The 70,882-nt window shown below is 50.3% G+C and overlaps 1 protein-coding gene across 1 annotated transcript; it reads left to right on the forward strand.

The window, feature by feature from the left end:
* Positions 1–305: 305 nt before the first annotated feature.
* Positions 306–25,052, forward strand: LOC137165447 (LON peptidase N-terminal domain and RING finger protein 1-like). Its single transcript, XM_067566723.1, has 12 exons — positions 306–952; positions 8,311–8,429; positions 11,283–11,405; positions 12,494–12,637; positions 13,524–13,674; positions 14,913–15,027; positions 16,153–16,267; positions 16,990–17,111; positions 17,565–17,723; positions 18,431–18,593; positions 19,303–19,449; positions 21,831–25,052. Exons 1-12 carry the CDS (start codon positions 646–648, stop codon positions 22,026–22,028), a joined length of 1,863 nt encoding a protein of 620 aa, XP_067422824.1. The 5' UTR covers positions 306–645; the 3' UTR covers positions 22,029–25,052.
* The last annotated feature ends 45,830 nt before the right edge of the window (positions 25,053–70,882 follow it).

A 70,882-nucleotide genomic window follows, 5' to 3' on the forward strand; every position in this document is an offset into this window, starting at 1 on the left:
GAAGAGGAGGGAGCAGCCTTCCCCCCCTTCTCCCCCCCCCCCCAGGAGGGCAGCCGAAGGGATGCGCAGCGGGCAGCCCCAGAAGAGGAGGGAAAGCGGCTGCTGCTGCTGCTCTGTCCGTTGCATCCTGCTCTCGGAGCTGGCCTGACACCGACACACGCCGACCACTTTGCTGGAGGGGGGGGAGCGGGTTGCATTGCTGAGGATGCCCCCGGCCAGCCGCAGCCAGCCCCGGCGCGCGAGGATGGGCTGAGGGGCGCGCGCGCCGGCCGGCCCCGGGAGGAGGAGGAGGAGGAGGGGGGGGGATTTGCTCTCGTGCCCCCGGGCTGGGTCCCCGAGCCCTGGGAGGGGCTGGGCTGCCGGCGAGCCGGAGCCAGGAGGCGGCGTCGCAGGGAAGCACCTGCGCGGAGCCCTGGGCGGTGCGTGAGCGCGGGGCCAGGACGCAGCGGTGCACCGGGGGCCCCGGGGGCCAAACCCCCCTTTGCAAAGTGCCCCGGCCGGGGACACCCTCCCCGCCCGCTGCACGCCGCTGGCCGCGGGGCTCGCCTGCCCCCGGGGAGCATCGCCGCGCCTGGCCGATGCTGCGCGCCTGCCCTGGGCACGCTTAGTTCCCCCCACCCCCCGGCTGGCGGCTGGCGCAGAGCGATGGACGTTTTCCTCTGCCCCGCCTGTCACTGTCTGCTGTGGGAGCCGGCGACCCTCTCCTGCGGCCACTCCTTCTGCAAGCGCTGCCTGGGGCCAGCGCTGCCCGCCCGCTGCCGGCTGTGCCGGGAGACCTGCAGCCTGGCCGGCCTGCGAGCCCTGCACGGCAACGTGCTGCTGGGCAGCCTGCTGGAGAAGTGCGTGGACCGGGGGAGCAGGCTGGCCCGTCTGCACCGCCACCTGCAAGAGCTGCTCAGGAGCGGAGACTACAGGGAGGCGCTGCGGACAGCCCGGACGGGGCTCGAACTGGGTAAGCTGGGCTGGGGGTCGGGAGGGGGCTGGTCACTCTCTTGATCCAGGCACCAAAACAACCCCCCCCCCAAGTTCCTGGTTATGTAACTTCTCGCCTTATCGCAGCCTGCGTTGTGTAAACCGCCAGGCACGGTCCGCTTCGGAGGCTGCAGCCGTCCCTTCCTTGCTTTGCTGGTCATAAAGAGACGCTGGAGGAGCTGAGGCGGTGGGAGACCCACCGTCCAGACTTGCGAATGCAGCTGTGACTGCACGGGCTGTCGCTGCCTGGTGCAGGGTCAAGCCGGCATCATTTTTACCAGGCTTGCACATATGAAGTGTTTACTTCTCCTCCCCACCCCGCTAAAAAAAGGAAGACTTTTAAAGGGTGGTAACAGCCTTTTCATGCAGTTGCAAATATTTCTCTTGCAAGCCTTGCACAGCGTTTACATTATCCACCTGCACATCAATTGCTTCCCGCTGTGCATGTGAGCAGTCATTGCTCTTCCTTTGGGACCAACTTCTCTGGGACACTCTAGCAGGCTGGGGGTGTAGCTGCTAGGGGCAAATTCTGGTCATCGAAAGGGTTTTATGCGTGTAAGCGACAGCAGAATTCGACCCATTATTTGCAGGAGGGGCTGTGAGTTTATGAGAAGATGGGAGGGGACTAGCTGAGAACTGGAAGTTCAGTACACAGCGCTCACTCCAGCGATATTTCGGTCCCAGAGGAAGTGCTTTGCTCAGCTGGTCACAGGGCCAGTGTTGGAGCAATGTGCAAAAGGGTGATGAAGAGATGGAAAACGAGCAGCAGGGTATCCACCCACAGTCACACCTGTCTGAGCCACCTCCACCTCTCGGGAGAATACAATGCTGGCAAAGATTCTTAGCCAGGGTTTGACTAATCCCCTACTTTCCCACGACTCCAAGAGCCAAGGCTGGATCCTGCTGTCTTCTTTCAGGATTGATCTCCAGGGGAAATCTACCTGCAGGATCAGGCCCTAGATTTTCTGAGTATGGGAGGGAATGTGGGTTGTCCACGAGACAACCGCAATACTGAGCCATACTTGGTGCTTAGGTAGATCTTTGCATTTCCAGTGCACGGCACAAACATTAATTCATGAATCACCACAGTACCAGAGCCTGGGAATGGGGTGTATCTGTGTAACTAATCTGATGATGGCTAGGGAACCCTGGTGATGATTGTGTAACTGAGCAGATCATTTTATCCAATATATTAACAAAAGACATGCCTCACTTTTCATCATCGTGACTGCTTGATCAACAGTCTTGAAGCAAATGGATTCATGTGTGTTTATGAACATGTTCGTCACTGCTTTATTTACATCATGTTAATAGGGGATTTCTCGAAAAGAAACACCGAAAAAAAGTTCAGATTCCAAATCTTTGTTACACTATATATGTGCTCCAAAGGTCCCTGGTTCTATTATTCACCATCTCCACAACTTGTCTTTCTTTATTATTATCATTTGGATTACTGTAGCGCCTGCCTCCTGGTGCTAGGTGCTGTACAAACACATAGCAAATAGTCAATCCTTGCCCAGAAAAACTTCCCGTCTTGGTTATGGATACTGCCTGTCTATAAACAAAGTTTTACAAGGTATTTTCAAGGGAAAGGCAAAAGCACAATATGATGAGTAATGCAGTTAACCAAAGGCAGTGCTTGATCAATCCGTCAGTTGCCTTATATCAGTTCTGTCAATGAGCTAGTGAATGGTGTATCCGTGAGAACCGTGGCCCTCTCCTTAACTTAGAGTGACAATCAAGATACAAAAATATGATTAGACAATGACCACTGAAACGGAAACACGGAACAATAAGAACATCGAGCCAGATCTTGAACTTGGGGTGTAGTATCTTACTTACCACAACAAGCTCAAGTTTGCCAGCAGTGACGTGTGTCTCTGTGCACGTGGCAGATAAACCTGGCCATCCGTAGGCATCATTAAACTCGTAAATACTAATGGCCATGGCACTTTGTCTTTGCACTACGTCACCTGTCCCTTTCATGTGTGCGTAATGCAGTCACACCCTAGCACTTCCTCTCTGGCTAGCTCCTGGCTGAGGTGACAAATGAAAAATGAGTTGTGACTTCACCCTGGTATCCCTTTGTCCTCTTAACAAAACACACTGCTCCGGGCGGTTGGCAGCCTTGCCCAGGATTAGCAAGGGGCTGCTGCTACTGCTATTATTTGTATTGCGGTAACACTTGGGAGACCCAGTCAGAGATCACAGCCCCATTGTGTGAGGCCCTGTACACATAAGGAAAAGAAAGGCAACTGCTGCCTCAGAGAGCTCATTCTCCAGAATTATGACAATAGACAACAGGTGGGAAAAGAGCCCCACGCGGGAATGTGGGCAAGGTTACAGTAAAGCCATGTTATGTTTGCATGAATAAATGGTCTCGTTGGTCATCATCGTCACAGCCGTCTGCCAGCCTGGGCTGCGGCTCATTGGCAAAGCTGCGTCAGCGCGTCAGGCTGGAACGGCAGAGGATTCTGCAGGTTGGGCACAAGGTGCATTGGTAGAGTTGTGCGGCTGGGAAGCTTCCATAGCAAACCAAGCCAAAATCTGCCGCACACCCTGAACAGCCTCAGGCTTACACGGAGCGATACACCGCAGCATATGTTCCGAGCACTTAGGATTATTTTATTACGGAGAAGAGAGGGCTGCCAACATTTCAGCAACGCGCCGTCTTCCGGGCGGTTTTGCTAGAAGCTCTTCTCTGGAGTTAAATAACTATCAGTACTTGAAAAGCGCTTGTAGTTTGTTGCTCAGTTTTAGCCCAAGGCCTTTTTTCCCCTTTGGCTACAGGGCAGTCCTTGGCTGTGTTGTCTTAGGGCTATGTAACACTCACATCAAGCAGCAGATCTTTGCCCCCCTTAGTCATAAAATCATAGAAGTGTAGGGCTGGAAGGGACCTTGGGAAGTCACGAAGTCCAGCCCCCTGTGCTGAGGCAGGACAAATAAACCTCGACCATCCCTGACAGGTGTTTGGTAAAACCTTAAAAACCTGCAGTGATGCGGATTTCACAACCTCTCTCGGGTCCCTATTCCAGACCTGAACTGCTTTTATTAGGAAAACTCTCTAACTATACCTAACCCCAATCTACAGATTAACTTTACTTCTTCTGCCTTCCGTGGACGTGGAGAACAATTGATCAGCGTCCTCTTTATAACAGCCCTCAACACGTTTGAAGACTGTTACCAGTTCTCCCCCCCGTCTTCTTTTCTCAAGACTTTTCTGAGTCTGCACATGAATTGCAAGAGGTGGATGCCTGGCCCGCTGTGTTGAAGGACGGCACCACACCTGCCCTCGTTATGGCTTGGTTCTGGGTCGCTGTTGTCAAGCTCTCACTTCAGTGCACCACTACAGCCCATCTGAGTAAACCCCCTGCAAGGAGACGGCTTCCCCAGCACAGGCCCAGAGGCGATGTGGTCGGGCCGGCATTTCCGAACATTCCAAAGTTAGACTCTGGAGTTGCCGGAGAGTTGAGCCTTCCGGCGGGCACAAAGAGATAGGAGTCCCGGAAAGCCTCCAGTGTATTTAGTGCAGGGGTTAATTTTCTCTCTCTAACCTACCGGCTGTGGATTGCAGAGAAGGGTGGAGGACTTCACTGCCATGCTTTGGTTAAGCTTTTAGCCGTCAGCATCCATGTAACATTCTCATGAGGAGTGACTGAAAGAGAGAAAATACTCATAGACAGACTGTCTTGGTCAGGAAAATTATCAGCATATTGGGGATAGGTTAGGTGACCCCCTCAGCAAATTAATATACGGTATGACAGGTTGTCTCACGGAGCTTTCTAGCTATGTCATCAGCTGAAATCCAGCCTCAGTCAGTAGGATCTGAAAGCAATATCGTCTTATACTTATTCAGAACCTGAATGATATTAGAGTTTGGAGTGTGTCACCATGCCTCAGTGGGGTCACAGCTAAGATATCAGACTCCGGATAAACCATAGACTGGTGGTTATTCTTCCATAAGATATAGCAAGCCAGCAATAAAAGTAAACTTTTGTCTCACCGCACTGGTTAACAAGAAGTCAGAAAAGCAGTCTCCTTACATATCCCAGCCCTTGTTTCATCACCCAGACACCAGATTTTATGAAGAGTGGTTATTTAAAACCAATTTCATCAAACAAAAGGTCCTTCCAATCCCAAGAGATAAGTCATGCAGCCAGGCCACTGTATAACTTAGATCTTACCCAATAATCATGCTGCTGTCAGTCCTTTAGTATCTAATAGCTAAAGGTTTATTCTTAGGGAAAAAGAAATGAGAGACAATAAGGCAGATTTAAAAGGGTCAAAGAATCACACACATGCAATCATTGCAAAGTTATTGGGTCAGGTTTGTGGCAGTGGTGGAATAAATTGCCAATTTGCAAAATCTCTGGAAATGACCCAAACGGGTTGGGGGACATCAGACCTTGTTTAAAGCTTCCTTGTTTGAAATCTAATCCAAAGAAATGAAGCCGAAGATGAAGACAAGATGGACTTTGGAGATGGTGCAGTGACCTTATATATCTTCTCCCATGTGTGTGTGTGGATGCCTTCAGTGAAATCTCAGTTTGTGGAAAATTACAAGCCCAAAATGGGGTCACGGGTCACATGAGCAAGTCACGTGTCCTTGCATGCTTTGTTGACTCCTAGGAGCAGCCATTGTCCATGCTCTGGCTGAAAGGTTCACAGAAAGGCCCATCGGGTGGGGACAGGCTTCTCCCATGGTCTGTGGCGCGAGCTACGTGTCCTTAAGTGGACCATTAACTTGCCGAGTGCATTTACAATGGGATGTCTGACTTCACTGTACATTCTACCTGGCGGGTGTTACTCAGGAATGCGGGATGCCAGTACATAGTCAATATCCATAACTTCAGATACAAAATCTGTATTTCAGATATCAAATGGTATGTGAGTATAAAGAGCAAGTCGCAACTTTTCCATTGACACCTTACGTGACCTACTTTGCCTTAGTTTAGTGGCAATTGCATAACAGTGGTAGCAACAGTGTTATACATGGTTACATTTTAATCATACAGCATCCCGGGGTGTTAGTGAACAAGTATCCATGTGAAATCAGCAACACCCCGGCCGCACGAGGGCAGTGCTGGAAAAAAGGCAAACCTTAGCAGTGGTCCCCCCAGGTCAGCGGATGGGGCCCGCTGTAAAGCAGTGCTCCGCTGTGCTGCGTCTCTCCAGTAGGTAGCGGAGCTCTGTAGAACTGTCACTACAGCACCTTTCATTAGCGTTAAAGCTGGGAACGTCAAAGGCGCCCAGCCGCTATTAAAATGTCCCTGAGAATTGAATTCCTAACCTCTGTGGGCTGCTTTGGGGAATCTCACTCTCAATTTATACTTGAAAACATAGTGCCAGATTCTCCGCCGCTGTCAGTCGGCATAGCTGCATTGGAACTATGCTGATGTCCACCTGCCGGGACTTCTGGTCCATATTCCTCCTCCTCCCAGCCTCCTTGACATGGAAATCCCAAACACCTGGCCAGACAGACTGAGGCTGTTTAGCATCGCTGCTTGAGCCTAAGCTTCCTCTCAGCTGAAATGTTGTTTTGTAACGTCTCACAGCAGCATCCCTCGGTGACTCACACTAGCAGATGCCCCTGTGCCTCCTCTGGCAACAGCACACCACAGGGGCTATTTTTATTCTTTGTCCAGCCACTGAAGCACAGCTGAATCCCAAAAGACTGTGCTTCAGGTTGTCCGGAGAACAGCTGCCCCTCCCCAGCCTTCAAACCAGTAGGTCCTGTTCTTGAAAGGCAGATCTAATACGCATTGGCAGATTCCACTCCTCTGAGGTCTTGCATAAGAGATTGGGTTGATGGTGTCAGGATGAATTGGAGCAAAGGAAAATTTAAGGCTGGATATCTGGGGCGGAGGGAGAAGGGGAGGAGAATCCCAAGGTGTCTTAGATTGTCCAATAGTCTCTCAATGGATTCTGGCTAATAAAAATTGGCTGTGATTCAGCCTTGTTACACCAAGCATCTGAGATTAAAAAATGGGGGGAGCAGTTCAGCATTGGCAGGGAAAGAGACTAGATGAAACAGAAGCTCTGATTCCTTGTCTCTAACCATTCCTGGTTTGTACCTGATTGCTCTACTTGTTATTTTCTCCCTTTCCCATAGCCTGTGTCTATTCTCACCTATTTACATCATAAGCTTTTCAGGACAGAGACTGTCTCTTGCTCTGTGTTTGTACAGCACTGAGCACAATGGGGCCTCCATCTTGGCTGGTCCTTAGGCACTACCATAATAAACATGATTCATTATAATAAGGGTGGGTAGTTGAGATACCCCTAGTGGCTGGTTTTAAGTAGAACTGGTCAATGTTTTTCATGTGAGAAACGTTTTTCTTCAGGTTTTGTGTACTGTTTTCATTTTTCACTTATCAGTTTTCAGTTTTTTTTTTTTTCTTTTCTTATTTTGTGTGTGACGATTTTACCAGTTAGGATCGGACCAATTCACCGCATGCCAGGCTTCTACAAAAAATCGGAAATGCACAATAAATGAAAAGCATCTATTTTGAAATTGAAAAAAAATTTTTTTTTGAAAAATTTCAAAACCATTTTGTTAATACACTAATGTGGATAACATAATTCCGTGCAAATATTGGCAATCAAAAATGAAAACCGGGCCCATTTTGAAACCCAGCAGAATGAAATCTGTGAAAATTTCAGAGTTTTCATGAAAATTGTCTTTAGCTTTGTTGGCCAACTCTAGTTTAAGCCTAGTCTGCTTCTGCAGGCTCGTTATAAAATATTTTGGTTCGTTATAAAAATATTTAAATCTGTGGCTAGTGTCTGACTAGATCACCTAATTAGTTGAGTAATATCTCTTAGTCGTGTCTGATATTCCATTGTGCGTGTGCTAATCTGCATATTTATTGCCTTATAGACCCATCTGCACCTTGGCCTGAAATTAAGTCATTAACAAAGAATAATTAATGCCAGTGGTCTGAATTTAGTGGTGACAAAATCATGGTGTAAATTGATCAAAATTCAAGTGCGAGTGTATGTGACAAAACAGTGCAAATCTCACTGATTTGGCGTATAATGGGGGTGCAAAACAATTGTCAGTTGCAACTCTGTTTTATCCTCTTAGCTGGCTTTCCTCCTACACCCTCTCCTCCACTCTTTTGATGTGCAAGCTCTGCTCATTTTGCCTTCTCCATCCAATACCACGTCTGTGCAAGTTGCCACTGACACGGATTTTCTGATGTGTTACTCCTATCCCAGCTGAATTTGTCCAGGCGATTTCCATAGGACTTGCACCTGTTTGTGCTAGGTTTGCCGTGTAGAGGAGATATTGACCGTAGACCTTGTAGTAACAGCACCGAGGGCTTCTCCCTGCAGCTCCGGACGACGTTTCGCTGAGGCTGTGCCGGTCAGAGGTGTATGTGGCCCTGCAGCAGTATCCAGATGCTCTGGAGGATTTGGAGGTGGTGTGTCAGAGTGAGCCGGAAGAGGGCGAGGTGAGTCCGTGTGTGGCTGGCGGGTCTGCGCTGGTACAAGCGGCTGGACGGGGCGCCTGCTGCGGGCTACGAGGGCGCCTTGACATGGAACATGATGCGAAATGCTGAGCTTGAACTGGGGGACTGCAGGCCTCTGATTGCAGGGACGAGGTGATTTCATCCATGGGACTGTTAGCACTCTAAAGGGGGGGGGGTGTTAAAAATGCTGACCAGCTCTCCCTCCCTGCTTCTCCTAGAGGCCTTCATTTGGCCCCAGGATTCTCCCCCCTCTTGCTTTCCCACACCTCTCTACATTCCCCCCCTCTGGAGAGATTTAGAGCTGTCCAAAGGAGATGGGGGCATTTCTACAAGTATTTAAGAACAAAACTTGAATCCGTCAGCAAACATTAAACACTCCAGGACCGAGCAGGATCTACCCAGCAACTTATCTGCTAATGCATTAAGATTTGGCTCTGGAACGCAGAACCCACTCAGATTTCAGCTGTGGCAATTTGCCAGACTTGCACGGCGGCTCTCCCCTGTGTCCCAGGGGGATGTCTTGCAGACGGCAGCAAGAGATTTAGATCCCGAGAGGGGAGGGGGAAATTTGCCCACTGTACAGAGGAGCTAACCTTTGCATGCCAATACCTGGCCACTGCCCTGGGGCAGCTGGTTGTTGAGCCAGGATCATGGTTCCTTGGTAATGCTGAACTCACGCGCCCGCTCTGTGGGCACAGTCATCGGGTGTGGCTTGCTTGGAAACACACTAACCAAATTCGTCAATGAAGTGTGAAGTTGCAAAAGTAGAACGTGAACACGCCATTATGCTGATCGGGCCATCTGTCATCTCTCATTACGCCCAGTGCACCTAGATAACTCTATTGGGTTAAAAAAAAAAACCCAAGTAGTGCTCTCCACGCGCTATCTGGCATCCTGTCAAAGAACGTCTTTATTCAAGCAAACTCGTTGCTTGCACATTGCCAAGTTAATAAAGAGTTTCCAGCAGAGTGGAAGGAAAAGGTTGATTCCTGCTGGACTGGGGCATGGATCACAGGGTGGGTTAGTGGGGACACAGCTTGGGGCTGCAGGCAGAGGGGTCTTCATTATTATTATTTTTTATTTGTATTATCGGCTCCCCTAGGAACACCAGTCATGGACCAGGACCCCGCTGTGCTTGACACTGTACAAACATAGAGATGGTCCCTGCCCCAGAGAGCTCACAACTTAAGTATAAGTCAAGAGACACCAGATGGCTACAGAGAGACGGGGGGAGTACAAGGAAATGACAGGCAGTGGTCTCAGCATGCAAGGGGCCGAACTGTCGCCCAATTTTTTTGTAGGCATCCCAGAAAAGGAGAGTTTGAAGGAGGGATGTGAAGGAAAACAGTGACGTGGCTTTGGGGACGTGTATGGGGAGCTTCTCCCAAGCATGAGGGGCATCATGAGAGAAAGGACAGAGCAGCTTGTTTGAAAATGGAACAAGTGGGCGATGGAGGCTGGCATCATGGAATTGCGGGAGTCAACTTTTCAATCCTGAATGAGAGAGAATGGGTAGGGTGGGGCTAGACCATGAAGGGCCTTGAAAGTGAAGGCAAGCCACTTATGTTTGGTGCGATAGAGAAGGGGAGCCAGTGGAAGGATGCAAAGAGAGGGTGAGGTGGTTCATGTGATGGGGTAGGAAAATGCTCTTTGCAGCATTCTGAATAGATCTGAGCAGGGCAAGGTTGCATTTGGCAGGCCCCCCGAGAAGGATATTGCAGTAACCGAGAAGCAGGAGGATGACAGTTTCAGGGGTGTGGATGGGTTGCAAAGACTGTATCTTAGAGAGATGTCAGAGCAATCTGTTCCTGAGTGGAAGGAGTGGGAAATTGGGAGGACTTACTGCAGCTTTGTCAAGGACTTTCCAGTTTCTCAGCGTACAAGGCTGGGAACCCCAGCCCTCCTCTGGGTGTTTTGCCGGTTTAATTTGATTTGCTCTGGCTGTGTTGCATTTTGGAATAAAAGCCCCTTCTGCATCTTAAGCAGCCTTCACTGACATCTGTTTCCTTCTGTTGGCGCTTCTGCTGATAATGCACAGGAAGATTAAGCACGAGGAGCAGGGCAAATAGATCAAGATGTGGAGCCCTCTTGGGTTATGATCAAACCTGCCTGAAGGTGTAACGGTTAGTCAGCAGGGTTTGAAACTGGGTCCTTCAGCACCGCAGAACAAACGCCAGCACTTGAGCTTACGGAGTAAAGTGAGTAGCCAGCAGCAGTAGTAGGTTGCTATCCTATAGAAGACCGGCCATGTGATGCAATTCCCATTTTGTCAGTGCGTTAAAAACGCAGCCTCGGTAGGACTGGCCGCCCTCTTGTCTTTTCTATTTCTAACTTCTGTGATTCTCTGAGACAGAATCAGACCAGCCCTGAAAAAGGCCACCAGGGCAGGAGGCCAGACACCGGAGTGGGATGCTCACTGCACCTTCTGCCTTTTTTCATGGGCTCAGCCAAGCACCTGTCTCCCCACCTAGCTTTAATTCAGTTCAGTGGAACAAATTTCCGTGCTCTTGGAAGGAGGTTTCCACAGCATTACAGAGACTGCATTTCACCACACGTGGCTCTCGGTGGCCTTCCTGGGAGTAATCGCTCAGTTCCTGGGCCGTCTTAGAGGAAAGCGTAGGCAGCCATTTGGGAATTTTTTAGGGGATCCCACAAGGGGCAACTTGTGTTGGTGCTGCCTGATGTGTTGATACAATGAAGATGTGGGTTTCTAGGGCTGCCAGGCTAGCGCCCCTCAGTGGCACAAGGTTCCCTTTAAAAGAAAACGACCAGCTGGTGATTAATGCAGATGGGAAGGTGCGAGGGCTCTGTCCTGTTTGCTTTGCTCCCCTGCAGGGCTATTTCAGGAAAGGAAAGGTGCTGCTGCAGATGGGACAGAAGTCCGAAGCCTTGCTGCAGTTCCACCATTGCCTTACGCTGAATCCCAGCTTCCCCGCTGCTCAGAACGAGATGGAAAAGGTGAACGTGCACGGGGCCTGTCAGCCCCGGAGCCAGGCTCCGCTTTAGACCTTCTCCAGGAGGTAGAAATCCCTGGGCATGGATTTCTGTGCCCTTGAATTAGGCCGCAGGGTCGAGCGATGAGACGCGCCTTTCCTCCCGGGGGCTGGGCATCCTGCTCCACAAAGCTGCAAACCCTGCCAGCGTGGGAGTGAGGAATAGCTTGTTCCCGAGTGAACTGTAAACAGGCTTCCTTTCCCTCCCACCAGCCCGGGCAAAAGTCTTGTGGTTTTCCTGCCAAGAAAACGGCCTCTCAGTTCGCCTCTCGCCTTGGCAATGCACCCTCGGCCCTGCACCCGTGCTGGGAGAAAGTCAGAGGAGACGCTTTGAAAAACAGAATCCACTGGTACCCGAGCCCGCCGCTGTTTGAGGCACACCAGTGGCAATGGTTAAGAACGAGCAATCTCGCCAGCCCGGCGTTGTTACCGGCCCAGCCTGCGGGTGGTCTCGGTGCAGATCCCGTCACAGAAATCACCAGGGCATTTGGCACCGATTGGCTACCCCCGGCAGCCTCCCCGGGCATCGAGCCAATGGACATTTTACCTGCGTCCAAGGCAGGGGCTGCAGATGGGGCAGTTTGCACTGCTCCAGTCCAGGTTGTGTGCATTCTGTTGCGTCCGCCAGCGCCGCCCGTCACCACCCCCATATTTGCTCTCTGCTGCCGCCCTTTCTTCCCATCTCACTGCGCTACCCGGGCATTAGTTTGACAATGGGTAAAACTGGTGTGTCACTGCAGCCAGAAACCAGGGTTCTGCCCGGTGATAGGAAGAGGCTTTGAAGAAGAGAAATTGGGTTTGGCTCTTCATCTCTATCCTGTCCTATAGCCATCCTAGACTCGTGGGGCTGGAAGGGACCTCGAGAGGTCTTTTAGCCTGGTCCCCTGCACTCAAGGCATGGCTGGAGTTTGGTCCTGCCTAGCTTCTAAAATATCTAGGGTTTTGTGGGGGGTGCAGGGCAGAAGGTGTAGACTCTTCATCCTCTTATCTAGAAGCCACATTAGGGTTTGCTTTCCCTATGCCAGAAAAGTGACGCATCTCCTCTGCCTGCAGATCCTCACGCTGGATGATTCCCCGCTTCCAGGCTCTGTCGTGGAGCTACTGAGTGCTGCCAGCTTGGACTTTAAAAGCTCCAGCTCAGGGAAGGAAGGAGCCGGCACTCCGTTAAGGCCCTCTTCTGGAGCAGAATACGTACAGGTGAGGACGTGTGTTTGGGCCAGCTCTGGTTACGCAGCCGAGCGCGGGAGCAAAGATCAGGTGAAGATAGTCACACAGGTGTGAGACAGGAGTACTGTCATATGCACAGTGTATTTCTCTGGGATTGGGAAGGGGGTGAAAGAGAGACTGGGGGGATGTGGCTAGCAGAGATTCAGCACAGCAAAGGGGGGGACAGAACTGGTGGCAAACCAGGAAAACAATATCCTAAATGTGCTGATGGGACTGGGCAGGGATGAGAATTCACCCATTTTCCATATTTTTTTCCCTGCAGTATTTTTGTTAAGCCCAATTTTTTTCCCCTCCAAAACTTGATTTCAGTCAACAAAAGATTGACAGAAGATTTAGCTCATGTCAACAATTCCCCCTCCTCCCTTCGCCAAGTTTAATTTTTTTGGGGAAAAAAAAGGGGGGCAATTTTTTGATGAAAAGCTTTACGTGAGTCAAAATTCAGGTTTTGATTAATGATTAATTCATCCTTCGCTTAATGAAAGGTCCTCTCCTGTTGTGACTTTATCCTGTCCAGGAGATCCCACCAGTTGCAGAGGGACGAGGAGACGGGAGTATGGTTTCAAACACACCCAAGGAGTTGGGGGAACTTGGGGAGAATAGGCCTACCATGTTTTGACCACAACACCAGCATGCATGATAGGTGCCCAATTTGGATAATAAGGGGACAGCGTCTTTGTTCTCCTCTACAGCGCATGTGTGGGTCTCTTAGCGCTCCCATGCCCAGCAGGAATCTACCTATAATGATGTGTAGAAAATCCTTCCCCCGCGGGACTCAGCTGTGCAGACGTGGCTTGTGGAATTCAGGGGAAGCAGGGAAATGAGGTTTGACTTGGTTTTTTTTTTTTTTGCAATCTAGGATCCAGAGAGAGAGACGGAGGATGGGAAGGGGGAAGCTTTGTCTGAGCTTAGCCAGCTGGAGCCACGAATTCCCCAGCGGCCTGCCTGGTGGCCGAGAAGAAGGAAAGACTCCGGGACTTTGGCAGAGAGGCAAGAGGGGAGATCATTAGGTAGGTGGCCGAGCAGGCGTCTAAAAGCCCATCTGAATGTAGGTTGGAGTTGACTTTGGAAGCACAGCAACATGCGGTTCTGAATGCCACCCCTGCTCCTGGGTCCTCTCTGCCCACGCGGTGGGGTGGGGAAGAGAGAGATGCCCAGATCAGTGCCTCACTCCCCTGAGCCCCTTGCAAAGACTCCTCAGCGGCTGAGCATTGCCTTCCCTCCTCCCCTCCCATTTGCACTGTGAATTCCACTCTTATCTCAGACCCACGCCTGCGCTCCCCCACACCCTCCGCATTTGGCAGGCGCATTTCCCCATGCGTGCTCTCGCTTGGAGAGGCGGCTGTTAATGCTGGCTCCAGTTACAGCGTGTCCTCTTTAGAGACAGGCTTAAAAGACAAAGCATGGCTACTTTGCTCCTGGAGGGCCTGAACCAGAGCCTCCAGAACTCAGTGGAAATGTTCCCGAGGTCTTCCAGGGGCTTTGGATCAGACCCTGCGTTCCTCAGTGAGAAACACGTCACGTCACAGACACACCAGGTGGGGGGGGAAAGCTTTTCTGCAGTGTGAACGTGGCAGGATGGCTGCTGTGATATGCACATGCTATTAGATAGCTTCCTCTAGCACTTGGGCTTTTAATCTGCAAAGCATTGCACGGTATTAACTCCTTACACCTCATACCACCCATGGGAGGCAGAGAACGAGGCTGTGTCTACACTACCGCTTGTGTTGATATAACTTATGCCACTCGGGTGTGAATAAATCCCCCCTTCCCCCCCGATAGACAAAAGTTACACCGACAGACACAGCGGTGTGGACAGCGCTGTCAGGAGGAGAGCTTCTCCAGCCCGTCGACATAGCAACCGCCGCTTGTTGAATTATGTCGACCAGAGAGCTGTACAGCGGCGCTGCTGTGTGCTCTCTAGTGTAGACGTAGCCTTTGTTTCATTCTCCAAGTGGGCAAACAGAGCCAGAGGGATGAAATGACTCACCCAGGCCACGCAGTGACCCAGCACCAGAGCAGGAATTACCGCTCCCGGTCTAACGCTTGCTTCATTAGAGCTGATTTCCAGGCCATGCTGCCTGCTATCATGTTCCATGTGAAATCCACCTGCCTGAAACACTGTGGCTGTGTTCTGCAGGAGGGCAGGTGAGGTGATCAGAGTGCTCTCTTCTGGGCTTAAATCTATGAAAACCGCAAAGCATTTCTCAGAGGGCAGCGCTCTTTCTTCTGCTCCTTCTGCCACTAGGTATTGGGGAGGAGACAGCAGCAGATACGGCAGCAGCAAAACCCAGCCATCACCGTCAGCCGGAGCTTGGGGACCTGCTGAGCGTGTCTGACCTGGAGTGTTCCCTCTGCATACGGTGAGTTCTTCTTTGTCACCAAAGGGCGTTTGCAATGATGGACAAACACCGACTGGGAGCCCAGTTTGCTGGCACAAATCTTTTGCTCACATCTTGCTGCTACATTTTGCATCCCGCGTGCCAAAGCGAAATGAGGGACACACGACAAAGCACACACACAGGAGGCGGGTAACGATGTGTGGTTGGTCCCAGTGGTGTCGATCGCAACTTCCATCTCACGAGCCAGCATTTCTAGTGCCCGCTGCCTAACTCACTGTAATGAAGACACTAGGCTCCCGAAGGCTGAGGCTCTGAAGTGAGGGGTGCAGTCCATAAGTGGGGACCACTGAGAGTCTCTCTGGGAGAGAAACTCCAGGACTGGAATAGCTGGGGGTGATGCAAGTCTAAACGGAGGTGCATCAGCAGAGCTGCGTGTGTGGAGGGGAGGAAACGGGTACAGAATGCAGCCCGCCCCCAGACTGGCTTGTTTGATAGCACGGAGCAGGGACAGGGCTGGGGCCATGCGTCTGAGTGAGCTGATAGTCAAACAAAGCGGAACTCGTTCCAAGAGGTGTGTTAAAATAAACTGCATTATCCACTGAACCCTTTGAGTACCTGGAACAGTTGGGTCTTGCTCATATGCTCAAGGTCAAGTTGGTCGCCATAGTCAGGGTCAGGAAGGAATCTTCCCCCAAGCCAGGCGGTCTGGGACCTTTTCAGTATCCTCTGCACATGGGGCATGGTTCCCTGCAGGGATCATGAGGATACGTCTGAGCTAATCAGTTCCCTGCCACTGCAGGGCATGGTGGCACCTCGGGCTCTCCTGTACTCAGTACCTGTGGCACACAGCAGTTTTGTCTCCTGACATGCTTTAGTTTAACTGAAGTCATTGGGCTTGACCGAGGGGCATTGCGGGGAAAGCGAATGGCTTGCGTTCACGCTGGCTGCCCAGAGAACAGGCATGTTTTGCTGACATACGAAACCTTCAACACCCAAGCACCTGCTCTCTCTTTTTCTCCTTCCTGGGCTTTAGGCTCTTCCTTAGGCTGAGTCGTGGCGGTGCCACTAGCTGGCCGGTAACTCCACGCACCCCTCCCTCGCCCTCCTCCTTTTGTCTTGCTCATTCTCGTGCCTGTTGTTCTGCAGGATGCTCTTTGAGCCAGTGACCACACCCTGCGGCCACACCTTCTGCAAAGAGTGCCTGGAGCGCTGTCTGGACCACCGGCCCAACTGCCCGCTCTGCAAACAGAGTCTCCGAGAGGTAGGAGGAACCTCGGGCGACGCCCCGGGTTGGAGCGGAAGGGAGATCGGAGCACTGCTGTTAGCACACGCCAGGACTTGATGGGGCGTGTGATGGTCACACACACGTGCGCGGAGCCAGTACCCCCTCTGCAGAGAACTGTGCTAGCCGACCCACAGCACAGTCCTAAGTCAGACCCTCCTTGCTTGGCCGAGATAACCATCGCACGCCCCTTCCAGTCCACGGAGGAACTGGGCATTTATATGGATCACATACATCTAGGGTTATAATCGTAAAGGCTGACCAAAAAAATGGAAGGGGTTTAAAACCTCAGGCTTCAGGGATTAAAGGAATCTAGCAAATAGGGATTAAGAGGAGACCATCATGAAGCAGATTAGTGCAGGGCTTTCTTGCACCTTCCTCTGAAGCGTCTGATATTGGACACCGTCAGAGACGCGATGCTAGATTAAATGGGCCATAGGTCTGATCCAATCTGGCAATTCCTTTCCTATGATACCTAATCCTGTTACACCTGTGGGAAAGCATCCTGTCGCTGAAATGGGAGGGGGTCTGTGTCCTCGAAAGAAGAAGACCATAGGCTTTGTCCTCGGCGTTCTTTGATCTGAAATTGCCTTTGGCTCCAAGGAGTGTGGGGATAATTCCCAGTTTCAGATGAGCCCCTGGATTTCCCTGGATGTTTTTGTCCAAGGTTATAGACTCTTTTCTTTTCTTCTTTATTCCAGTACTTGAAGTCTGGGAAGTACAACCCCACGGTGCTGCTGGTGGAGATCATGGCGGCCACCTTCCCATCGCAGCTGGCAGACAGGAAGCAGGTGCACCAGGCTGAGATGGCCGAGCTCTCAAAGTAAACGAAGAACGTCTTCAATACGGGGGCGGGGGGAAGGAGGGGGCACAGCGGGGGAGTGTACATTCACGTACAGTAATGTAACGGGTGGATTTCTCTGAGAAGCTGCTGCCTGGTGGGTTAGTGGGATTGTCTCCATTGGGTCTCCATATCCCATTTTCCCTGGCAGATTTATATCCCCTAGGATAGTCTGCGGGGATGCTTTAATATTCTGCCAGGCCAGAGCTTTGTGTCTTCCGGCATCCCTGGGTGGAATGCAGTGTTGCCGAGGTGGTTTGTGAGAACGGCAAGGCCCCCTGAATCTAAATGGGCTCGCTCAGATTGGCGAGACTCCGTCTCCTCCGCTTTTCCAAAGGGCACCCGGGCTGCCCCTCGCCACGGCCTCCTGGAGACGGGCTGACCGGCAGGAAGTGTCAAAGCGGTCACTTCTGTCCCTTGGTCCCCTTCCCGCAGCCTGACCAAGAACATTCCCATCTTCGTGTGCACGATGGCTTTCCCCGGCATCTCGTGCCCCCTGCACATCTTCGAACCTCGCTACCGCCTCATGATGCGGCGATGCCAGGAAACTGGCACGAAGATGTTTGGCATGTGTATGTATGAGAGTGGGAAGAGGTGAGCAGCAGAACCAGGCCCCAAGTGCAGCTGTGTTCTCACTCGTCCCTCTGTCCGTCCCTTCCTCCTCCCCCTACCCACTCTTCATCCTCTCAGGCCTGTCGACCCTCCTGTCTTTGGCTGGAGATGTCTCAATTCCCGTGGCTTTGTTGGCCAAAATACTGGCCTGGTAGTCTAGGGGTCCTGGGAGGGGCCCGCTATCAATGCTGGAAGAAAGGTCGCCCAGTGGTTGGGGATCTCCCCTGGGATTTGGGGGCCAATAGGAGCAGGGCCATGCCTAAAGCTCTGCCAGTGTTGTCTCTTGCGAACCCTCACAATGAAAATGAGCCCCAGGGACGGGGGTTTCCCAGGAGGCGGGGGAAGGAAGCACCTCACAGAGTCCGAGAGGCACCCCTCGCGTTCCTTTCAGAGCACCACTGGCAGGGCTCCAAAAGACAACCTCGCCCTCCGTGCACCTCCGGTGGGAGGACGGTGAGCGGCCCATCGGGGTCACAGGGGTAGGAGATGCTCAGGGCTCCGGCAAGGATGTCGGGGAGCCCGGAGTAAAATATATCCAGAGAGCCATCAGTAGCGTAGCGTGGGCGTAATTCAGCGTCCCGGACGCTGGAGGAGTCACTCGTCCAGCCAGCGACTGTGACTTTTTCTTCTCTTTTGCGGAAAGCAGCTCTGACATTGCCCACCCCCCCATCCCATCCCCTCCGCTCCAGTTTCACTGACTTCGGCTGCATGCTGGAGATTCAGCAGATCGAGTTCCTGGCCGACGGGCGATCCCTGGTGGACACGATGGGAAGGCGTCGCTTCCGGGTGCTGAGCCGGGGACACAGGGACGGCTACCACACGGCCGATATCGAGTACCTGGAGGACGAAAGGGTGAGAGCGGGGCTTTGCGGGCTGCTGGGCAAAGGCACGGCCGTGGGTCAGATCGCCGGGTGCCATGGGGCAATCCCAGAACGGTGGGGGACGATCTCTCCAGGCACGTTTCTGGGGGCCCAGAACGTCCATTTGCTCTGCTTCCTGGGTTGGGAACGGGCTGGGGTTTCCAAGAATGGACGTCAGCCATCTTCCCCGCCTTGGCCTCCTCGCACCGAAGCCTGACTATCACCCAAACCATCCGCAACTCGGTGCTGTGGGCCAGCTCTGTCGTGGAGGGCATCCCCTCCCGCCGCGGCGGCCCCCATTGCCACCGGGGAGCAACGTGGGCGGTGAACGAGGAACCGGTGCCGTGCGCTGGGGTGGGCGGGAGCTGCCCCCATCCATGGGCGAGGTGACCCCGGCCAACTTCAGCGTGTTGCGGCCTTTTGAGGAGCTGCTCGCTGGCCGCCCTGCGGTGGGGGCTTGTGGCTGGAGTGACGGCAGAGTCATGCTGGGTGGGCACTGCCTGCTCCGCGGAGGAGCGTCGCCTTATTCGTGATGCTCCTGTACAGACGACGTGACAGAGCCAGTTTCTCTAAAATCCCTGTCTTGCTTTCCTCTCCGCTGCTGTCTTTCCACTCCTCCGCTCTCTCCCCCGCCCCCATCTCTCCTCCCCTCCCCTGCTTGCTCCCCTTCGCTCTTCCTTCTGGGCTGCCCCGCCGGCCAGGTGGAAGGGGAAGAGCTGGCTGAGCTGCAGCAGCTGCACGAATACACCTACCAGCTGGCGCAGAGGTTTTGTGAACATGGGGATGCCGCCTTGAGGCAGATTCTGATGCACCGCGGACCCCTGCCTGAGATAGAAGAGGACATCCAGGTAATGAGGGAGTCACAGTCTAGACCCCTACAGCAGGGCTGCCTTCTTAGACATAGAAATATAGATTCCATAGACGCAGAGGCCATCATGATCCTCTCATCTGAGCTCCTGCATCATGCAGGCCAGGGTTCCTGCCTAGAGCCCCGTGACCTGTGGCAGAAGTAGGGCATATCTTTAGAAAGACATCCAGTCCTGGTCTGACGTCTCCAAGGGAAGGAGAAGCTGACACATCCCTTGAGGAGCAGGTGCTATAGTTAATCCCCCTGCCTGTTAAAAATTTGCATCTGGTTTCCAGCTTGGATTTAGCTGACTTCACCATGGGATCCCTTGGTGCCTCCGTCTGCTAGATGAAAGACCATAGCGGAGATCATAGCAGAGAGATTGCTGTGTAGGCTCTTAGAGTCTGTCATCAAATTGCTCCTTGGTGATTTCTCTTTGATCAGCTAAATAGATTGAGCCCCTTTAGTTTTTCACCGGAAGGTGTTCTCCCGAGTTTGCAGATTGGCTCTGACTCCTGTCCGATTTCTCAGATTCTCCCGTGCGCCAAGCAGCAGCCTGTCATTACCAAATGAAAGGTCTGGGGAGGACCCCTGCAGGTTGAGCCTGAGGAGCATTGGCTGAGCTGTGTGTGGGGAGCCCAGGACTGGAACAGCAGGGGATTCTGCAGCTCATGCCATCGTACATTAAGAGAGTGTGGGGGGGAGTGGAGCTGGCACTCCACGCTACTGAGAAAAAATATGTGGGTGGCTATTTTCCTGCCCAAATATTTATTTATTGTCATAGAGTCCCCATTGGGGATCCAAGCCCCCTTGTGCTAGGTGCTGCACACACCTAATCAAAAAGGTCCCTGTCCCAAAGAACAATGTAGTAATCTCTCCTTTTTGAAACAGCAAGAAGTTTGAAGATAGTGATTTGGTCAGAGGGAAACTCAGGTCCTCTGCAAGCCAAGGGGCCAGCCCTGCCCAAGATGAATTGCTTGGGGAACCTACTGTGAGCTCCTGACTAAATCCTGCAAGGAGCGTGAGCTTGAGCAGAGGCTAGGTCCTTTCAGGATATTATATATCTCAATCCCAGGTGCATGGTGATGAGTTTTCATGGACATTGTCCTGGCTAGATCCAGCCACTGCTCAACCGTAAGACATGTGTTTGGTTTTAGAGTATCCGCTGAGAGACGAACCATTTCCCGCAAGGCTCTTGCTGTTTTGTGCGAACCCTGGAGGTGACAGATCAGTCGATGTGTCCTGCCTGGTCTAGTTTTTGCTATTTAGAGAGGATCTTTCTTCCCCAGCATTCATTTTAGTGCTGATTTGTTAACCTCAGCTATCTAACAGTTTGCCCACCTATATTTTTAAACTGTTCTTGGAAACCAAGCACTGCATTTTTTAAGATTTCCCAAGAGACCTTCTCTGAATTATTGCCTGGGAACTGAAATGCCTGAGTTTGAAAACGCATACCAAAAAAAAAACCAAGTAAATGTTTGTGGTTCCTCAATGAAATGGCATTCTTGGCTAGAAACGAGATGCCCAAAAGACTGGAACTGGCCGCTTATCACTTTCTTCTGATGTATCCAGATTCTGCAGAACACAAGCTTTTGTTTTCTTAAGCAAGTAAATTTCTAGTCCTACGGGTTGCAGAGATAGCCTTCTGAGTGTGACTGGATCTTACACTGCCTTAGACAGCCTGAAACAAGAGGCAGGCCCTGTCCTCATTCACCTCACTGGGGTGTCTTCTCTTAAACCTGATTACGTTTTGAAGAGCGGTTTTTTCAGATGACTTAGGTACTCAATTGTGCACGTAACTGGCATGAATCGGCACTGCCGTGCTGCATGCAATTCAAGGAGCTGCACGTGCAGATGACCGAAAAAAAGGCAACATAACATTGGTCCTAAACATACCCTGGTTTCCCACTGAGAAGGCAAGAGTCTCCTTAATACATTCTGCAAAAGCTGCTGGACATAGTACGTCCTGCTATTGGGTGCCACCCCACGGGGTTGTGTGGATATAACAGGAGAGGATCTGGCCCCGGCCAGCAAAGCAAGAAGCTATCTGAAGACCCAGAAAGTGGTTTATTGAGCAAGAAATTGCCATGTTTACAGTCCCTTTTCTGGCCAAAACTGCACTCTGGGACACATGTGGTATATTTGTCTGAATCTTTCAGTTCTGGAATCTGAATTCTATTATGCAACGGTCTCGGCCCTTGACGGGAACTATGATGTCCAAGGGGACACCCTGACTAACAACAGTCTGATGGGGCAATCCTGTCCAGCAGGGGCATAACACCTCCTACAGGATATCCCACCCACGTCACAGGCCCTACTGCGTGAGCTCCTGGTCAAGCGCCTGTCCTGGTTCTGAACCGCAGCTTTCTCTCTCTCCCCTAGGCCCCCAAAGATGGACCAGCTTGGTGTTGGTGGCTTATCTCCATCTTGCCCCTGGACTCATCCGACCAGCTCAGGCTGTTTTCCACCACCTCGCTGCAGGCCCGTCTCACTCAGCTGAAGCACATCCTCACCGGCATGCTGGCGCGCCGCGATTACGGCCACCAATTCTCAGACCTCAGCCCGAGAGGAAGAATATAAAATTCTGGGGCCTTGCTGGCACCTTGCCAGCTCACCCAGCACTTTCTTTGGGAGGGCCGGTCAGGGGTGGGGTGGAGACATCGCCGGTTTTATTTCTGTGTTTGTTCTCTGTGTTTTTACTGTCATTTCACCAGCACACCGACCTCAGCAACTGGCTGCATGCAAACCTCTCTGGCAAAACGCCGGAAAGAACACGAAGGTAGCTGGATTCCTTGATCCATTAGTGACACCACACCGTCCACGCAGAGTCTTGATTAGCTGCTTAGGGGATTTAGGAACGCCTCAGTAGATTTAAGGAAGGCAGCACGTGTGAAGGTAGGGCCAGGTTAAGGACACTGGCTTGCCTCTAGGAGCCAAAACCACATGCCAAGGTATTTTGGCATTGTGGCGAAATCCCTCTAGAGGGCAACCCAAAATGAACGCCGGGATCTCATTGATCTTCACAGTTCAGCTTCTAACAGCCGCTTCTGGCCAAAAAACCAAAGAGAAGTTGCTATTTTAATATACCCAGTTCAGTACGTTCCCGTCTTTCAGGTTTGCTTCCTTCTCTGCTTTTGTTTGGGCGCCTGAATTTGCAGGAAGCTTCTGCCCCAAGTTCTGGCTGGCCGTGCTAAGAGATGCTGCCGGGTTGCTCTTGCGAGGGTCAGGGACCCATTTCTCATAGACTTTAAGGTCAGAAGGGATCATCGTGATCATCTAGTCTGACCTGCACAACGCAGGCCACAGAACCTCACTCACCCACTCCTGTAATAGACCCCTAACCTCTGGCGGAGCTACTGAAGTCCTCAAATAATAATTTAAAGTCTTCAAGTTACAGAGAATCCACGATTTACACCAGTGACCCGTGCTCCCTGCTGCAGAGAAAGGTGAAAAAGCCCCAAGGTTGCTGCCAATCTGACCTGGGGGAAAATTCCTTCCTGACCCCAAGTATGGCGATCAGTGAGACCCTGGGCACATGGGCAAGACCCACCGAGCAGATACCTGGGAAAGAAGTCTCTGTAGTAACTCAGAGTCTCCCCATCTAGTGCCCCGTATGCTGCAAGAGGAATGCCATGGAATGAGAAAGGCAGGGAGAGATGGTGAAATTAGAGATGTGCTAAAGAGGCCATGTTTGGATCTGGATTGGGTTTAGGCTGAAGTTTTGCTTTTGGGCCCGAAGGGATTGGGTTTGAAGTCAAGCAAAATCTCAGGAGATTTGGCCCACAAATGATTTTACGAGATTGCTGATATCTTGAGTGGTGGAAATCCCATGCGATCAGCGTTTCTCATGCTATTTCTGCCATTTCGGGGTGACATCTCTTGTCCTGAGATTTTTGGCTGCAGTTTTGAAGTGAGGTCAGAAGACGAGGCCCTTCCAGTTTTGGAAGCAACCTTGAAATGAAACCCATAGGAATGGCTTTGGGACTTCAAAACAAAGGGGTTGAGATGAGAGGATCTGCGATTCTGCTGGCTAGAGATGGCCCTGTGATGCCAGGGTTGATCTGGATCAAGCTGCTCTGTAGCAGGAGAGCAACTGTCTGAGCGCCTACGACGGGTTTCCCCTTGTGGCTTAATACAATGGAATGAGATGAAATGTGGAGGAAATGAAGCTCAACTAGAACTTTGGGGCAGCCTTTTTTTGCCGATGATCTAGACTCGGTAGTTTTCTCTCCCAATAGCATTATTTCAATGGGTTTGGGTTCAATTTCATTGAGTGCTTTAATTAAAAATAATCAGTTCGTCGCTGGGTTACAGATTTGCCGGGATCTTATCCCTGCCTTTCCCATCTGCCCCAGCTACCATCAGGGGGCGCCGTGTGCTATTGGGAGAGGAGCCAGCCTAGGCCATACTGCCTTGCCTGTTGCCCCATGACTGCTGGAGCCAGGTGGGGCTATAGGGTTCTGCACCGGATGAGCGCTTCCTCTGTGTTTTCCATGGGTCTCCTTTGGGGCCATATCCTCAGCCACTCCCATTTACACCAGCAGAGCATCTGGTGTATTGCCTCTGCTCTAGAATGGGTCCAGGTTATCCTCTCTCCCTGTGTTCACAATTATTTGTTACCACGTAGGAAAAGGACTGAGAATCTCCGGCCCGTCTGCCTGCTCCACCCTGATCTCCTCAGTTGGTTCAGGTGTCTTTGCTCCCCCCGCCACTCGTTTCCCCCCCTCTCCTGTCCTCTCCAGTGCTGGGAGCTTTGATTCCCTATTTCCCAACAAAGTGCCTTGCTTGCAGGATGACAATCAAGATCAGCTAAGGCCTGCAGTTCCGAAGATGCTAAAAACAGAAGGGCAGGGCTGAGTTGAAGCTGGATTTTTGTCTTCACATCTGGACTTGTCACTGGGTCCACTGTAATCCCTAAAGGCGACCTTCATGCAGGGACAACTGTGAGGGTGGGGGTCTGGCTGCCTGACTTTTTCGGGAGCCCCCGGAGGCCTGGGTAGGGAGAGAGTGGCAGGGCTGTCAGTGCAGACGGGACCTCGGTTTATTACAAAAGGGATTTGCTGCTGCTGTAGGGAATGGAAATACAAAGGGAGTTTGAAAGCCAATGACAAATGCACAGATTTCTCTCCGCTGATCTCTGGGAAGTGCCTTTATTTTATTGGTGGCCGGCACGGTCCGTTTGCCAAGCTGACCGGAAGCCCTTTAAGCGCTGTGGTTTCTGTTTGCCCCATGGGCCCCTTCCTGTGGCCTCAGCCTGCAGATTCGACTGGCCGATGGGTTCACCCTGCAGATAGTTCCTCCCTAGGGACCCAGCCGGTTTGCTGTCACGCCTAGTCCAGGCAGCACATGCAAGAGGTGGCAGGGGCAGTTTCTGAAAGGCGCTTGCCATTTAGCAGTAGCGATCTAGCTTAGCGATCTGCAGGACCCCTGGATGGTCACCACCGGAGCTGCTTCTCCTTCCATGTCTGCGTCTGCTAGAGAGACGTTTAAATCGCTCCAGTTCGCCTGGAGTCCCATTTGGATTTTTATTAGTGGGTTTTTCCTCTTTGGACAAACTTTTCCCGTATCGTCAAAGAAATAAAGGAAAGTGTTTTTTGTGTTGTACCTGTTTGAACGCCAGCTGGGTGGGTTTGGTTCCTGTAAGTCGCCCGATCAACTTGGAGCGGAAGCCCTCGTGCGTCTACCCGGCCCCTGGCAGACAGATGGAAAGGTAACGCCATGGCCCTGAGACGTTCCCAGTCTGGGGGGGCACAGCACAGGCAGGGCCGGGGACAGGAGATCGGGGGCCGGAGAGTGGAAGGCGGGGTGCGTCTTAAGGAGAGGGAGGGTGGTTGGCGCAAAGGAGGAGGGAGTGTGAAGACGAAAGGGAGCGCTATAAACGCGCGGGAGCTGATTGCGTCCTGGGATCCGTTCAGCTGCAGCTCTTCTGAGGGTGGTGACTGCTGGGAAATGGGGGGGGGGGGGGAATATTCCACCGATGCTATGAAATGCGCACGTCCTGGGCAGTCCCCTGCCCACAACATCCCCCCTGGCTGCCCAGGCCAGAGCTGCAGTTGCGAACGGCTGCCCACGTTGCCCCCAGCTCTCGTGCTACGAAGGTGGGAAGGAGCATGTGCAAGGAGCTTCCCTGCACCTTCGGCGCCCCGCATCCGGGCCAGAGAGCGTGGCGGGCCGTGCCTGCTGGGGCACGTGTTGCCCCAAAGAGGGCAGAGAGAGGCGAGAGGGAGATGGCATCTTGACCCCCTCGCTCACAGGCCGTGGCAGTCCCATCTGCACCCAGTCGCTGTGCACCCTCCTGGGGAGGGAGGGAATCTCCTGGGTGCGTCGGCTCCACAGCGTCCCCTACGGGACCAAGTGTCACCCACCACCTAGCCCAGTGTCATCACTGATCAGGTGCTAATAAGTGGTTTGATAAAGAGCCTCCCCCCCCCCAGCCTCCTCCCTTAGCAATGCTCCAGGAGAAATGCCATCGCCAGGGAATGCCACGCTTGCTGTTACACGTCTTCCCCGTGGGTGGTGTCCAGAGTAGGGCATCCTCCACCCACAAAATCCAACAATTACTAAAAAGGGGGAAGGAAACCTATTCCTGTCTTGCATGTTGCAGAGAGCGGAGCCAGCCCAGGGCTTGCCTCCAGCTCAGGAACGGGGGGGAGTGGGAAACTGCTGGGAGATTTTCAGTTTAAAGGCTCAAAAACAAAGTGGGCTCTCTCCGCGAAGGGCGGGAGAATCCACCGCATTGCATCATGTTGCTAAGAAAACGTCCCCTGGGACACGTCGCTCCTGCCCTGAGCCTGGCCTGTATCAGGGTCATCGCTGCAGGAGGCTTTCTGCACTCTTCATCCAAGGGCTCCAGGACCAGCAATCCCTTGGGGTTTGGGGGGGTGGGGCAAAGGCAGCCAACCAGATGCTCACTCAAGCCTCAGCTCAGCCAGGCCTCGCTTCACGCATGAGTAGCCCCCACGTTGACTTTGCACTTCAGTACCTCGCTGAGTTAGGGCCCTTGGGATTGGCCAGATAATGAAATCGGTTGAGCCTTTCGTGCCTGCAGCCGCGTCGTGACGGTCCTCCCGAAGGAGAGGCGTGGGGCAGTTCCCAGGGGTTGGGTCTGTCACCCAAACGCTCGGGGCGTGCCCCAGGATTTTCTAGTGGGAGGAGAGAAAAATAAGGGTGCTGGTTTGGGAGCAGAAGGCCCAGTTTAGCTGCACGCGGGAGCATGCCCTGCACTGCAGAGAGCAGGGGGAGGAGGGGAGGCCGGTTAAAGGTCATTTGCAAGGAATTTCTGGGGAAACAAGCAACCACAGTACAACGCAACGGCAACAAGTGGGGCTAGTGTTTTCCCTGAGCAAGGACGTCGTGCCTGCTGCAGAAAGCTGAGCCCGGGCAGCCCTGTGGCTGAGGTAGCACGAAAACCTTAGCTGCTGTGTACGCACCCACCCCCTTCTCCCGCAGCCGCGTGGGGGAGGACGGAGACTCAGCCATGGATGAGGATTACAATAATGTTCAAGATTTTTGCAAGCGCGCCTTGGTTTGAGCGGCATTGCGTCTGTCCCGGGTGGCTGGAACGCCCACTTGCTTCAGCCCCCGGGGCTCTGTCGTCCTCTAGTGGCTACAACCTACACGGAGGCTCTGTGCTAGATGATGAGGATTTTTCTGTTGCACAAGTGGGTGGGGAAGCCCATCTTTTGGAGAAGAAGGTCTTGAGTTCAAGTTTCACTCCTGCATGTGTGGGGAAGGCAGCGGAGGGGGGCCTTTAGTTTTACCCGCTGCTTCCCCAGCTGCACCCAGGCCTTGTTGGCATGAATGGCTGTACGTTCCCCTACGTTCCCCTCAAAAGCAGGGCTGAAAATGTGAATGTCAGCATACCTGATGCAAGTGTCACAGTTCCTCTTTCCCTACAGTGCTGCCCTATTTCCACTAGATGTCAGGAGGTGGCTGAAGACAGAACAAAAGGAAGAGTGGAAGAGAAAAGAGGTGCAGCCAGAAAGTTAGTGAGGCACTAAGTCCTTATCGTGTGTGCCCGCTCCTTTCATTCTGCATCCCATCCCTCTAAGACGTCAGAGCCTCTGTCCCCCCATATCAACAGTGCAGTCACAGGAAGGACACAGGTGTGCCCCAGATGTCCCTGAATGTAGGATCACTATTGATATAGGTCAATATATATGGCTGTATATGTATGCCTGTTTATAGATTTAGACATCACACGCACACGAGCTGTTTACATGGCATTAATGGTACATGCTGGTGCAACTTCTTAGGTGATCTGAAAACTAATCTCACTGTCCCTGCCCAGGATCCCTGCCACAATCCATCCCAGTTCAATGCCCTCCCCATGCCCACACCCAGCTGTGGGTGATGGGGCGTAAAGGAAAGCAGCCCCCCGGCAACCCTACTGGCTTTGCCCCACTGCTCAATGGGACTGGGCACTGCCGGCTGCTAGCTGTGTGCCAGGCTCTTTTCGGGAAAGACAAACTCCCATCCACAAAGTGCTCACGGAGCAAATACGGACACCTGTGTCACTAGTCTAGCAGCGGTCAGAGCAGCCGCGACTCAGCTCCTCTATGTGATGATCATTATTAAGGTGTTTAGGTGCCCTGCCGTGCTAGGTGCTGTACAAAGATAGAACAAAAAGATGGTCCTGCCCCTGCCTCTGCCCCACAGGGTTTACAGTCTAAGTAAGGTTAATGAGGGTGGTGAGTATTGGTACTCCAGGTCTCTTCTCCTGCTGTGCTCCTAACTTCTGCTGCTCCAGTCTTCTTCTTCTGTTCTGTATGTTTGCTTCTGTCCTTTCCTCATGTTGATTTTAGGCTTCCCTTTTACCTTAATAACAAATAGTCCTAATCATCCCTAGCTCCTAGGTAGCACTTTTCATCAGGAGAGCTCAAAGAGCTTCGCAAAGGAGGTCAGTATCATTCTCCCCATTTTGAGGATGGGGAAACTGAGGCACAGAGGGGCTGTGATTTGCCCTGCACCGTCCAGCAGGGCTGAAAACAGAATTCTTTATTGCAATGAGTTGCCAGACCAGTAGAGGTCTCTTGCTCACTTTGGAATAATAAAGGGACTTGGATAAAAGTCCCAGTTTGGGGTTTTTCTATCTTCTGTCAGCTGCTGTCATGAAGAAACCTCAATAGCAACTTCCCCAGCCTAAAAGGCTGGTTGAGTAATGAGCTAAACAGGCAAGTAATTAATACAGCAGGTGTCTGGCTGTATTAATTGTGATTCGTTAGCGTTCAGCGTGCCTCCAAACTTATTAGACCGGCCAGTTCTCGAGATAGGGGAAAATAAACAGAAGATTGTTCGAGTTAAGACACGTTTTTGCCTAAAGTGAAACAAATGAAGGCATTAAGAGGAGGGAAAAACAAAAAGAAACCGCCACCTACTTTCCTACGCACCATGGGGAAAAAAAGAGTGTAACTTAGGATTGAGCGTACTACTCTTGCTCCTCTGTGGTGCAATTTAGCTTGCCTCCCCCAGTGCGCTGAAATATCTTCTGTAAGCAAGAGGAGGAAGCTGGAAGAAATAAAATCAGCCAGACATGTCTTCGTTTCCAAGCAAACCTGCCCCTGGAATAGGTTCAAACCCGAGCAACGGGCTTTACTAAGTCTTGCTTTGTCTCTGCCTTGCCGGCTGATAAAGTGGGTTTAGTATTTCAGGGTCCATGGCAGAAACCCCTGGGAAATGAACACAGAGCTCAGCAGAGGTGTCTGGAGAACGGCGCCGGTTTGTGGGTTGTACGAAGCTCTGCGGTGTGGTGGTTTGAAATCTGGGCCACGGAGACGAGTAGGAGCCCCGGAGTCGCAGGGCCCGGCTACATCCCAGCGCTCTCCCACAACTTTTTAGCCACCGTCTGGTGAGCGAGGCTGAAATGTGTCGCGCTTCAGAGCCTGACCTCGCACGCCCTTATGGATGCAAGCAGGCATCCCTCAATGGGACCGTTCGCCTGAGCATGCCTGGCCCTCACGAGGACAGGCCGGGTGAGTGGCTGCAGCCTCGGATCCTTGCTTAATATTTGAGGGATTCCAAACTGAAGGGAGCTTCCAGCCACTCCGTCCCCAGCAGCAGCCAGGCAGGATGGAGCACAGTGGGATTCCTGGACGCACACAGCACCCTGGGGTCACAGGACAGCAGCTGACGCTTGCTGGCATGACTGTGGCCCTGCAGACCCCCCACTTTGCGGCACGCTTGACTCATGACGTCTCCACAGAGACCAACGAAACCCCTGAAGCACGGCGGCAGCGGCTGGTCTACGAGTGCCCCCACCTTTCGAGATCCTGTCGCCGCTCAAACATTGGGCAGCTGCCAGCTGCTCGCTGTCCCAGCCGCCGTGGTTCGTACCGTGCTGCTTATAACCCGGCCTGGCGGCTCCTTGATGGTGATGGGCAGGGACTAGTTTTATCTGCCATTAATAACCAGACCCGTGTGCGCGGCTTCTTGCTGGAGCAGCTCAGCCATCAGCAGCAGCGATTCACCAGACCAAGCCAAGAAGACAGTGTCACCGGCACATTCATGATCTGGAAGCATCAGGTGCTCAGCTCAGCGTCACCAACAGCTGCCTCCTCATGTTCGTCCACCAGCCAGCCAAGACGGCGGCTATTGACTGCCCAGGGAAATCATTTGCCAGGCAGACATTTTACAAAGCACTCTTAAAAACCCTGTAGAATATATTCAGCCCAACACGCTGTTGTACTGCCCGTCGGTGAAGAGGGGCGTTCTGGGGAATTCAGTCAGCCTCAGCTAAATGATGCAGAGGAGCTGATGAAAGGGCTTCTTGATCTATTCTTCTATGGCCTGTAAAAATGAAAATCAGGAGGCAGGGCTGGTGTTTTGAAAAGTACACAGGCCCAGGGACTCTCTTGCACTTTCTTCACAAGGAGAGGTTCCTCCAAGCAAGCCCTTTCACTGCAATCTGAATTAGATTCCGCATCTACAAGCTAATTGCACCAATTAGATTCGGCAGCGCTTCAGTTTGAAGGCAGCTGCCGAGCTGCGAACGTCCCTCCGTCCCTCCTTTCCCGATCAGGGCTCGCTCATTCCTTTCATTGTATTACAACAATGTCCAGGGGCCCCAGTTGAAATCAGGGGCCTCCTTGTGGCAGGTGCGGTACATGCACCGAGTCAGAGCTTGCAAGCTAATAGGCGAGACTGAACGTGTGGGAGGAAGGCCAGGTTTATTCCCATTTTATAACCAGGGCACAAAGAGACCGAGGGCCCGATTCTGAAAGGTATTTAGGCCCCCAAGGATGCAGATAGGTGCCTAGTGGGGATTTGCAAAAACCACTTTTTCAAAAGATGTCTGTAGGAGTTAGGCCCTTTTGAAAACTCCACCAAGTTCCTATCTGTTTATTTAGCTGCCTACTGACCTTTCCACGTGTGGTCCCACATGACTTCCCCTGGGTCACACAGTCAGCCTGTGCCAGAGCCAAGATTTGAATGTACATCTCCTGATTCTCAGCCATAAGGTCATTCTTCTTCTCTAGTTCCTTTTGTCGATCGTCTTTCTGTCTTGAGTACTTCTAAGGCGCCCATCGTAGTGGTATCAAAGCTCTGCCCTGGGCACTCCCCACCAGCTGCCTACATCAGAGAACCGCACTGAAAGTCTCGTAAAGGCAGAGGGGTTGCTGAAGAAAGGGGGCAGCTATTTATTCCAGAGCCATGAAGATGGCGGAAGGCAAACAATCTCCAAAGGTTATACCAGTGAGGTCAGCAGGGGCTACACCGGGGTGGCCGAGAGAGCAGAATTTGACTCATCCCATGTACTACGGCGCTTGCCGTGTTGTATTTAAAGCGTACACATCAAGGGGTGAGGGCGTACACGGGAGAAGGCCCGCGGGCTGGTCTCCTAGTCCAGTCACTGCAGCAGACCACGTCTTGACCCAGCTCCTGCATTCATGGGGAGTGCTTTCTGGCCACACGGACTCAATGCCATCCTTTGCACGGCCTCGCTGCTTTGGTTCGCATGAGCGGCATGAGGAGTCTGTACGTCGCCCTCCTTTCAGATTCGAGCCACTGCTCGGTCACCAAAGACCCAAATCTCGGCGCCAGCTCTCCAGTTGTGGGGCTTTCTTTCGTGGGATTAAAGGGACAGCAACTTGCTGTTCGAAAGCCCTGGGCCGGCGGAGAGAGCACGAAAGGCTGAATTCAAGGGCTGTCACTTTGCTCTTCGGCTTCAGCTTTCCACACCTTCTTGGGCAAAGCTCCCCCCTGTTCACGCAGGTCACCGCAGACTGGCAGAAAGGCTGATGCAAAAAACCCAAACCCCAGGCTTCAGAAGTGCCTGTAAGAGGAATTAATAAAAGCCAGCCTCTCATTCCCTCCCCATATTAGAGCCAGGCAGCCGTTAATAGCATGGCACGCTCGGCTGCTTATCTATAATTACAGAAGCCTCCTTCTCTGCCCTGCGCTCACACACCAATGAATTACCTAGGTCGGGCACTTTAGATGGAAAGGGAACAGTGAGGGGCTTCTGAGGTGAAAGCAGGAACACAGGCGGTTGGGGAGGGCAGGGAGAGGTTCCTGATCGGGTGACTTTTCTCAGGGGGGTGTGTAGAGCTGATTTCCTCCTGTTGTCTTGTGCCTGGGGGCAGGCAAGCTAGGATACAAGATGTCACACTGCCAGCCCGCGGTAGCCAGCACTGTGGTACGAGGGTGATAGGCACAGCACTGGAGCCGAAACAGCACAGAGCGGAACGAACACCCAGAGCGACATGCATGAAGAATGAAGGCTTTGCGGAGGTCCCTGGCGTGTGCGTGCAGCCAGATGACCGGGTCCTTTGGGTACTATGGCAATACAAATAATACAGAGCAATAATAATCGGTTTGAAGCCCACCAACCTGGAGGCCTGCCAGTGACCAGTATAAAGGAATAAGATACATAAGAGAAGAGTTTCTGGTCCCGTCTCAACTAGTCCATGCTCTTCTCCTGCATCACGGTGCTTTCCAATGAGGGAGGCTGCAGCACAAAGCACCGACACAACACCAAGGCAACCTAACGAGCAACGAAATGCATTCGCACTTGGCCATGAAGCAATGAGCCGAATGGGCTGAACTGCGAGTTGAACCCTGAGCAGAGTCACGGGGCTCATCCGAGAGGGCAGAGCTGGGCCCGAAGGAAAGCTGGGACTCGAATGAAACGGATGAGAAGGGGCATGCAGCGGGACAGCTTTACAAATTAGTCTCTCTGTTCTCTTACTGCTTCAGTGCATCAGCATCCATGGTGAGGCTACAGCTATAAGAGGGAACCATAATGATTCCAGTGGCAGTGAAAGAGTCAGCTGTCTGCGTGATTCAGAATGGAGTTGCCACTGGGCATTTGAGACAGAGGCTAGCCACGTTCATGGGCCAGGATGCTATTCAGTTGCCCACCCCACACCTTAATTGCTCCTTGATGCTGCAGGAGCAGGCTGCTTACGTCAGGTTTTGACAGAGATACGTGGGGCATAGAGGCAAGACAGCTCTCAGAATGACATGACCTTACGGCCCGGGATCGTATAGTTTATGGCATTCATTTCTCTCCTTGCTGGTAATTGAGAACTCATGGGCCAGCTCCACAGGTTGGTGTAAATCTGCATCGCTCCCTGCATTTACATCAGCTGAGGGTCGGCCCCATAACTTGAATGGTCACTTCTTCCTTGGACCAGGCAAAACTGCAGGTCATTTATCGGCGAGAAGGGAATGGTTTCCGTATTCCAGGGCTAGGCTTCCCCTGGATGGAGGAGGCTGGGAGACAGACTAGAAGTCCATGATATTATGTTAATGCCACTGAATAATGCAATAATGACTACATGCAAGACATGCTAGAGAACACCAGAGGGACCGTAGGGAAAGCTCAGAATACCAGAGAATTGAGATTTGGGGATGGCCGCTTAAATAAAGAGCCCATTTAAATCCTACTGAATACTTACTTGATTCAGTCCAGACCCAACACATTGCCAGTATTGCAATTTTGGAGGTTGGGTGAAATCTCGTTGAAGCAGGGAGGTGTAATAACCACCCTTCATTCATGGTAAATGTAAGAAGCAGTTAAGCTCCTTTAGGAGTGAGCTAGTTGAAACCAAAAGAGCCACCAACCAAAACATGTGCAAGGCCAGTCGGAAACCGAGTTACGTGGGCAGAAGGGTTTCACTGGGGGCTGAATGCAAATGCAGAGGGCTGGGTATTGTTTTGGGGTTGCTGTATGTGTGAGGAGAGGCAGCCAGACACCCCCCGAGGCAGACAGAGAAGGCAAGCAGAAAGCCCAGCATAGCCAGAGAAGCACTTGTAGTGTGACCCTGAGAGAATGCTAAGCGAGAAAGAGCTCTTTGGGCAGAGTGCTGGCTGGAAACGGAGGCTTGGAGTATTGACCGAAGAAACTGTCTTCTGTTTGATTCACACTATGTTCAGGGGAACAGGACTTTGGGCACATTCTTTGTAGAGGAAAAGGATTTCATCAAAGAAAGACCTGTTTCCATCATCAGTTTCTTTCCCTAATAGAAACAACCTGCAAAACCCCGAATATACCTAACTGCTTTGGTCAAAACAGCGTACCAGTACAATGAAAGCTTGGACTCAGGTTTCTACTGCTGGGAGATTTAACAATACTGAGCAATGAGGTTTGCTGCTATGCACTGAAGATTCTCCAAGCACCCAGCGGGGTTTCCTTATTAACTGACACCAAGGATTTTGAAGAGTGAGCTATCCAAGAAGCAGTGTGACCAGCAGAGAAGCCACCTTGCGTCACAGCAGTAGCTCTCAAACTGCATCTTGGCACAGCTCTGTTTTCAGACTCAGGAAAGACAGCTGCAGGCTAGAACACCACTTGCAACAAGTTATCATCTTTTATTTGTCCATAGCCACGTCTAGCCAAGAGGAACACAGCAATTTACATGGGACTGCTTGCATGCGCAGGGAGACAATTAACCCTTTAGTCACATATCTAATCCCACCTCAGCTCCTGACCTTTTGTTCCTTCAGTGAGCAACTAGGCCTCACTCTTGCAGATCATCGCATGCTGTGAACCAGTGAGCACAGGTTGTGTTCTACAAAAGTGAGGGGGAGGCTACAAGTGGGTTCCATTAAGAGTTAATTAAGGCTAATTTTGTAGTAAAAAGGAGCCCAAAGAGGTTAGTGACTTGCCCCAGGAAGCCATCTGGAATAGAATCCAGGAGGGCTGATTGCTAAGGCTCTGCTCTAACCATTGTCTAACACTGCCTCTTCCTGAGTGCCTAACCCCCAGTCCACATACTATTAGGCAGGCATCCATCAGCTATTCATTCCTATTCCCCTGGGCTCCCTCGCTGTTGATTTATGATTTCACAAGACCATTCAGCTGAAGCAAAATATTTACACGATGATGAAATGCCGAGAAAATGGGAAACTTGCTAGAAGTGTGGAACTTATATAAATATATCGTTATTAACATCAAAAGGGACTTTTAGCAAGGACGGCTCTCTGCGCTGTGCTCGGTTTACCTCAATTGTTTCCGCCCATTAATTATCATCTGAGAGGGAGACTTGTACAAATTGAAAGAAATTAATCAAATTTATTTAGGCTTTTGTGGGCTGGCTTCTGTGGATCTCAATTACGCTGGCATGTTTGGGGAAGTTAATTATGTTCCCTAGATTTCCCTCCTCCCATTGCGAGAGTGCCGGGAACGCGAAAATGCCGGAATCAGTGACAATTAGACGGCAAAGTTGCTCTCTGATCAATTGTCGGTTTGGGTTCCTGTGCTGCAAGAATAATAAACACACCATTGAGGGGTGATAGGGAAGTGATGCCTTCCAGCACCATGCAATGAAAATTAAGGAGAGGCAGCTGAGGAGCTGGTGAAAGGGTGAAGTACCTCTGCATTGCATGGCAGGGCCCATTCCCCTCTGTTACAAGCCCTCAGCGTCCTTCATTACCCATTGCTTCCCATCAGCGACACAGACAAGGGAAAAAGATGTTTCAGGTATATTCAGGATATAGAGTCAAAACAGAAGTATTGATTAATGCAGCAGTACACGGCGTACAGACCCTTGGCCTGTAAGATATTTAGCATGGCAATTCAGGCCCGAATTAGGTTGGCCAAAAAATAACCTTGCACCCGTAAAAGTGTTCTGCTACCGTAAAGAAATGTGTTAACTGCCCATATCTGGAAAATATATATCGCCATGCACCAGTTAAAGCTGGTTAGAATATTGTTGTGATTTTTGCAGACACACAGTATCAGCAATGTGCTAACCACAAGTTGTTATGGTGCGTGAGTGACATAAATATGAGTGAGGACAAGCGGAACGAGCAAGTTAGCATATAGAAAAGGGGGCACCCCAAAGTTAGTGGGGTGTGGAAGTGCAGATACAAAAATGGGGTGAAAACCTTCAGGAATATGTATGAACCCCCCCGAGTGGGTGGCAGCACAACTCATTATAAAAGGTATAACCTGGCTTGGGTGCCATGGGAGACTCCAGAATGTCAACCACAGGTGGTGATGATGATGATGACGACGATAATGATAAGGAAGATGATCACTGACATCCCAGGGACCCCCAGCAGGAGGGACTGCTTAATGGATTTGTTAATAAAGGAAATTGTGAAATTGCAGTTGTTCCTCATGTGCTCCTCATTCTAATAATATCAGTAATAGTCTTCCTGATGCTGTAGAGGCTCAGGAGACCAAAGGCTTATCGATCATTGCGATCTAAGAGATTAATCAATAATCAATACACCAATCCATCGGTTAGTCTACCTTCCCTTCCCAGGGTCAGGACCCCCAGATCCACTGTCTACCTCTGCCTCCTTGTTATTATTAATAAACATTTGTATTGCAGCAGTGCCTTGAGGCCTCCTCCATTTTGGCCCCCAGAGTGCTAGGTGCTGCACAAATATAAAGAAAACAACAGTCTCTACCCTGAATTGCTGTCAGTCTAAAACGCAGGAGATAACTGGTGGATGACATAAACCAGCTGGACAGGATTCCAGTGTCTAGCTACGCTGAAGATTCACTGTTTGATTCCAACGAGAACCCCCCTTCTCTGGAGGTTGCCTGTGTCCTGGTGACACATAAGGAAGCCTGCGGGAGGATGGGGTTTCCGCTCAGGCTGTTAGCTTGAACATAAAGAATTCCATCCCTGCCGATAATTGCATCATAAATAGCACTGCACTCAGTCATGACGAGCGAGGCTTTAGAAGCCCTACGTTTCTTCCACCTTCCTCTTTCTTCCTTACTCCTAACAAGGTGGAGGGATAGATCTGTTCAGCTTTTACCTACAGGGAGAAGTTTGTTACACTCAAATTCATTTGCGTGGGTTTCCTCCCATAAACCTCAATGTTAAAAAAAAGAAGAAGAAGCAGCAGAAGAAAGCAATGGAAACTAAACTGTGTAATCACTGAAAGGCAGCAGGTAGAAGCTGTGATTCTGATTCAGCTGCCTCTCTCCATTTTCTGAGCTACAGAGGAACAGCTGTTGGTCCTATCCACTTCTGGAGCTGCCTTTGGACTCCATGTCTTTGAGACATAAACACCCATTCTCCCTGACACTCCATTGATATGGGCTGCTCCACTGCCAGCCCCATACTTTCAAAACTCACGAGTCAGCCCCCTCCCAGACAAAACAATACATTTTGGGTTCTTATGATTTGCCTTCAGGCTTTTGGGGCCAAAAACGTGTTCTCAGATGACTTTTCCCCAGCTTTTTTCAGCAACAAGGTGTACATTTCTATCTGTCAGTGATTAACCACTTGGAACAATTTCCCAAAGGTTGTGGTGGATTCTCCCTCACTGACAATTTTTTAATCAAAATTGGTTGGTTTTTTTTTTTTTTTTTTTTTTTTTTAAAAAGATCTGGTCTGGGAATTATTCTGGGAAGTTCTCTGGCCTGTGCTATGCAGGAGGTCAGACTAGATGATCACAATGGTCCCTTCTGGCCATGGAATCTATGAAACAATGTGGGCTAGAAATTTACTTTTTTTAAAAAAAAAAAAGAAAGCTGGGTTCCCTTTGTATTCACGTGACTCCAGGAGCTGGGGCTTTAAGAAACAAACCAAATATCACGAGACTGGTGATCAGATCATGAAAGCTGTCGACACTGGGAATGACTGACACTGTGGCTCTACGGGCGCGCTTTGTGGTCCCGTGAGCACGGGCCTCGGTCTTGCCACAGACCTCATGAAGCCCATTGACACCCGGGGAGGAGCTCGCATGCCTGGCATAGCATTTTCAAATCTAGCCCAAGGGAATTGGACACCCAATTCCCAAGTTACTTTGAAAATCCCAGGTCTGTTTTGTATTTCTTGTCTCTTGTCAGAGGACGTGGATCAGGATAACAAAAGGGGGAGGCTGGGTGAGGGATGCTCGTGTTCAACTGGCCAATGCAGGGCCTGATTCACTGTTGTCCCACATCATGGGCCACCAGACCGAGCACCAAAGTGGCCAGATTTTCAGAAAAGCTAACCCGGCAAGTGCTCCTTGGGCATTGGTGCTGAGCATTTGAAAACCTGGCCCTTGGTGAGGTGCCTACCTGGCCTCAAGTGTTGGGTGCTGGGCAACTGGAAATACGGGCCCGCCCGCTGTCATTGAGAGCAGGGCACTCTGCAGCCATTGGGCGCCTACTTCGCCGAGAGCTAAAAGAGGAAGGCGTAGAGCAATAATGAGGCTGAATCAAGCCCGTTATCTCACGCAGAGGAGGGGGCAGGAAGCAGCCGGTGAAGGACAATGCTGAGAGGAGACAGAGGTGGAAGCAGGTAAGAATTGCACTGGAAAAAGTGCTGCCTGCAGACAATTTTCACAGGCATCGAGGATCACAAGCGACTCGGGCGGGAGTCTTTTCATACCATTCCAATGCCAGCAGGGACCCTTTAAATACAGCTTTACAGTCCGAGCCATTGCTGCCTCCGCTAAAGAGGGCATTGAAGAAAACAGCAGCAAACTCGACTTAAAGCCGCAGAGGAGCGTCTCTCCCCTAAATACATTGCTATGAAGATTACAAAGCAGGCGCAAGCTTTTCAGCTCCCATACAAATCCCTAAGCTCCCACGAAACCCTCCCTCCCACAGACATGCAACAAATCCAAAGGCCAAATATAGTGAGTCAATTTTTTTTTTTTATAGGGCAGCTTGATTGAAGCAGGAATATTTACCCTGCCTGAGCTTTGGATTTGCAAGTTTAAATCTTTCACAGTGCCAGGTGCACCCGAAAAGATAAGGGAGTTAGCAGGTATATCTCCGTGGTTTTTTCCAAAAAAATATTCAGAGATTGCTTTGAAGCAGCTTCTTAATAGCTCAATATTTATACGTTATCTCCTGTTATTATTATCCCCCCTCTATCAAATTAACTTCTGAAAATGGAAAATGACTTCACTTAAAACAAAAAGAAGAACCACTCTCCAGTTTCCCAACTCCTCCTACTTTTTTACTCCCTATGCTTGATAAGAGCTTATATAAGAGAGGGCAGCTATTTCATAACCTTCCTGTTAATGAATACAGTATTATAGCAGGTATGGAATGGGCAGGGGGCGAGAAACACGGCTGAGATAAGCGTGACAGCCGCTTGAGAAAGCTGGCTACTTAAAAAGCTTATATTGGGGGAATAAATCATTGAAAACCAAAAAGCAACGCACCCTGGGAATGTCCAGGAGTGATTTATTTTGGAGGCAAGGGACAGGGGGAATGGCTTTCTATTCTCCCTGCTAATAACAGATTCACAGAAAGCCTAAAATTTGCTTACAGACAGAAGCTGGCATATCCAAAAGTGCTGACTTCCCTGGCTCAGCAGGGCTGAGTTTTCTCATCTCTCCCCGTTGCCAAGTGAACAGGATTTGAATTGTCTATGGGTAGGTCTTCAGTGCTGACTTCTCTCAGGTGATAGGCACGAGGGTTAGCCTAGCCCGGGTGTGAGCATCTCCATCGCAAAGCCCTACCCAAGTTACTACGTCCTCACTGGTGCTGTGCTCCCCCATGTGTGTTGCCAGGACTTCTAGGGGCATATCCCATGGTTCTTCATGCTGCAGTAAGCTGAGCCACTCTGTGGTGCTTTCCCAGTGAATTAGTGGAGGACTTGTCTGTACTTCTGGGCCCATGGGGGGAATTGTGGGAAGGCATGGGGTGGGTATGAATACTTGAGTGATTTAACTGGCATTCCCACTCCAAAGTGGGTGGGCTACCAGCCCAAGTGGAAGTCACACTCAGGCCCCATCCAGAGAATACTCAGCATTACATACTCAGATTGTAAGGTCTTTGGGGCAGGGACCATCTTTTTATTCTGTGTTCATACAGACCCTAGCATAGTGGGATCCTGCACCATGGCACGGAACCAAAATACCAGACTTGTGTGGGTGAGGTGAAGATGGTGACTGACTAACCCGTGCCCTGTTGTAAAATCACTAACAGACATTCAAACCCAGCAACTGCTTTACACCAGCGTTGCCTTTTCCGGGCTGTCTGCCAGAGGAGAAAGACTCGACACTGTCTGGTGTGACAATGAAAGCTGAGATGAGCCTGGGCATCGCTTTCCTGCCATCGACAACTTGACAGACGTGGGTGGGGAGAACAGCTGAAGGCTTTCTGGATTCCCAAGCCAGCTCTGCCCTTAGGAGAGTTCCCTGATAGTGTGGAGAGAGGAAATGGCCGAAGGGCTTAATAAACTAGTCTCTAGAGAGGTCTCTCCCATCGGCATGGAGCAGCTACATAAGAGATCTTACAGAGGTGCAGCTGCACTGGTACAGTTGCGCTGCTGTAAGCTCCCTAGGGTAGACATGGGTCTCTAGAGAGGCCCTAGATAGGCGTAGCAGGAGGAAATGCTGCAGGTGGGCCCGGAGCATCACAGGGAGAGAGGAAGCCTACATGGCACCAGACTGGCTGCTGCCTTGGTGCAGCTAGTGTGATCGGTGAAGCAGTGTGGCCTAGTGGCTAAGGCTCTGAGCTGGTAATTTAAGGGTCTGGTTCCAGTTCTGCCACAGCTCTGGGCAAATCCTATCCCACCCTCTGTCTATTGAGGCTGTAAGGTCTTGGGAGCTGGAACCATCTCGTATTACACGGGTGCCCGTAGCCTGGCAGAAGTGGACCAGGATCTCACGAGCGGCCTCTGGATGCTACAGTAACAAGTAAAGAGAATAATAATAGCCACCCCTTTTCAGCTGCATTATTGCAAGATGCTTCCCCCTCATACACAGTCCTGAACTGGGATAGGATGAAGTGTTTGATTAATGACGTGCAAGGGCTTTTTCGTAGAGCAACCTCACCTCCTGTAGGGCTGGCTTCCCACCCCAGTGGTGGCGATGGGGTTCCCTTAGCTAATGCGGGTGACGAAGCGAAGTGCCAAAGAGATGCTGCGTGCCGTTCCCGCGCTCGGATCATTATGAAGTAATTCAAATAGCTCTTGAAAAAATCAAATTCAGACGTGAGCTCCCTAAAGGCGTTCATCGGGGCCTTAAAAACCGTGGCAGGGCTACGACCTGCACGGGGAGTCAGGGCCATCGGCTTATATATGACTCAACAGCAGCGTTGTGCACGAGGGAGGGCAAGCAGGGGCACGCCCCCCCCCCCATCATCGGGGCACAGAACTCCTCCAGCCCCGGGGCTGTGATCGCAGGGAGTGGGGGAGAGGGGGAAAGCAAGTTCCAACCAGGTCCGGGGTGGTGGGGGAGGAAGGAAAGAGCAAGTTTCTGTTGTGGGGGGGGGACGGGACAGAACGTGCCCCCCCAAAAGGAGTCAAAGTTGAATTTCTGTGCACGCCCCTACTCGGCAGAAAGAAGAGAGTCCGAGTTTTGAGGCGAGAGCACTGGGAGACCGAGGAATTATTAGCCAGGTAGGATAATCTGCCCAGTCATGGCTACGCTTTTGGGGCTATGTGCCTTTTTTATTTGTTGGTGCTGGCTTAATGCCATGCAGAGCGCTGGCTCTCGGTCAAATCCACCTGCCCTCCAGGGAGACAGGAACGAATCTCTGAAGAATAACAAATATCCCTGCCCTTCCGCACCTGGTTTTCTGGCAGGGGCTAGTTCTCTTGCTGCTCTCAGCAGTGGACTCAAGCTTTCTGGACTGTCAAAAGCCCTTTCCTACCGACTCACTCCTGGACAACAGGGGAATACTCTTAAGCCTAATCCCTGGGACGGGCAAGTGACTGAATTACCAAGAAATCAGGTGACACGGTTGGAAGCGTGAAAATGGGCATTGAATTCTCTCCCCGTCCCTCAGCCTTGTCCTCACTCTTGCTTCATTGCCGTCCTTCTGAACCCTGAGATACGTTGGCTAGGCCAGCTGGGGGGGCTGACAAATAGGACTGAAATGACAGTGACACGGTGTGTCTCTCTCGGGGCTGTTGGAGGGGCAGCGCGTGTGGCCTTTGATGGGTAAACCCAAGTGACATCTCTAGGGATAAACCATATGTCGGCTGGGCTATTGGAACAAAGGACGATACGCTGCCGGAGCTTCAGACGCTCTCCAAGGACAAAGCCTCTGCTTTGAATCTGGCTTGTTTTGCTTGTGGCTTAAAACTGGTCCCAGCTGATGCCCCACCTGGAATGACCTAGGCGGTCTTTTACCATCTCCGAATGGCCAAGAGTCACTGCCACTGCAGGCACCTCCTGATGCGGTGGCTGCTGTTTATCGTTTAGGTGCCAACCATATGCTTGGTATCAGACAATAAGAATTTATCAGCTGTGTGTCCTAGGCCCTAGATTGCTAATGGCGATTCTCTTGTAGCTGGAGTGACAGGAGCCTGTGCTGTTGAGGTAGAATGATCTGAGCTCTGCCTCTCCCATCCCCGCGGCATTCTGACTGGCTGTGGTGTGCTGCGGAGGGGGAATCTCAGGCAGCTAATGAGTTTTTACAGTACAATGACAGGCTTCATCGCCGACCTGTTGAATTTCCAAACAAACATCTTCATGCTTTCGCCCATTCTGCCCCTTCTGCCTCTCTGTCCTCCTGTAAACTCTCCTTTGTCAAGTGACACCAATTAGGTAGCTCGTATACTGAGAACAGTGGCTGGCATGCTGACCAGGAGTGCGTCATTGGTGCTGGTCTGTCTGTCTGTCTGCGTCCCTCTGTTGTCTCTTGTCTTATGCTTAGATAATATCAGTAAGCTCTCTGGGGCAGGGACTTTTCTGTTCTGTGCTGGGACAGCACCTAGCACAACAGGCTGCCGCTCCTAGGCCTTATAGCAATAGAAATGATAAATAATAATAATATAATACATAGCCAGGTGACCTGGGTTCCGTTCCTTACTCCGCAACTGACTTGCTGTGTGATCTTTGGCATGTCACTTCTCTCTGTTCCTCAGACTTCCTGTCTGTGAGGTGAGGATAATGATACTTAACTTTCATTTGTAAAGCTATGGATGTGATATGCCACTAGCTGGTAGCTTTCGCTGAGCGGTTCCAATAATCAGCTGGGCTTTGTTTCCATTCTAACAACAAATCTTCTTAAATCTAACCCTTTTATTTAAAGTGTCACAGGAATTGACGACAGTTGAAAAGTCACAGACACTATTGTGAGTCCAACCAGGCTTCCTAGGACTCCTTCGTCTTGTAATTTTAACGAGTGTTCCTGCAAAGACAAGCAATTAACACCAGAGAGAGAGAACAGAAGAAAACCTTTGAACAATGCCAAGTTGCCGAAAGGCAGATCCTGCTGGATAAGAACTCAAGAAGCAAGGACATTTTGGATATTGCTATGAATGACTGAACTTTGCATTCCAATTATTTTTCTCAAGTGCATGGTTAACTGACAGCAGTTGGTCCCCACAGATTTTCTTGTCAAGCAATTTATTGTTAGCAAGGATGAAAATCAGCAGGTGTTAATTCCATCACAAGGTCCCTCCTTTCTCTCCAGAAAATGCCCTGACTTCTCCAGCCTCTTTTCTTAACAGGATTTGGTATTATTGCTCTTGCACCTGGATGCACATCATGGAAATTAACTGAATATGCAAAGTTAAATGTAAACAGGATAAAAATAAACTCATAGTAATTATAGAAACACTTGGAAATTATAGAAACACTTGGAACACTTTTTTTCCCTTTATTCTCATGCCCTGTCCTCTCTCTCATACACACCTACACACAAAGGCATGGAGCTCTTGGTTGCAACTGCTTTGCAGGAGTAGCTTAACCTTTGCCAGCTAGTGAAGAGTTTCTATCTACGGCAAAGTGGGCTGATGTTAAAACCACTGCAGCTGTGTGGCGTAAGTCGAAGGCAGGCACCAAAAACCAGAGATCCCAGTATGTATAGAATGGGAATGGAGCGGAATGAATGCAGAATTCTCTAATCTAAATGAATTAATTTAGGATGAAATTCAGGCCCCATTGGATTAAAGAACAAAACTTCTTTTGACTTCAGTGAGGCCAGTATTTCAACCTTCAGGCAGAATTACAGATTCGACTGCTTACATAGGACTAAATTTGGCCCTTAAACCATACATGTCAGTGCCACAGCTTTTGCTATAATTAGAGATCTTTAACTCTGAGGTCTAGATCCTCAGGATATATATCTATATCTTTTGTGATTCTCCTTGATGTATAGGGTGAAATAAATTTGTTTTCATGGGTGGAGTGTGTGTAGATTGCTAGTCTACCCACCCGTACAATATAGGTTTACTTCTGACACATACGAGATAAAACTGGGGGAAAAAAATCACCCCACAGGGTAGAGGGTATCCTCTTTGTTATGAGTTTGTACAACACCTAGCACAATATGACCCTGTGATCCATGACTGGGGCCCCATGAGGCTACTTCAATACAAATAATCACTAATGATAATTCATCAAAAACCAAAATTCATCCTAAAAGTCTTTATTTAGATTAGAAAACGGCGCATTTAATGGTGGAAGTTTCTGTCGTCAACATCATCGTTGTCAGAACGTAATTGCTTGTGCATGTGTGGACCTAATTCCAAAAGCTTCGGGCATATCTTTGATCAGCTCATTTGTAGGTCGCTTTAATATTCATCTGCCACGGAAGATCACATGTGAGCAGTTAAAATTTGCTTTATGCCAGGATTTAGCCAAATACAGCTGGCTCCTGGAGGCCTGCAGAAGACGAACAGGAGCACACCTGAAGCCAGTTCATTTTATATCCACGCGAATAGTTTTTATTTCAGTAGGGCCTAGATATTGAAGTGAAACTGCAGCTCCGTTGTGTTAGGTGCTGTATAGCAAATATTGAGAGACCGTCCCTGCCCCAAAACTCTCACCATCTACAGACAAGACAGAAGGCAGGAGCAAGGAAGTATTGTTGTCTCATTTTATAGATAGGAATCTAAGATCCAGAGAGATTAAATGATTTCTCAAGTCACATTGGGAGGTCATAGCAGACTGAGAATGGGATCTTCATCTCTTGAGTTCCAGTCTGGTGTCTTACCCCCAAGACCATCCTTCCCTCAAAGGCTGTGGGAGCAGATATATTGGCACTCACTTAGCTCTACAGACAGAGTGCTGTGGGACTCTCTTTTCACCACTGCTTTCGTCAACAAACCATGTTCACAACACTAGGCTCTCCCAAGGAAACAGCCAGAGAGCTATTTTTCAGGTTTGGAAATTGACTACGTAAATGGGTACATGCCTTTGGGAAAGTATCATGCATCTGAGCCAGGCTGATCCCTTGTGCCGTGCTGGGAGAATCTGGCTCTAATTCAAAGCTTGCTTTCTTCCTTTTTCAGATAGATGGTGAATGCAGTTCTGTACAGAAGGAGTGATTGGGAAAAGTCCGGAGCGTGTGAAAATCGAGGGTGATAACGAACGTTCTGATTTAACCCGTAGCGGCTCCTGTTGGTTGGTCATTTTGTGTGCACAGAAACCCTGCACTGTGAAGCAAACTGGCGTGGAATGACATGATACTTTTTGTGCACACAGGTGTGAGGTTGGGTGGGCACCCCCACTGCTACCACTTGAGTGTTTCTAGTTTTAGTGTCTCAATGACACTGTTCACGAGCCTGATCCAAAGCCCCTACTGAAGTCAATGAAAAGACTCTCCTGACCTCAGGGCACTTTGGATCAGCCCCTTAGAGAATACGGCTAATTGGAAGGTCTGATATCTCTGGAGCACCAGCGGTCTGTAAATCCCGGGAACTAGCATGGAATTAATCATTCCGATTTGGGGGCGGGTTTCTATTTGGTTAAGAAGGCAGATGAAATATTGAATGGAAAGACCACAGGGAAATTTGAACACCAAAAACATGGGCGCTCATTATCCCCTTCAGGAGGGCCGAAGGAAAGGAAACCGTTAAGAGACGCTAACAGGCTTAAAAGCAAGAGGGCAGAAGCGAAAGCTTCAGTCTCCTGCGCAAAGAGCTCTGTGTAAGTACAGCCCAGATGCAGGACAATGGTCTCCTAGGAACTTTGTCCCATTACAAGAGTAATACAAGAGTAGAGGAACTGCTCAGTTTGTAGCTCACTTCGCCAGTGTGTTTTCACACCGGCTATTAGAACTTAGCCCCGTGCCAAAGCCAGGGCCAGCTGCAAAAAATAATGCTCTTGAGAGGTACCAGACTGACCCTCCTGGGCGTGCTGCCCTTTGTGAATCCGCAGAACTAGTTCAGGACAGCCAACTTTCCAAGCACAGCAGCAAAGCAAGCTTCCCCCACCATCACGAGGGTGCAGTAAGTTTCTGCACCTCAGCTCTGGCTGAGAAGGTCTCTGGTTTGGATCCTGTAGATGCTCTCTATATAGAATTGGTCTCCAGGGGAGTTCTTTGCACAACGCGTTTCCCATGACATGGAGTCCTTGTTTAGTCCTCGGCCTGTCTCAACAAGCCTGCCAATGGGCAAATTGCCATAGTGGCTTTCATGATGGGGACACCTTGTCTGTTGAATAATATGTAGTGTTGCACAAACAGAATATTTGCTGTGCAGTTGACTAGCTGGGGATTCAGCCGTTACAATCAAAGCTTTTAACCTGTCTGTGAAACCTCTGAGAAGATGCAACAAGACCCGGCAGGAGGAGAGACAGCAGCCAGGTGTTACTCACCTTCCCAGGAAAAAAAAATCAGCTGTCTTATGCCTATAACTTATGGCCGGTTCCTGCAGCCATTGCTGACTTGAGTAGCCTCCCTGTAGTCATTGACCCTACTCATGTGAGGAAGAGCTACAGGCTTCAGGGCTACAAGATCAGTTCCTAGAAGGGCTGACAGACTGTAATCTAAGGATGAAGTAACCCAAGCGTGGGCCCCATCTGAGAAGACACTGTGCTAATGCACATTTTTTCATGAGGCATTTAGGAGGACATAGGTTTGAGCCTAGTTCAAAACCCATTAAAGTTAATGGGAGTCTTTGCACTGGGTTCTGTGGGTTTTGGACCAGGCCCTTAGACACTTTAAAAGTGAGAGACATTTGAGCAAAGTAGATAGGGTCTGCCCCTACCTCCTTTCAGCCTGGCACCAGGTATACCCTCAGTCTGGGGCCGAGTTCGAGAGGAGACTTCATTCTGATCCTGGGGATAATTTTTTTTGGTGGGTGGGAAGGGTGGTAGGAGACAGAGAAAATCAAATCTTATAACAGCCACATTTGCCAAACAGAGGCTCAGACAGACATTAGGTCCCATCGTGCTAGTCAAGAGCGATAAAGGTGGGAAGGAAAACATAGCCACAGAGAGCAGAAATGATGTGCCCAAGGTAACACAACAGGGCAATGGCGGAGTAGAGGACTGGCAATAAAATATGCCTGAAGCCTAAAAACAAATCTCACAAAGAATTGCTCACTTTAGTTTGTAATTTTTAAAGAAGTCATTATTTGCTCCGCACCAGAATCTGCTGAAAGCACTCCAAGTTCTTCTTTGCTACCCAGCAAAATAATTGAGCAATTAGCAATGCATCTCACACATCTTGGGGCGATGGGTTTTCACCTAGAACAAGTACAAAATGTAACACTTTGCTTTTCTAAAGTGGAAAAATACTCTTGCTGGGTTTTTTTTATTCTGCATTTTGCAAGTACATAGTGGGGTCCCCAAGAACTTAAAGAGTCACAGCTTAAAAAACTCAGTACTATGTTGCTATCAATCCAGCCAGCTGAGGACACGCAAAGCAGCTAATGAATCCAGATTCCAAAAGATCGCGGGGTTTTGTGTTTGAACATAACCTACTGCAGAGGGGTCCTGGTCCGTGGCCAGGACCTCTTTGCTCTACCACAATACAAACAATTAATTATTATTATTAGTAGTAGTAGTATGACTCATAATGCAGGACAGAAAGAAAGTAAATGAAGCAGAGACTTACTTTGCATACATTTTGTATTTAATTCTAAGGCAAGTGTGGGTCAAAAGGGGCAGGGCCGGAGGTAAGTAGGACACTGGGTGAAAACTCTGGAGATCTGGGTTTTACTCCTGCCTCTGCCATGGCCTTGCTGTGTGACCTTGGATAAGGGCTTGTCTTCACGTACAGTGCCACGGCGGTGCAGCTGCGCCTGAAGACGCTATAGATGTAAAGCTGCAGTGTAGACCTGGGCCGCAGTCAGCATCTTCTCTGTGCCTCTGTTTCCCCTTCCATCTTTATCTGTTCTGCCTACTTGGACTGTAAGCTCTTTGGCACCTGCTTACAGGGTGTCTGGACAACTGCTATCATAATGGGGCCCTGAACTCAGCCAGGGTGTCTGGGTGCTGCTGTGACACAAGTCATAATAATAATAATGCTATCAGGAGAAAGAGAAATGACATTTACAAGCTTCTGAAAGGATCTTCCAAAGCAGGGGAAATAAACTATCCCTCTGGTCCTCCGGCGTAGTTTCTCTGTGCTGCTGTTCCTTTAACTGGTTTGATGGATAATTTAATAGACCATCAGATGGGTTTGATGGGCTCAAGTCTGGAGACGTGACAGAGCAATCAGAATGATTTTTTCCTCCCCTCTCGCCCGGCCTGGGAGCTTACGTCCCTGTGGCTGTTTAGCTGTAGCGGGCCAGGAGGGGGAGCAGGAAGGCTGTGCAGAGCTGTAGGACTCTCAGACCCTGATCATTCCCTTCCGCAGAGCAACTGGGAACCAGCTGGGCAGGGATCACAAAGCAGGTGTGACCGCTTTGGCTAGGGACAGTGTGTAAGTGCATTCTGCTCCCCTGGCTGGGCACGGCACCAGATTCCCACAGGCAGCACAATTACACAGGAGCCTCTATTCCAAACCAGAGGGAGAGCAAAGAAGGCTAAGGATCAGGGTTGGGGTGGATGGGCAGAGCTGTGTGTGGACCCAGGGCAGGAATAGCAGGGGGCTGCGGGTCAGGACTGAGGTACATCGGCAGAGCTGGGGGGTGGGGGGAGACTCCAGGACTGGAACAGCTTAGGATGAGCCCAGACCTCACCAACTTCAGAGCAGAAGAGCAGCCCCACCTCTTCGCATTTGCCTTCCACGATGGCTAGATCACAATGGCCCAGCAACCCCGCTGTTGTTTATTTTTTTTCATGACTTTCTCTCTCCCAGTGGCATCATTCAAAGGCAGGAGCGGAGGAGCCGAGTTCTGCTGATCGGAGTTTGTTTCCTGAGTGCTTTTCATGGCCCAAGACCACAGTGATGCAAACACCTGGACAGACAGACAGCTGGTGGTTTTGCACAGCAGGGCTGAGGTGCACTGGCAGAACAGGTGGGGAGAGGCTGCCTGCCTGCCGGCTGGGCGTGTCGCTGCCTCCTCTGTCCCTCGCTGCCGTTTCTCCTCCCAGGGGATTTTAGTCCCCACTTCCTGCCCCAGCAGAACATTGCAGGGATCAATGACACGTCTCCTTTCCCGCCCCCAGCCAGGCAGCACCATATGGTTTGCAAAACTGTCGGCCGAGAGCTCTGCAGCTTCAGACGCGCCCATGACAAGGGGAATCTCGCCGTAGGTGGGTGCCAAGGGGCAATGGGAGGGGGAAGGGAAGCAAGGCTGGGGGTCCGTCCTTGCAGATCTCCCTGCCTGCTCCTCCACCACCCAAGCTGAATGTCCTAACCCCGGCCGCAGCTTGGGGTGGGGCGCATTGACCATAAGCAGAAGTATGTCAGCATATGCAAATTAGTGACACGTATGCAAATTGTTTAACGAGGCAATCAGCTGATAGTGCACAGAGTGGCACATGCAGGGCGGCTGCTGCGGAGGGTGTATAGTCCCGGTACTGCAGCTCCATCCCAGCACGACTGCTTTGGTGGCTTCTGTTTGAGTAACTCCCGAGCTGCCTCATCCGTCTGCCCTCCCTGCCATCCCACCCGTCTGTCTCCGCTGTGCTGGGCGAGGCTGCTTCCCTGGCACTCCGAGCGGCCTTTCAGACGCAGGGCAGGGAAGGCAGCTTGGCAGAGACTTAAGTGGTGGCTTCTCAGTGCGGCCGGCATGTTAACAGCACCAGAGGCTGCCAGGAAACGGAGGCTGAGAGATCCAGCAGGGGTAGGAGAGAAGCAGAGGAGATCATGGCAGAAATGGTTAGTCTTGAAGGTGCTACAGGACTCTCATTGTTTTTGCTGTCTACAGACTAACACGGCTCCCCCTCTGAATCCTTGCTGCTTATCGCTCAGCAGCAGAAAGGGGCTCTGCTGTGTGGAGACGGCCGTTAAATAACTAACTAACACGCACACATCAGACAAACCAACTTCCCTTGGCCCCGGGGCTCCACGTTACATTGCACCCAGCCCAGCTGATTAGCGGAGCCATTTCTGAGTGGCCGGGCGGTGCAGGATGCTGCAGATAACACTGCAGCAGGCAGAGGCGCTGAGATCGCTTTTTGCCCAAAGCCAAGTTGCCTTGGAAATGAAACATTCCTTTGCCACAGAGGAATCGGAGCTGTCAGGGCCGAAGCAGATCCCGTCACCATGAGAAAAAGCCTGTGGCCTATTTTAGATCCGATGAGAAGAATCTAGCATCAGCAGGTGGCGAGGAGGGAGGAGAGACACCTGATGCGCTGGACCCTGTAATTCTTTCCTGCCAGAGGATGGACCCACCCCGCTGGCCCCAGAGCTGGGACGTGAAGCGGCTCCGCTGGCTGGCTCGGATTCGTGCCCTGACTGCAGAGGTGCTCTTTGCATTAACAGTTGCTTTAGGCGGCGTGGCTTCAGCTAACAAGAGCCGCTGAAGAAATTCCAAAGCTGAAGTTAAACTCCATCCTGGGTGTAACTTGTATCGAGCCCCGGCAGCACAGAACCTGGGCAAGCTCCTGGCTGAGGGAGAGCCACTTTCTGCTTGGTTTTAGTAAGGCCGAAGGTGGGAGCCAGGGGCCCGACAGGAAGCAGAAGCCCAGGCGTGCGCACACACTGTGGATTTTGCTTCTGTCAGTGCTAATGCCAGGGGCTGGCTTGTTTGATTCCTGCTTCAGCAGGTGAAGCCTCCAAAGCATCATCAATGACAGCAGTAAAGATCTTCCCCTGAGCTCAAAGGGACAGACTGCAAGGACCAGCTGAGTCCAGGGAAGAAAACAGGAATGGGAGGGAGGCTAGGGACCGGGGAGGGGACACTCAGCAGAGAACCCTGGACAGCAGACCCAGCTCTAAGAAGGTGTGCTAGGCACGGGCCTATTTAAATCCTAGGACTGGTGGGCAGAAGCCCCACCCCTTCAGGGACGGCAGAGCCAGGACTTCACTAGGTCTGGGTGGCAAAAAGAGGGAGCCAGCAGCGATGGGGGTGAGGGCCATAGGGTCAGCATGAGGGAACCAGAAAGGAGCCCGCGCGGAGATCCGTGACAGCACCCACGGCACCAAGGCCTTGGAGATGAAAGCTCTGCACAGCGCCACTGCACAGTGCCGACACGGCACAGGCAGAGCGAACGTCTCCAGAGGGTCTCCCCTGCAGAGATGGGACGGCAGTTCCATCCCACGGCCCTTCTAGCCGTTGTTTTTCTGTCTGCCTTTATAACTGTGCTTGTTCAATTCTGGGTTCCCCAGTCCAGCCAGCCAGAGTTCCTACTTTCCCTGCCTCCCACACTCGCACACCGCAGGCGGGAGTATCCGGCCCAGCTTTCCAGGCCCTTGTGTCTCCTGCGCGTGTGCTCAGACGCACTCTTAGTAAAGTTCTTTTGTCCCCAACAAACTTTATTACAGGCAAACGAGCGTCTGAATTAAAGCTTCCTTACAATCCAATCAAGCCTGTAGTCCCTGGCTGGCCATTTCTCTTCCAGAGGAGCCTCTTTCACAGCTGTTATCACTTGGGCAGACTTACTGGAGGACTCTTATCAGGCTTTCTAGACATTTGTGCTAATGAGTTCCTGCGCATCAGCGATTTATCACTGGGAGTATCTCACCGGGTTGTGCACAAAACCAGCTATTTCCCAGTTACGGCCCAATTCAGCCACTCTCGATTACAGAGCTGAAAGAGCTGGATAATGGGAATAGAATGAAATGGGAAACTTTTGGTCTAAGTAAGAGGAGTGGCTGCAGTCTGGCCTGGTGGACAGCCAGAGATGCCGGAGTAAATCATAACCACGGATGACACTTGGTGCCTTTTGTCCTAGGATCTCACAGTGCATCACGCACACTCGAGATGAATCAAGCCCCTTTGCTCTGACAAGGTTGTTATCCCCATTTTACAACTGATGGACATACTGATCCTCAGAGAGATCAAGTGACTTGGCCAAGGTCACAGAGTGAGTTGGTAGCAGAGCCATTGAACTCAGCTCTCTTGAGATGCTCCTTATTTGATTACGAGCTGATCCTATTGCCCCTGCTTCGCCCTCTTCAACAGCCTCCTCCTCTGGTTTCCTCTCCTCCCTTACTTAACTTTCTTTCCTCCAGTCTTCCTTCCCCTACTGCTTTCAAAACACGTCACAAAATATTATTGATCCCGCTGCACTCAAATATCCGTCCACCCAGCAATTCAGTTCTAAGCATGAGAGAACTGGTCCGCACACGGTAGGAATTGCTGCTCCCCCAAATCTTCACCCCAAGTTTGAAGCAGGCCCAATTTCTCCATTTCTGAGGCATTCTGACTTCATGTAGCAGCAGTTGCTTATTTCCCCCTCCCAGGCACTAGCTCCCACGGGAAGCAGCTGTGCCAAAGTACCCGGTGAGAGGCTAACCTGGTGGGATTCTCTTCCCAGCAAGGAGCAGCAGAACTTTTGAGACAGCCCCTGGGGCGTTCCTGTCCAATATGAAAACCCAAGAGGTTTCGCTAAGTTTCCCAAAGGGCTGGCTTTAAGCCTGAGCAAAGCCAGCAACAGTTGGGAGGCTGTATGTCCCATGGAAGACCCACAACTCATAGGTGGGGCTGGTTGTCTTTCCCGAAGGCCAACTAGAGGCCAGAGCAACTCTCAGAGGACATTGGTCTTGTGGTTATAGTCACTGGGCTGGGATCCAGGAGCGCTGGATTTAATTCCTGCCTCTACCAGAGGCCCCTTGGACAAGTCATGATCTCGCTGCAGCCCATCAGTAAAATGGGAATAGTAGTACTACTAATGTCAGCTCAGGTGGTAAGCAGGGACTGGGTTTGGACAAGCACTTAGCACAATGCAACCTTGATATCAGTTGAGGTGTCTATAGCTCTTGTCATGAAGTCATGGAGTTTAAGGCCAGAAGGGACCACAGATCATCTCGTCCAAATGCCTGTATATCACAGGCCACCAGCAACACCCACCACCCGCACTCCAAGTCAACAACAGCCCACGTTCAACCAAAGTATTCCGGTTAGCAGGAGACTAAGCTGTTGTGAGCCACAGGAAGAGCACAGAAGGGACCGAGATGGCACCAATGCCACTGATAATCACATGGATAATCAGCCCGGAGTCCTGGAAAACATTCGGTTGGCCTGAGCTTTGAATTAGCATCTGCTCCTTGGCGGGTGGGAGGGCGTCCCGTTCAAACGGCGCCCATCCTTTTTTTGAGGTTCACCTGTGCTTAATATTTTTCTCTTCCCCAGGCTGGAAACCTGCAGGACTCAGGACAGCAGCATGTGAGCCTTACCTAGGAATTGGGGAGCTGCCATGCGTAAGCCAAAACCTCCCCAAGAACAAACCAGCCTTCCCACAACCCCAAACCAACCAGATGTTACGAATACCGGGAATCCCCGTCTGACCAACCAGCAGCGGCGAAGTGACCAATTATCTCTCCCGAGAGACGCTCTCTTCCCTCCTTCTCATCAGTATTGTCTCTGAGTTGACAACACGGTCTGTGGAGTTAATCCCCCACCTGCTGTCCAGCAGTTTCCTGTGCCCAAAATACCTCTGTGCTTGAGCCTATAATGAAAACAAAATTATAACTATCGGGTAAATATAATTCTTTAAGCATCCTTGGAAATCTGTCTAATGAGGCCTCATGGTAGGATTGGTCACCACTCTCATGCCAACCTACCTTACATCCCGTTACCCCACCTGTGTTGCTTGCATTGAACTTGCCTTCTCCCTCCCATTCTAACGATGCTCATTTTGTTCAGCTTTTTGGTGTGGCTGATGAAAAACGGCAGGGTCATTCTATGTCGCTTACTCTTTTTAAGTCTTAATGCCCCCTTTTCTCTCCTTCCCCCACTTCCTCCCCGCATGCCCCAGTGCTACCATCCTTTGATGAGCCGGACTTATTAAGACTGAAGGGGATTTGCCGTGTGTCATTTTCAAAGGTCCAGGGGCAGGAAGATTTAATTGCTGGATTTTTCGCAAAGGGTGTTAACATTTATTAAAGTCAGTTTCTCTGATTTCCTTTTAATGAGATGACAACTGTGTGCATGAGATAACATTAGGTTCAATCAGTGGGGGACTTGAAGAAGGTTTAAATAATCAGACCAAGGGAAAGAAAAAAACCCCCAAAAGCCACATCAGTTCTCTCCACCTCTTAAGCAATTATGTAGCAGCAGCAAGAAACCAGCGACATTTCCATGGGATGATGCAACAAGTCCAGGCGTGGTGGGGGCTTTTCATTTTACTTTTAAATGCTCACATTGTGAAACGTAGCTGGTGAAGCTGTTTTTTAAAAAGGCAGCAAAACCGAATGGCCAAAAAGTATCTTTTAGAAGGAGGGGGTGGGAAGGCAGGTTTTATACCGAGGGGATCCTGCTTCTCTCTTACTTTGGTTGCATTGTACAGTTCAGTGAATCCAATTGGTGATTTTCAACTTTTAGGGTCACATTTTCACAGGTGTCATCTGAAATGCAAACTGCCGGAATTTGTGAGCTGGCCAGTCTGTAAGTGCAACGCCCTGATTGTGGGTGTACTCTCGTGCCGGGATCTATCGTGCCCCTGCTGCCGTGGGCTAGGTCTGCATGCCGTTGAGCATGCTGGCCAGTGACACAGAGAAAATTCAGACGGCACCTTTGAAAAGTGAGCCCCGCAACGGGGGTCCTAAATGTCTTCCTAAGCTTCTTATAACTCTGTGCCAGCATGTCCCACAGTGTGGGGTGCTCTTTTCTGTGTCCCTCCCCCGACTAGTCCTTTGCACACCCACAGAAGAGGTGTGTAAATGAGATGCAGAGGCCTCTACCCTCAAGGGATACGACTGACAGAGTTGTGTCCATTGACAATCCCAAGCAATCAAAGTCAGACCATGAGTCAGAGCCTCTAAAATCGAGTGATAGGTTTAAAAAAAATCTCCTGATTTTTAAGCCAGATATTTTTGGGGGGATTCTTCTCATTTAATTTCTGATTTTTGAGCTTTTACACTTCAGTTGGGTCATGTCTCTCAGCTTTTCTCCATACCCAGGGGGGCCAGAAACTTGCTTTCTTTTTAAAATGGAAACTGAGATGCTCACATAAATCACAGGATTCCAGGCACTCGGGCTGTAAGATAAACATAGTATACGGCGGGAGTTGGCGATGCTGGTTTCAGTTTTCCCCAAATGCAGCTTCAGCTTTCCGAAGCCTCAAAGAGGCTGAGGCCTGGTAAGACCACATTCTCCATCAGAGGAGAGAAATAACTTCTGGGCCCAAGGAACTGGCGAACTAGAAGAGGCGTGGCTCATATCTGCATCTCTCTTCCAGGGCTGAGATGCAGTCTGGATCAATCTTATTCTAAGTCAGGTGTTCAGAGCTCTTCTTAGTGCACAGCTCTGCCAGCCTGCTGCAATGATTTCATTTTAATTACGTCTGGGGCTTTATCCCGTCACGTTTTCTCTGTCCTATCTTTGTCGTGTGTTTTAGGGTTTTAATGAGGCTCTTCACGCGGCAACTGGATCGTTATGGCAAAAACTCAGCATTCGGTCGTTGTATTCGCCCTGCTCCAGCGACACTGGCCTGGCTGCATATTTGGGATGGTCGTTGGGAGAAGGCCCGTGCCCACCTTGTGGTGCAGAGGAGGGAATTGGGGGTGGATATCTGGTTAGGAGCAGGGCTAGACTTATGGCTTTTGGGAAGGCCAGACAGATGCTGTCCCGCCTCTGTCTCATCTCCTCCTCTACCCCTGAATTACTTAACTAGAGACTCCAGAGCACCCAGCAATATTAATAGAATGAGCAGCCCTTCCCACCGCTGACGCTAAACCTACAGAGATGCAGGGCAGTTTATCACCCATGCAAACGGATCAGGAGAGCTCTTTGGGAAAGGTGCTGCCATTCACCACGTATTTCACAGCCTCTTCCAGCTCCAGCCTTTTCTACACATCTTCAGCCCCTTGGCTCGTGTCTCTCTCTACTGTTTTCTCTTCGGTTGATGTTATTTCCCTCCTCTTGACACGTCGCCTTTACTTCCTTTGAAGAGTAGCAGCCCGTCTCCTTTCATTTACATTGTCTCTTTGTTATTTGTCTCCCCATCTCTGTTGTCCAGCCCTCGTCTCTCCCACTTTATATGATCGTCCCAACTCATACGCCGTTTGGGGGTTTCCCTGTTCCCCTCATCCCACTCCTGGGGTATTGCACTCTCCCCTTCAAGCTTCTTCCCAGCATCCTCCTCTCTCCTTTTCTTTCCTGATGTCTCCCCCCCTCACCCCCTGGCCTTTCCCTGGATGGATCCAGAAGGAGACACCATGAATTATCAATAGCCTTGAGAAAGAATCCCAGGCTGTCCTTCTCATGCTAGCAATGGTAAACGTTAGCTAAGTCCTTCGAAAGACCCACTTCTGCCATCCTGCCTGCCGTGAATCTAACTGACTTGTACATAAATTGCCGGCTGTTCCCTTTCTCTCAACCATTTTATGCTCCTCTGTCCATCCTAGGTGCTACCGTACAGAAATAATTTATATCTATTTGGCGGGGAAGTGTGCTTTGACGGGCCCATTCCCCCTCCACATCCTCCCGCCCTGCCTAGGCGGTGGACTCAAAAGTTACATTTAATTCATCTTCCCTGGGGATCTTTTCTTTTGCTCAACCCCTGCTGGTTTTCTTCCCGAAGAAGCCAGCACCCGCCTCTCCATTTGAGTTGAAGCAGCGCCCTCAGCCCACCTCCTTTCCCTCTTCTCTTGGCTCACATTTTTTAAATCTTTAGTTCAGTAGATGGGGGTCTAGAGGTTGCACGATTCTAAAGTCACCATACTTGTTCTATCCCTGCCACTCAGTAGACACTCCTGAAATGAGCTGTGCAGCTCAGGAGAGACGTGTCTGTCTACTTGGTTTGCATAGCACTTTGCTCCAGTCTGCCGTACGCATCCCTTCCTCTGAGGCGGATTTCAGACCTGATCCAACCACCACTGGAACCACCGAGAGCTCCAATAGGTTGGAGCTCAGACCTGTCCCCAGTTTCTCCCTTGGCCACGTGGAAAGGAATGGAATGTCTCCTGCATGCAGCGTGCTCCCTCTGCTTTGTCTCTTCTCCCCCGGCTTCCTTTGCTTTGCATTGCCCTCACACTAGATTCCTCTGCCCTACTTTCGTCCAGCTTTTTCCAAGCAGCCAGGGCAAACGCGGTTTTCGGTTAACGAGGTTTGATTGCTGAAAGCACTAGGAGGCAGTTCATTTAGAGCAAGCAAATTAATTGAAACCTAAATGTACCCAGGCAATTTATTGCTGGGAAAGCAATTATCACAATGGTTTGGCCCTTGCTATGTAAGGAAACAGGACACATTAAGCTGGTTCAACAACTGCCTTTTAGTTAAGTGCACTAGCAAGAAGAGCTTATATCATCTGAATCTTTCCTTAAGTTTGCCTCTACCAGCCTCTCAGTCTCCTGCTTTGCTCTTTAAAGAGACAGTACTCGGTGACTGCAGTTGTAAATTAAAGCGATAGAAATTTCCTGGAGCCTTTGGCAAGGATGGTACCCACAAAGAGGTCTGTGTCTGAAATCAGCTAATGGTCAGGTGCTGAAAGGGCTTCTCCCTCTCTATTCTTCTTTAAACAGATTGATTTTGGGAGCCGAAGGGAGCACGTTCTGCTCTGGGCACACGTTGTCCCAAACGTGACAGGTTGTGATATTTACTATCTAATCGGATTCTTCCCTTTTCCTGCGCTTGCTGTTAAAGTATATGAGAATCCAAAGCAGAATTTATATTCTTTTTTTTCCCCCGAAGAGTTAAATGTAACTGGACGAGCAAGTAGCAAAGAGGTCACTCCACTTCAGAGAAACTCCAGCACGCTAGCAGAATTCTGGTGGGACCAAGACTCTCCGCCAACGAAAAAGCAAGAGAAGAATGTTACACCAACAGTGATGGTTCAGGCCCAAAGAGGAGGGCACCATTCTAGCAACTGCTGAACGTGGATGCCTTCGCAAAAGCTTTCCTGGTGATATTTGCTTCACTCTTTTAGTCAGAACGGGCACTCTAATGTCTTCTGGCGCACATAGAGGGGAGAGAGTAAAGATTTAGACTGCTCCTTCAGTTTATATAGTCTCCTAGGGCAGGGGAGGAGAGCCTCAGGTCTTTCCCCCACTCTGAAATCATTGAAGGGAAGTGGAGTGGATGGGGAAAGATGGCGGTGAGAAAACCTCAGAAAAATCTGGAGTGTGGGAAATTAGCATCCAGGATTTCAGGTGGTTTTAGAATCATAAAATATTAGAGTTGGAAGGGAGCTCAGGAGGTATCTAGTCCAACCCCCTGCTCAAAGCAGGACTAACCTCAGCTATATCATCCCAGCCAGGGCTTTGTCAAGCCGCAGCTTAAACACCTCTAAAGATGGAGATTCCACCACCTCCCTAGGTAACCCATTCCAGTGCTTCACCACCCTCCTGGGGAAATTTTTTTTCCTAATATCCAACCTAGACCTCCCCGACTGCAACGTGAGACCATTGCTCCTTGTTCTGTCATTTACTACCATTGAGAACAGCCTAGCTCCATCCTCCTTGGAACCCCCTTTCAGGTAGTTGAAGGCTGCTATCAAATCCCCTCTCATTCTTCTCTTTTGCAGACTAAAAAACCTAGTTCCCTCAGCCTCTCCTCATAAGTCTTGTGCTCCAGTCCCCTAATCATTTTTGTTGCCCTCCGCTGGACTCTCTCCAACTTGTCCACATCCTTTTTGAAGCCAGTTCGACCTTTTGGGACTCACCCACCCTTAACTCCAAGGTGTGAAACAGGCAAGCCATTGGGCACCACGCAGAACAAGACCCTACCTTGAGATTGCTATTCACTACAGAGTCAAGGAGTGTTTCTTTATGATACATTCAAGTCACGTGCCTACGGGGCATAAGCCGTTGGACACATGGTCACTGGGAACTGGAGTGAGACCAGCTCATTTCAGAGAGGTCACCCAAGGTTGTTAATGTGCCAACGTAGTTCACTAGGGTAACTGCCTTGTAAATTATTGGGATGGAGTTTAGCTATCACGGCACTCTCATGAGTAACACACTATTAACTCTTTATTGCTTGAAGGAAGCCTTTACATTAAAGAGTGATCGTTCTGAGCCAGGCTCTGCCGGAGAGCCGACAATCCCATTAAACAAGCTGTAATGTTTCCCCAAGCACACGTAATTGCTTCAAAGCTGATTGGGATAAAATCTCTAGGCACCCCCTTCTTATTTCCATACAGATTAAGTTTTTAAAGCTTCCTTCCCTGCGTTCCTACCAAGAGAAGGTTCAATCTGAAAGCAGCAAGTCTCAGCACCATGTTTACAGTGTGGATTGTTCTCAGCACGGCCGCTTCTCCAGGCCAGGGGATCTGGGAATCATGCAAATGATTGCTTGTCTTCGAGTAGCTCTAACTATGGGAGCTGGAGAAAGGCTTTGCACCAGAATTACTTTATTGGCCCATCCAAAGGGAAGCTGCACATTCAGAGGAAGCAGCCAAAGCTCATTAGAATCAGAAAAATAGCCCCTACAACATCCATGAGTGACTGTTGTTCCTTGCATTCGTTCCCCCTCTCTTGACATTAGCGGGATGTTCAATATGCGCAACACGTCCTTGCTGAGTCTCGTCAAGCTGTTGGCTCTGGGGCTAGCTCCATCAAAGCATGTTATCCCATACATGTCATCCACACTCCCAGTTCTCACTCATCCTTCCCTCCGCTCTCCAGTCTCTTTTCCTCCCTTCTTGCTCTGTCCCTTGCCCCTTTCCCAGCTCTTGCTCGCCTTTCACCTTGTTCCTGCTTAACCACACTGCAGCTTTTCTAGCCAGACCGTGGCTCGTCAAAGAGTAACTTGTGTGCAAGCAGCAGAGGTGGCAGACGCAGAATTCGCACGGCCGACCTCCTGAAAGGGGAGGCCGGTAGCGAAGAGACAGTTCACCCGCGCCTGCTCCTATCGAATCCACAGGGCAGACCCTAAAGTGACTAAATGGGTTTGTGTGCTTAACACATCTCACACCTGCCTAGAGGAGATTATAAACTCAGGCGTGCGCTGAAAGGAAGACTCCTGACATGGGTTGCCGTTTAAGTGAGACTGGCCACAGCACAGAAGGGCAGAGATAACATAAGGGACATAATCTCCGAGGAAAGAGCAAACCCACTGGAACTTGGACTGCAAGCTCTTCAGGGCAGGGCCCATTTCTTATTCTGTGTTTGTACAGCACCTAGCACAATGGGGCCCTGCTCTCAGATGGAGGTTGGGGGGGGGGGAGGGGAAGACCATGCTGTTGATAGACCCCCATTTCCCTGTTGCGGCAAAAATAACCCATCCATGTTTCCCTTCCACCACAACCCCCCACTGCTGGCTATGACAGCCAGGAGCACCAGTCCTCAGGACCCAGGGAAGGTACTATATACCAGCTTTGTATATACCAGCTTTGTTCTCGGGGGCTTGTCTGACCCCTGCTGAAAGTTAGAGCACCTTCACGGCTGCTTTAGTGCACCCCAGCTTGCAAGAGCCCCCCAGGGCCGGGGAACACTGGAGTGCTGCTCTGCCTCTAAACCCTTATACCAGGGTAGAGAGGGGCCTAGAGCCCTGGTCGGTGAATCCTCAGTTGCCTTGTTAGGGCCCCTTTGCACCACCAGGAAAAAGAGCAAACCCATTCTTCAATGGCTATTTGCCACCCATCTGTGCTGTGCAGGTACCTGAGGGGGGGTGCTGGGGGATTTGGAGCATGCAGTACCTCAGGGGGTGTGATTGGATACAGGGTGCACAAGGATTTCCTGCAGACAACAAACCCAGGGAGGTTCTGGGGCGGGGCAGGAAAGGAATGGCCATGCAGCGGGATGGGGGTGGAGCAGCTGAGCGCTGGGTTTTGGGGTAAAACAGGAGAGGAAAGGTAAAAAATGCCTCGCCCCTTTCAGAGCCCACCCTAGGACTTCCCTCTGCCAAAGTAACAGTCAGCACTGACAGGCTGAAGAGAACAGAAAACCCTCATCCTACCCCTGCCCTCACCACCAAACTCAGCCCCTTCCTTCCCCGCAGCACATCCCTTTATAATGTGCAGGTTGTTTAGTTAATTCCCTCCAGCTGGCCCAGCCTGGCTCCCCTGGCAATGCAATCCCTGCATTCATGGCCAGTAAGCGTGGCTCTTCCTCTGGCCCTGAGGAGAGGGTTAACCCTTTGTCTGCCCGGCTCAAGGCAAGGGTCTATAAACCCATCACAGCAGCGCAGGCCTCTTGTGTGGACACAGGCAATCTTGGCGATGGAAGTGCAAAATGCCCTGGCAAGTCATTTCTGCCTGTCTCCAGGGAGCAGAAGTAGCACAGCTGTGGTGACTTCTTCACTAATCATAGGAACCAGCAGGCTGGTTTCTCTGCCCTGAATGCAAAGCCACAAAGCTGGGGCAGATTCCCCCCGCCCCCGTATAACATTTGCTTTTTTCAACTTTTAAAAAAGAACATCTCAAGCTCTTCTAGTAACGGAAGAGAAGGGCGGATGGAAACCAAAGCACAGAATCTATTCCAGGCTCTTCCCTCCTCCATGACCTGCATTGATTAAGTCAGGGCCCATTGGGAGGGCAAAATGAATGAATTGACTCTATGAGCATGTCCCTTCCTGAAAGGAATGAGTGCTGTATTCCCCCCAGAGGGTTCAGGCGAACTCCCAATGCGGCAGCTAGTTGCTCACAGAGACCTGGCCCTGTGCTAACGATGCTACAGGAGGGAGTTAGGGAGTCTGGGTTCAGTTCCTGTCTCTCCCCCGCAGGCAAATTCCACAGGATATTTCTGCCTCAGTTTCCCCTCCCTAAAAGGGGGCTAATAATCCTTTCCCAGCTGTGACCCTAAATCCATCACCGGGGGGGCTGTGTAAATACCCAGAAGGAGTGAGCCTCGCCCTTTGGTCTGTTCTCAATAGCTGCGTTCCTTGGCTGACCGCACCAGCGCTGCAAACGGTTGGGCCAGCCCAGCGCCGGGCCGCCCTCTCGGTAGGCGGTTAAATTCCGTGACTCTCCTGGGTGATGCTATTGCAGCCCCGGCTTCCCTTTCCCCCGGCAGTTCATCCACAGCGCGTCTCAGCGGGTTAGAAAGGGCTCTTGTGCAGCCCCTTCGCAGAGCAGCCACGCCGGCGAGAAGCTGCCTGGAGTCTGATGCTCCTCTGTGCAAGGGTTTTGCTCAGAGGCACAGAAGAGCTATGGGCTGAGGCCAAGAAATTCTCCCTGAGGCTGGGGGGAGAGGAGGGCTTGTGCTGGGTAGCACCGCAGGATTTGGGTGGCTGAGGGGGTGAGGGCATGTCCTCTGCTGTGTGGGCATTTGACAAGCAGGGGGAGAGACTTTTCCCTCCGGGGGCTGCCTGTTGTCTCTCTGGCCTTCCAGATTCCATTCCTTCAGGACCCCTCTCACCCCCATTTCCCAGCCTCCTTTTTCTCTGCAGAGACGTCTGGCACCTGCCCTGCCTTAAAGCCAAAACGTGACACCCCAAGTGACACAAGAGCAAAAGCTCCGTGTTTGTCGACTTCACTTTGTCTCCCACAAGAGCTCCAGCTGCTGTGTTGCACCGGCCAGGGACAGGCTGCACTTTTCCCTTCCACAACCAAGCCAGGAGTGTAGCGTGGCCTAGTGGATGGGGAATTGGCCTAGGAATCAGGAGACCTGGGGGCTCTTCCTGGCATTGGTGGGCCATGCTGGGCAAGTCCCTACCTCAGTTTCCCTCTCTCTGTCTGCCATGTCTATTAAGCCTATACGCTCTTTAGGGCAGAGACTGCCTCTCGGTACGTGTCTTGGCAACACCTAGCACAATAGGCCCTTGATCTTAGTTGGGAGCTTCTACGAGCCACTGCAGTAAAATAATGATAGGCTCCACAAGATGAACTCCGGGGGCTGCAGGAGAGGAAAGCTCCATTTATTCACAATAGCCCAGAGACATCGATGGGAGAAGCAGCTTATTATTTTTCTTCCCTGACCCTCGGCCCTTCCAGAACTCACATGGTCACTGACTGATGTTTTACCTTAAATATTCAGAGTGCACACCTCACCTGAAAGCCTGAAAGAGCATAGGGCCGTGGGCTGGAGGTTAGGCGGAGCTTACTGGAGACATGATGTGCGGATAGCAAAATGCACAAAGGAGGATTTCTGGACGACGGAGGGGGCCCAAGTGGGTGGACGGGCCTCACCTGCATAACCCGGTGAAAATAAATACCTCTGCAATCAGCTTCCACCAGCTCTCGACTGACACAGAAGCCGCATGTGGAGGAAAGATGAGCAACCCTGTGATTGACAAACCAAAGGTGGCATTTCACACTAAAACAACTGACATGGCTGAAACCGGCTGTTCCTTTCTTTTGCTGCTATTCGTGATCCTTGGCTTTGAATGACAGCCTCCTCTTTCTGGCTAGCTCCTCCTTCTGCGTGATCCTGCCCTGAACTCATTGCGGATCCAGGGGTTGTGATGACAGTCGGTTGCCATGGAAATGGAATGTGACGTCATTCGCGCCGCATTTTGACTTCACGCTGACGGAAGACAGAGCCGCTGGGCCTTTGGATGACCAGCAAATGTGCTCAGAGAGACGGAGAAAGCGCTGTGAAAGGATGGCTTTTTCCTATCAGCCTGATATGTTGGGAAGGTTCCTGGGGATGGGGACTGTGTTGTCTTGCAGTGTAGATGGGCATCGTAACCATCCCACCGAACCCTGCTAAACCCTTGGATGCTCCATGAGGCATTTTGTGAAAGGATATAATAGCATCAGAGATGGTTATGGGTCCCAGAGAAGATGTGGCATGTTAATGTCAGGACCCAAGAGGTGAACCAGCTTCAAATCAGAGTCAATAGCATTCAGCTGACATTCCAGCACACAAGGGTTAACAAATGTTTCCCTTTGAGCACTCGATAAAAACTATCCTAATAGTTTAGCTGTTCTCCTTTCAGAAGAACAATTAACAGCACCATAGGTTGCCCTTCATCTCGCTGTATGGATTACCACACTAAAGGGAATTGGTTATGAGGATAGAAAGGTCCTGACATTTCTGTCTTGAAGGAGCTGCTTTGTGAGTAAGTCTTTGATTTGTTGTTGTTGTTGATGCTATTTTATTTTTAGGTCTCTCTCTCTCTCACACACGCACACCCACTTTTAAAATATCAATGGCTGTCCATTTCGGAAGATCTATATTTTCTGTTAAGGCTCCTAAGAAATTTCAGGGTTTTTTTTTTTTTTACAAGTGTCTCATAATATATCTATATTTTTATTCCCTCAAACAAAAATAATTTGTTAGCTTAGAGCTAAGGCTGCTAAAGTGTAAATCTGACCAACACAATCACTACAATTCAAGGAAGTTGCTATTTAACAGGAAAAAAAGGTTTCTCCAAAATGTCACCAATATTTTTTCCTTATTTTTCAACAAAATTAGAAATTTTTGATGAAAATTTCCATTGAATTTTGAAAAATTTCAAAAGGCAGATAGGAAAAACCCTCATGAAATGGTAAGCAATATTTTTTCCTAGTGTGTATGTGTGAAAATTAGAAATTTTAATGTATTATTTTGTCAAAAAATTGAACTCTGGAAAATTTCAACCCATTTTACTTGTTAAACCAACATTCTCTCTCTCTCTCTCACACACACACACACACACACACACACACACACACACACCCAACAAAACTCCCACTCCTTACCTCCTGAATATGAAAAATATACACAGATTCCCTAGCAACACAGTAAGCATACAATTACAACATAGGTAATCACCCACAACACATACATCCAATTTCTTGTAATCACAGAATCATAGGCTGCATCTACACTGCAGTGTGAGTTCAGAGTTTGATCACATGCTCAGGCCTAACTCCCCTTCCTTCTACACACAAATCATGCTAAACCAGGGCCCAGGACCCACAGGGTGAAGGTTCAGAGCCTGAGTCAAGCCGGGACCAAGGTTCAAATCCTGTTGCTTTGCAGTGTAGATGCAGTCACTTTGGACTCGTGCTCTGGGAGTCCACCTAAAGTATCCCACAATCCCATGGGCCAACTTCCTTTCTCCTCTGGACAGTCAGGTTTGGTGGACAATCATGTTTTCACACACTGCACTACAAACAAAGGGCTAGAGTGGGCACATTTGAGGAGTGCGCTAGGAAGCCTGGGGTGTGGTTGGTTGGACTCAGGCCTGCACAATGCAGTGTAGACACTGGAACCCCAGGTTGGGACCCAAGGGTCTACAATTCCTAACCTAGGATTACAAATAAGTGTAGACACTAGAACCCTACATTAACAAACCTAGTGTCTGCTAACCCAAGTTCTGCTAACCCTGGGCTTACATTCCAGTGTAGACATACCCACAGAAATGTTGGGCTAGAAGGGCCTCAAAAGATCATCGAGTCCAGTCCCCAGGACCAAGTAAATCTAGACCATCCCTGGCAAGTGTTGTCCAACCTGTTCTTAAAAATCTCCAAAGATGGGGATTCTACAACCTCCCCTGGAAGCCTATTCCAGAATTTAACTGCCCATATAGTTAGAAAGATTTCCTGATATTGAACCTAAATCTCCCTTGCTGCAGATTAAACCCATTACTTCTTGTCCTACCTTTACTGGACATGGAAAACAACTGATCACCATCCTCTTTGGAACAGCCGTTAACATATTTGAGGCCTGTTATCGTGTCCCGTCTCAGTATTCTTTCCTCAAGGCTAACCATGCGCAGGTTTTTTTTAAACCTTTCCTCGTAGGTCATGTTTTCTGAACCTTTGATCGTGTCTTACATCTCTTGTTAGACAACAATTTCCCCCATATAAGGGAATGTCTAATGGACCATCTCACTGTCAGTGATGTATGGGGGCAACAGATGTGTCCACATCTTTCCTAAAGTCTGGCACCCAGAACTGCACACAAACTTTCAGCAGAGGCCTCACCAGTGCCTAGCAGAACAGGACTATTACCTCCCGTGTCTTACCTACGACACTCCTGTTGATACCCCCTGAAATACGCTCCTTTGAAAAGTTGGTAGGTCTTTTATCCTGCAAGTGTTATTGAAAATTCAGCTGTCTGCTAAACAGGAATGATGGTAAATTTGGAGGCTACTACCCATAACTGAAATGTGCGTCAGCAGGAGTTTAGCCCGACCTATAGAGTCACTAGGGAAGTCTGCATGCTGTTGTTTTCCGATTGCACCCCCGCCCTTAGTAAGAAGAGACAATACGAATCCATTACAAGTTAACGGTAATCATCGTTAGCACTTGTGCAGCACTCAGAGGGCGGCTGGAGTGTGCCTTTAAGCAAAACCCAGAGTAAGGAACGGTGCATAAGCTGCACCGCCCCAGGGTTGGCCCCAGGAAGCCCTGAGATTACGGGACTGCTTCTGAATCATAGTTCCTTCCTCGCTTCCTCCTTGCTCTGGGGGTGTCAGTCATTTCTTGCTGGCCTTTACCAGCTGCAAATTACGTCACCTCCCGCTTTGCCCCCTGCCCGTCCAGTGCCAGCTCAGCTTGGCTCCAGACACGTAGGTGAAAGCAGAGCTACTGAATTCCTCCTTGGAATAGGTGGGTGGGGAGGGATGGAGAACCTCCCACTAGCGAGAGTAGCTGATCCAGCCGGCTGGACAACGTGCATGAATATTCTACTGCAGAAACAGACCAGCGATAAATTACTACCCCTGGGGGGAGCCAGGAGGATGTAGGGGGCAGGCATTGTGACTCCGGGGCGTGTCCGTGAGTCACGGAGCCTCCTGGGGCTACTCCAGGGAAGGAGTCGCTAATGCACTAGCCCCCTGGCTGAGGGCTGTGCCCGATGTTACCATCTAGGTCTCACTGTGCAACATCCTCTTGTGTCACTGGGGAAATGCTGGATTCTGTTACAGGCCGTTCTGGAACACAGCGATGTCACCTGCAATTGCCATCAGTGTCGGCGTGCGGCTTAGCACAGGGCAGACCCAGGTCGTCTTGCTACGGTCCTACTGTTTTGGAAGGAAACACGAAAACCATCTCAGCGCCTGCCATTTGTTTAGGGGGAGGTCTTCATAGCGTGTCACAGAATCAACAGACAAGAGCCAATGAAGAAAACCGGGGAAAAATAACTTCCAGCCATGGTTCAGTTCCTCTGGATTGCTATGGATGACTTTGTAGTGACACTTATATGTGAGACACATTTTCTTAACAAATAAGAATCTAATGGATTAGGTCCCATCTAATTATGCATTCCGCATTAAGACGATGCTCCGACTGTCTGCTGCCGCCAGCATAATTAAACGTAATGTACTTTTAATGATGTCTTCTTAACTCATGCATTCATATATGATTAGACTCAAATGGGGACGAGCTGTCACCAGTCCGGGAGAGGATCTTTCTGCAGGTCCTGACGGGCCTCATGTTGAAATATTAATAATGCCGATTTCAAGGTTAACAACTTTGGTTTTGCGGTGGGGAGCGTTTGTCATGCCAGCTGAGCTAATCCGAGATGACAAAACGGCCTCCCTCCCAAATCCCACCTCTCTTGGTCCTGGAACCAGGAGAATAGGAGGTTTACTTTGTTCGGAAGATACTGTTTGTAAAATAACACACACACACACACACAAAAAAGAGGTAAACAAACTGCACTGGGAGCAACGGGCGGCAGCTACTAAGGAAGATGCACATTTAACATCTCAGCCACTGCTTTGACTTCTGTGGGCTTTGCAGTGGTCTCTGCCTTTGAGGCTCCGTCTTTGCTCATGCTGGGTGCTCAGTCTGTGCGCTGACAAGCGGAAAGTAGCCCGGTTGAGTGGCCTAGCAGGCAGAAGACTTGATTTCTATTCCTGGATCTGCCACTGGTTTGGGGCAAGTCACTTCGGTCCATATTCACCAAGGTGTTTAAGGTGCCTAACTCTCCTTAGCATCAGTGGGCGTCAGGTGCTTCAATACCTTTGTGAATGTGGGCCTTCACCTCTGTTTTCCCCTCCCACCCTTTGTCTGCTTACGTTATAAACTCTTTGGGGCAGGGGCTGTCTCGTATTATGCCTCCGTGCAACACCTAGCAGAATGGGGCCTTGATCCCAATCTGGGGCTCTAGGTGTTACTGGGATATAAATGACAATGATGGCACAAATGCATCCCCAGCGGTTGCTCCTGATTAAATACCAAATTTAAAATAACCAAGCAGTTGCTCATCCCATTTTCGGTCTCAACCTCCGACTCCCGAAGAGCTGATGGGGGAAGCAGCAGGTATTTCATTAGACACTGCATTGGCTATGGCATGCTTCAGGTCCATGCGCAGGCTTGGATTGTGCATGGGATGTAATTAAAGAGGTGCAAGAAGGAAATGTGTATTTTTATGGAGCTGAGTTCTTCTGTCCATTGCCCGGCAGCAGACCTGGCTTTTGGCTTCCCACGATCGAGCTGTAAACTCGTCTCCAGTCCGTCTGACAGGAAAGAATTGATTTATTACGCTGCAATACATACTGCACACAACACCGTGTACCTTTCATCTAAAAAGTCAGGACTTATAGAACACGACATGCTATTAATTCTGATGCCAGCCAGAATGGAGAAGGAATTACTGCCAAGGGGATCCGGAGAGCGTGTTAAACCATCCCAGCAGAGTAATGAACATACATTGTGGCTGTTACATTATACTGTATTGATCCCCAGGAATGAAAAAGGACCCTGACAGCCATCAACGGCTCCTGTTAATAACCCAGTGTGTGTGTGTGTGTGTCCTGTATATAATTGACTCACGTAGAGAGCTGTGCAAACATTCGCTAATTAATCCTCTCAAAGTTCCCGACAAGGAGGATTAGCCCCATTTCACAGCTGAAAAACAGACCCAGAACGACAAAGTCTCCTCTCCTTCACAGCTGTGCAATGCCAGGGAGGGGGGAGGTTAACAGGGGCACTTATCCAAGTCTACAGAGAGTCAGGAGAGAGCCCAGACACCCAGGCCTTAAAATAATGCCCCTCCTCACAAAGTTACGCATGTGCTTAAGTGCTTTGGAGGCTTGGGACTAGCACCCGCTGCACTTTACAGGGTGAAGTCTCAGTACATCACCTTGACACCTTACTCCAGACCCCACCCTCTGGAGCAGGACTGGATGGGACCCGTGCAATGCCTCCCCATAATGTGCTGAAGGGCTGGAGTCATTGGTGCTGCTCTCCCGCTGCAGGTTGAGCAAGTGCACTGTCTCAGTAGCATTGTGCAGTTGCCCCATGTGTCGGGCTTCACCACTCCTCTCCTCCAATACACTGGCCAGTGCAGCAGGGAAAGCAGCTGGCTAGAGATAGGGTATTTCTGTCACCTGGAGCAAGGGGGAACACCGACCTTACTGTGATTCTGGTCTCTCAGTCTGCTTCCTGGACTATGCACTGCCCCTCACTCACGGCTAGTGGCAGGGCTACACCCTAGCTTGCCATAAAGATCACATTAGTGGGACCTTCCCCTAGGGCAGCTCTGGTTTCTTTCCTTCTTTCTGCTGCCAGCACTGAACAGATTCTTGAGACTCAGAAAAACAGCCCCTGAATGGTGTCACCTGCCAAGTAAAATCATTTCTACCCTCCTCCTTTCAATGAGTTATTTAGTTCTCCGGGTTTTTAACTCCGGACTTACATGATTTTCACATCAAGGGAACCGAAACATTGCCTTTATTTTAATCCTCATCAGTGAATCCAGAAGCTCTCTTTGGATGTTTTATAGCATGATTCGGCTGGCATGTCCATTCACCAGCAGTAACTCTGGCTTTGTTTCCTTCTTTCCACATTACCAATAACTAACAATGTCTTTCTACATGACATGCTCAACCAGAAATTATGGGGTTGATGCAGGAATTACTGGTGAAATTCTCTGGCCTGGGTTATGCAGCAAGTCAGACTAGATGATCATAAGGGTCTTAAAATCTACGACTGTATGAAAATGATCTGGCCTAGAAGACAGACACCTGCCCATGCGTAGAGTCAGATGTGTCTGTACAGCGCCGAGCACAGTGGGGTCTCGGTCCATATCTGGAGTTCCTAAATGATACAGTAACGCGTACAATAATAATATGGTAAGACCTGTTTTATGTAATATTGACCCTCTTATGTGGCTGTCTGGAATAAGCCAGATTGGTGCAGACCTCTTTGTACTCACAAACAGACACCCAGCAGCGTGAAGCCCTATAGTTGAAATCTGAGCGAAAAAATTGTGTCCTTCTCCTTCCATCGGCCCACCTGACAAACACTGATCTTGTTTGCAGTGCTGTTGTAGCCAGGTTAGGCTCAGGATACGAGACAGACCCAGTGGGTAATGTCTTTTACTGGACCACCGTCTGTTGGTGGAGATGACAAACTTTCGATCTGCACAGGTCTGGAGAAGGTAAAGCTTGGATTTTATCCCTTGGACAGAAGCACTGACCTCCTGGAAAAACCCTCTGGATCTTTATAGGGAAAGAAGGTATAGGGGCCTACGGACATTGAATAATGTTCTATAGCAATAATCCTAAACCCCCGAATGTAATAGAGAACGAGAACCTTTCTACAGCATGTTTAACCCAAACGGCAGCATTTAATAGAAACGTATATCCCTGCTCTAGGAATCTGCCTGTCTCTAGGAGAGCTTTAAGATTCTGTAGAAAGCTCATCATTATTCATTAAATTCGGTGGGCCTTGTCAATAATGGAAAAACCATCCCTTCCTCCTGCTCCCTTTGTGTTGATTCCCTAGCTGAGGACTTGCAGTGCAGTCCAATGCGACATGTCACTATGAAGAAATGCTCCCAGTATTTCTTCTCCAGGGCTGGGAGGTGGTGTGGGGGGTTCCCAGCCTAACCTGTCCCCACTGGAGAGCTGCATCTGTACTTAGATTCCAAGTGAAGGTGAGTTTATTTGTTGCTCGAAATCGATTTCCTAATGGACGTTTATACTTGCAGTACAAAGCCACCGCGTGCAGTTTGGTGTGGCTGGAGTCTGCGCGGCAGAAGCCCGGGATGGGAATAGCAGGGGATGCTGTTGCTGAGAGCTGTGTCGGAAGTATCGCGCTGTGCTTGGCTTCCCTACTGGTGATTCTAGAGCGTCAATTTCATG

The sequence above is a fragment of the Emydura macquarii genome, unplaced genomic scaffold (assembly GCF_026122565.2).
Source record: "Emydura macquarii macquarii isolate MOO-44397 ecotype Brisbane River unplaced genomic scaffold, CSIRO-AGI_Emac_v2 contig_2768, whole genome shotgun sequence".
NCBI classification, from domain to species: domain Eukaryota; kingdom Metazoa; phylum Chordata; order Testudines; family Chelidae; genus Emydura; species Emydura macquarii.

Excerpts from the sequence above, each read along its gene's own strand:
- LOC137165447 (XM_067566723.1), top strand. The coding sequence starts at position 646 with ATGGACGTTTTCCTCTGCCCCGCCTGTCACTGTCTGCTGTGGGAGCCG. Across the intron at positions 11,406-12,493 it reads CTCAGAACGAGATGGAAAAG|ATCCTCACGCTGGATGATTC; the intron begins GTGAACGTGCAC and ends CTCTGCCTGCAG. Across the intron at positions 16,268-16,989 it reads GCAAACAGAGTCTCCGAGAG|TACTTGAAGTCTGGGAAGTA; the intron begins GTAGGAGGAACC and ends TCTTTATTCCAG.